This window comes from Lithobates pipiens, unplaced genomic scaffold, assembly GCF_037356315.1.
Source record: "Lithobates pipiens isolate NorthernLeopardFrog02 unplaced genomic scaffold, aLitPip1_a1.2 Scaffold_22, whole genome shotgun sequence".
Lineage (NCBI taxonomy): Eukaryota > Metazoa > Chordata > Amphibia > Anura > Ranidae > Lithobates > Lithobates pipiens.
Window position 1 is genome coordinate 288,516,156 of NW_027507784.1, and position 72,089 is coordinate 288,588,244.

The following is a 72,089-nucleotide window of genomic DNA, read 5'->3' on the forward strand; positions in this document are numbered from 1 at the left end:
GGTGCCTTGGGGAAGGGGGGGCCGCGCGGCCCCCCCACCCCAAAGCACCTTGTCCCCATGTTGATGAGGACAAGGGCCTCTTCCCGACAACCCTGGCCGTTGGTTGTCGGGGTCTGCGGGCGGGGGGCTTATCGGAATCCGGGAGCCCCCTTTAAGAAGGGGGCCCCCGGATACCGGCCCCCCACCCTATGTGAATGAGTATGGGGTACAATGTACCCCTACCCATTCACCTGTGAAATAAAGTACAAAAAAAAACACAACACAGGGAAAAAATATTTTATTGCACAGCTCCGGGGGTCTTCCGTCTTCGGGGGTCTTCTCGCCGGACTCCTCCGCTATCTGTGTGTAGCTCTTTTACTAGCGGAGGAGTCCGGCTTTCTTCCTCCCCGCCGCTGGCCTCTTCTCCCGACTTCGGGGGTCTTGTCCCCTTCTTCGGTTCTTCTGTCGCCGCTGCCTTCCGTTCTTCTGTCGCCGCCTTCGGTTCTTCTGCCGGGCCACCGCGCCTTCTTGTAGCTCTTTTACAGGCGGTGGCCCGGTCTTCTGTCGCCGCTGTCGTCGCCGCCGCCGCCTTCCGTTCTTGTTCTTCTTCTTGTTCTTCTTCTTCTTCCCCAGGAGATGTTGACTCGACGAGCTCTCCGGCCGGAATGCCAGAGCCGCGCTGTGCGGTCACTTATATAGTGACAATGGGGCGGTGTCACATGGTATATGTCACATGGGTTGGTCACATGGTGACCCCGCCCCCTTACGATGTCATAGTCCCCATGTGACATCAACCCATGTGACCAACCCATGTGACATATACCATGTGACACCGCCCCATTGTCACTATATAAGTGACCGCACAGCGCGGCTCTGGCATTCCGGCCGGAGAGCTCGTCGAGTCAACATCTCCTGGGGAAGAAGAAGAAGAACAAGAAGAAGAACAAGAACGGAAGGCGGCGGCGGCGGCGACGACAGCGGCGACAGAAGACCGGGCCACCGCCTGTAAAAGAGCTACAAGAAGGCGCGGTGGCCCGGCAGAAGAACCGAAGAGGGGGACAAGACCCCCGAAGTCGGGAGAAGAGGCCGGCGGCGGGGAGGAAGAAAGCCGGACTCCTCCGCTAGTAAAAGAGCTACACACAGATAGCGGAGGAGTCCGGCGAGAAGACCCCCGAAGACGGAAGACCCCCGGAGCTGTGCAATAAAATATTTTTTCCCTGTGTTGTGTTTTTTTTTGTACTTTATTTCACAGGTGAATGGGTAGGGGTACATTGTACCCCATACTCATTCACATAGGGTGGGGGGCCGGTATCCGGGGGCCCCCTTATTAAAGGGGGCTCCCGGATTCCGATAAGCCCCCCGCCCGCAGACCCCGACAACCAACGGCCAGGGTTGTCGGGAAGAGGCCCTTGTCCTCATCAACATGGGGACAAGGTGCTTTGGGGTGGGGGGGCCGCGCGGCCCCCCCTTCCCCAAGGCACCCCCCCATGTTGAGGGCACGCGGCCTGGTACGGCTCAGGAGGGGGGGCGCGCTCGCTCGCCCCCCTTTCCTGGCCGGCCGGGTAGCGTGCTCGGACAAGGGTCTGGTGTGGACTTTGGGGGAACCCCCACGCCGATTTTTTTCGGCGTTGGGGTTCCCCTTTAAGCCCATTCCAGGCGGCGGAGCCCGCGACGTCTCCTTCGTGGGCCCCGCCTACCTGTACACGCGCTCGAAATGGGCGGACTTTCCGAGCGGGAACAGTCCGCTCATTTCGAAAGTACAGCGGACAGGCCCACACACGGGCGGACTGTTCGCTCAAACAAGGTTTCAGCGGACAGTTTTTCGGAATTTCCGAAAGACTTTGTCCGTCCAACTGTCCGCTGAAACTGTCCGCTGAAAGCCCACACACGAGCGGACTGTCCGCCCAAACACTGTTCAGCGGACAAGGTTGGGCGAACAGTCCGCCCGTGTGTACGCGGCCTTAGGGTACACCACTCATAACCTTAGACCATTCAGAGTAAGAATCATTAACCACTACTCTCTGAATTCTGTCTTTTTGCCATTTTTCTATCCATCTACAAACTGATGTTTCCAAACCTGTGTTACCTTACACATGAGCCGTGTGTGCGGAACTGTATCGAACGCTTTTGCAAAATCCAAATATATCACGTCCACCGCCACCCCTCTGTCCAAGGTTTTACTTACCACCTCATAAAAAGAAATCAGGTTTGTCTGACAACTTCTGTCTTTCATGAATCCATGCTGTCTGTTGCTCAAAATATTTTTTTCCTGCAAGAACTCGTCTATGTGGTCTTTTATTAATCCCTCCAGTATCTTCCCAACTATAGAAGTTAAACTAACGGGTCTATAATTACTTGGTAAAGACTTTGTTCCCTTTTTAAATATAGGCACCACATTGGCCCTGCGCCAATCCAGTGGTACTATTCCTGTCATTAATGAGTCCCTAAAAATTAGATACAATGGCTTTGAAATTACAGAGCTCAATTCTTTTAGGATCCGTGGGTGGATGCCATCAGGTCCAGGTGCTTTATCCACCTTTATTCTGTCCAAATATTTCTGGACCATATCACTTATGAGCCATTGTGGATTTGGGGCTGCGTCAGTACCACCCCCATTATGGACATGAGCTCCCCCATGCTCCTTTGTATACACAGAGCTGAAGAAAGTATTTAATAAGTTAGCCTTCTCTTTGTCCCCAGTCACCCACTCCAGATTATTTTGCAAAGGGCCTACATGCTCAGACTTAACCTTTTTACTATTAATATATTTGAAGAATTTTTTGGTGTTTGTCCTACTGTCTTTTGCAATCTGTCTTTCATTTTGAATTTTTGCATCCTTGATTTCCTTTTTACATATTCTGTTATATTCCTTGTAACATTTAAATGACACTAGCGTTCCTTCATTTTTATATTTTTCGAAAGCTCTTTTTTATAGTTTATAGCTTTTTTTACTTTGGCCGTGAGCCACATCGGCTTTATTTTTAACCTTTTAAACTTATTGCCCATGGGAATATACTTTGCCGTGAGATCACAAACAAGCTTTTTGACGAATTCCCATTTCTGTTCTGTGCCCATTGGTGCCAATATTCTCTCCCAGTCTAAGTCCTGGAGAGCAGCCCTCATCCTTGGAAAATTTGCTCTCTTGAAATTAAGTGTTTTTATCTTTCCCGTATGTGATTTTTGCTTACAGCTAACATCAAATGAAATCATGTTATGGTCACTGCTACCCAGATGTTCCTTTATCTGAACATTAGTAATACATTCTGCATGGTTTGAGATTACCAGGTCCAACAGAGCATCATTCCTAGTTGGGGCCTCAATAAACTGTACCATAAAATTGTACTGTAATAGGTTTACAAATTTTTGCCCTTTAACTGTCCCAGCAGTGCCATTACCCCAGTCAATTTCTGGGTAGTTAAAATCCCCCATTATTATCACTGTCCCAGCCCTTGCAGCCCTTTCTATCTGTGCAAGGAGCTGAATCTCCACCTCCTCATTAAAATTGGGTGGTCTATAACAAACTCCAATGATTAACTTTGAACTACGCGCATCTGTATGCAGTTCTACCCATAATGCCTCAGACTCATCACACTCTCCGTCCACCAGGTCCTCTTTCTCACTCGCTTTGAGATTATTTCTCACATACAGACAGACCCCTCCACCTTTCCTTTTTACTCTGTCTTTCCGAAAGAGTGCATAGCCAGGAATATTAATAGCCCAGTCATGTGAGGAATGAAGCCAAGTTTCAGCAATACCGATTACATCATAGCTCTCCTGATGCACCAGAGCTTCCAACTCGCCTATTTTGCTTGGCAGACTTCTGGCATTGGCGAACAAACATTTTAATGTATTAATATATTTTGACCGGTCACATACTATCCTCTTGGCTGTTCCAAGATTACAACTAGGACTTGCTACTATATTTACCTTGGGTTTATGTGCTTCGGTTACCCTACCACTAATGCCCCTAATATTACCCTCTGGAATATGCTCCATGCTGACTGTCTCTATCTCTGAACCCACCCCCCCATCACCTAGTTTAAAAAAAAACTCTAACTTTTTGGCCATCCTTAATCCCAGCTGATCTGCACCCTCCTCATTTAGGTGCAGTCCGTCCCTTCTATAGTACCGGTTATCGACTGAGAAGTCGTCCCAGTCCTCCAGGAACCCAAACCCCTCCTTACTACACCAGCTTTTGTAAGCTTTTGATGACATAACACCAGCAGGGAAAGACTCTACTGATAGTTCCAAACTGCCAGGAGACACCTGCTGGTGGACCTCAGTACTGCACACTAAATGATAGATCTTACCAGCCGACTGACCCTTTCCTGACAGTACCCCCCCTTAAGGGAGCAGCCTCTGGATGCTCCAACTAGTTTTAATTGTCTATAGTCCATGGCATCGAGCAGAATGTTGGAAGAGAGTACTTCAGGCTGGTTTTCAGGCACATCCGGGCAGGCAGCGGACAGGGGCACATCAGGCTGGGCAGCAGACAGGGGCACATCAGGCTGGGCAGCGGACAGGGGCACATCAGGCTCCTGGTCATCGGGCTGGGCAGCATGCTCCGGGTCATTGGGCTGGGCAGCAGGCTCCGGGTCATCGGGCTGGGCAGCAGGCTCTGGGTCATCAGTCTGGGCAGCAAGCTCTGGGTCATCGGGCTGTTCGGTAGGCTCCAGGTCATCTGGCTGGGCAGCAGGCTCCAGGTCATCGGGCTGGGCATCAGGCTCCAGGTCATCAGGCTGGGCAGCAGGCTCCGGACCATCAGGCTGGTCAGCAGGCTCCGGGTCATCAGGCTGGGCCGCAGGCTCCAGGTCATTGGGCTGATCAGCAGGCTCCGGGTCATCGGACTAGGAAAGTAGGCTCCGGGTCATCAGGCTGGGCAGCAGACAGAGGCACATCAGCCTGGTCGGCAGGTATTGAAACATCGGAGTGGAACATGGACACAGGAACATCAGATTGGAGTGCAGGAACTTCAGGCGGAGACACTGGCTGCATAACAGGCAGAGGTTTGGCATAATCAGGTGGGTTATCAGGTTCAGCTGGCATGCAAGCAGACTGGAGCAGGTTGGTTGGTGTGGAAGCAAGTTGGGTTACTGGCAGGATCGTGTGAGTGGGGAAGAACTTATGTTTCTTCTTTGGCTTAACTGCTGGAGATCTGTAGGTGGCTGTAGGACTGTAGGTAGGAGGTGAGGCATACTGAAATGAAGGGCTGGGATATGGCAAGGAAGGTGGAACAGTGGCCAGAGGAAGTTTTTGTGGGGAAGTTGCATATAGTAGAGAAGAGGCAGGTGGGTTAAAGGCAGGATAGGTGCAGGAAGTAGAAAAAGGGTATTGATACTTGGTGGTGAGCAGGGTATATTGGACTGTAGCTGAGGGATCGGGTACAGGCTCAGGTTACAGGGTTCCGGATACAGATCACAGGTACAGGCCAGGTCACAAGGAAGAAAGATACCAAGGCAAACATGTGAGGGCTTGCCGGATATTTATGGGACTGCCAGTGATTGTCCTCATGTAACACCTGAGCGCAGGGGGTGTTGTCTGCTCCATACTGCCAGGATCCATCCGCTGGTGGACATCAGTACTGCGGCCCAATGATGACATAACACCAGCAGGGAAAGACTCTCCTAACAGTTCCAAACTGCACGCTAAATGATAGATCTTACAAGCCAACGGACCCTTTCCTGACAGTACCCCCCCTTAAAGGAGCGGCCTCTAGACGCTCCAACTAGTTTTAATTGTCAATAGTCCATGGCATCGAGCAGCGGACGGACCCTTTCCTGACACTTGCTATACCTCCCGTCCTCGGAAAAACCTGCATTGAGAGGAATGATGGTATAGCAATAGGTGTCCCAAGTACTTGCAGCCAATTTGCTAGCAGTACACCACCATCTGATTTTAGCAGGCAAATTTGCCTACCCCAGTTGCTGAACCGTAAAAAGAATTTCAGTCCCAGCCATCCACATGCTCAGTGTCTAAATGCTGTCTTGGCCAAATTGCTAGCACTGCAACTGCTGCCTTTTCAGCTGGTAGACTCTGCCCCCTTTCGTGATAGGTTGGACTTGATGGACTTGTGTCTTTTTTCAACCTCACCTGCTATGTAACTATGTGAATTTGTGGAATGTGGCAGGATTTTGCTCAGTGGCAGGTTCCAAAACACCATTTCTTTTCACAGAAGGCATTTCCAGCTCTCTACCGGCATGTGGAAGGCAATGTTTTGGCCTTAATGGACAGGGTGGTCAGCAGTAAGGTTCATATTAACGCTGACTCATGGTCCAGCAGGCATGGGCAGGGTTGTTAGCTTTCCTTCACGGGACACTGGGTAACTCTGCTGGCAGCTGGGAAGGATGCAGGACAGCTTTTAGTATTGTTGTAGCTTGTTCCACCACCACGCTTTCAAAATGCTAGTGGTGATTCTGCCACAGATCTCCACCACCTCCTCTTCTTCTTCCTCTGTGGCCTCTTTTGCAGATTTGTCCTCTGAACCAGTGGTGCTCTGTAAGCGTTCAAGGGGCTATGCAAGCAGTCACGCTAAAATATTCCATGTGGTGCTTGAATTGGTCTGCCTAGGGGACAGGAACACACTGGAGCAGAGATTCTGTCAGCTCTGCAGGGGCAGGCTCAGAGGTGGTTGAGGCCATGCCAGCTTCAGCAAGCAATGGTTGTATGCGACAGTGGCACCAACCTTCTCTCTGCCCTCTGATAGGGACACTTGACCCATGTTCCATGTTCGGCACACATCCTGAATTTGGTGGTGCAGGCCAGAAAAGTCTGTGGTTATACAATGCCAGTGCTCGGCTGGCTGACATTCAAAGGGAATGCAACCTGCCCACCAACCGCCTCATTTGTTACATGCCCACCAGGTGGAATTCAACGTTGGCAATGCTGCCTTGGGGCGGGTTTATGACATCCTGGGCTCAGAGGAAGTGGATTCAGTGACTGATAGTCATTCATCCTATAAAACATGATACAGCTTGTAGTAGAAAGGAATTACTATAAATGAAAAGCACCTGAGCGAAGGTGGGTAAACAGTTAAAACATTTTTATTCATTTGAAACTTTGCTTTAATTGTAATTTTAAAGTACTGTTTACAATTTTTTTAGTATTTATATTCAATCTTTCTTTTACAAAAATAGGTTTATAAAAGGAATTCTTCCTTGATACAGGATTCACAGATCATTATGGGTTTGCTAAACAAATATCAGTCTCTGTCTGACTGGAACTTCCTACACTAATGTCTGACGAAAGCAGACAGATTATTCAGCTGTTGAATTTGAAGCTTAAGCTTTTGAATTTTCTCAGTAGTAGGATTTTTCAGCAGAGCAGTTAAGAATAGGCTAATGTGAAAAGGAGTCTAGAAGACCTCCACTTACTAGATGAAATTGGAAACATGAACCATTCAGATGTAATATTTCATATTTACCTGAATGAAAGAGAGAAAGTCACCTTTTTATGGTAAAAAAAAAAACCTTTAAAAGAAGAAAAGAAGAGTTTCTAAACATGCAACTAGTTGAAGAGGAACTTTACCATCCTCCCAGGTTAATTTTGATTTTAACTTCTTCTTGGTATAATATATCTCATTGCATTCTCTTTGGTGCCATACATATCTCCTAGCACTCTCTTTGTTACAATACATATTTCATAGCACTCTCTTTGTTACAATACATATCTCATAGCACTCTCTTTGATACAATACATATCTAATAACATTCTCTTTCATGCAATACATATCTAATAACACACTAACAGCACACTCTGGTACAATACATATCTTTTAGCATTCTGTTTGGTACCATAGATATATCATAGCATTCTGTTTGGTACCATAAATATCTCATAGTACTAATACATACAGTATCTCACTGCACTTTCTTTGGTGCAATACATACAGTATCTCTTAGCATTCTCTTTGGTGCAATACATATCTCCTTGATATCATTGATATCTCATAGCATTCACTTTGTTACCATGCATGTCTAATAGCGCTCCCATTGGTGAAGCGAACCACTCATTGTGCTGTCTTAGCTTGCAGCTTATAGCCTTTTTTTACTTGTATAACATGAAAATAGGGTTTCACACTTGGGTAGCTTCCATCTTGGCAAAGTTCCTTGTAGTGGGCATCACTCAGGCAATAAATAACGTTTACTTTTATTACGCTCACTTTACAAGCTCTCGTAGCTCTCTGGTAACTTGCAGCTGTCATTGTACTAACATGATGTACAAATGTAGCACTCTCTAATTACATGCATATCTCTTAGTGTAATCATGAAGACTGTACAAAATCCCTTTCCCTATTTTCTCACTTTTCTTTTCACGCAGAACTTAGATTGAATATGTTAAACAAACACACCATTACGTGAACATTTCTTGAATGTTTTTCCTCTTCTATACTTTAACCTTTCCAGCATCCTGCTTCTGATTACAGGGTGATGAATTTCAAATGTAAAAGCAATATCTCTTTCACATCAGTCTTATCCGCAACAGTGTGACCTGGCCTCAGTCTGAGCCATTCATTTTAAAGTGAATCTATTACTTGCAAAGCAAAATGGTTTAGTGTTTATAGCCTAGCCTAAATCAGTAAAGGTATATTGTGTTCTAACTGATCTCACTACAGTATGCGAAAATCTGAAGAAGCATCAAAATCCTTCATCTGCAGTTGTTTACTTCACTTTATATCAGTGGCAGCTGGTGCTGCAGCAGCTGGGGGGTGCAAACAAACTGAAAAATTCTGAAAATACTGAAAATAATACAAAAAAAAGCCTCACTGTGCCCATCAAATGCAGCCACTGTGCCATCAATTGCAGCCACTGTGCTCATCAAATGCAGCCACTGTGCCATCAATAGCAGCCACTGTACCCATCAAATGCAGCCACTGTGCCATCAATAGCAGCCACTATGCCCATCATATACTGTCACTGTGCCCATCAAATGCTGCCACTATGCCCATCAAATGCAGCCATTGTGCCCCATAAAATGCCGCCACTGTGCCCATTAAATGCAGCTACTGTGCCCACCAATTGCATCCACTGTGCCCATCAAATGCTGCCACTGTGCAATCAAATGCCATCACTGTGCCCATCAAATGCAGCCACTGTGCCCATCAAATGCAGCCACTGTGACCATCAAAATTTGCCACTTTGACCCTGTGACAGTGGGGTCACTTTGGACACAGGGTGAATAAAAGAAACCCCCGATATGGTCTGTGATAGCCATATTCAAGGCTGTATAATACATTGTGGATAAGTTGGATGTATATTGTATGTGGGGGTTAAGTGTCATTGCTGTGAGGAATTAAGTTGTTTTGCATTTCTATTGTTCATTTAAGTCTATTCTTGTGTGTATTGTAAAGTGCCAGACAGACTGGCTGCTAACCCTTTGTGGAAAAGATGTGTATTGGGTGGGATCGTTTGAAGCATAGCAGACGTCTTGGGATGTGTGGGTGGAGCTGGGCTCTTGTTCATGTTAAAGCATGTGCCTTGAATTGTGTATAAAAATACAATGTTGGTTTTTAATAAAGTCATTCCTACTACAGAAGGGACAGAGTGCGTCTCGTCTCTTTGCCAGAGGGGTCGGCTCCTATAGGAAAGGGTCGTTTAGCTGTGGATATTGGCAGCGAGTGGATGTGTGTCCAGAAGAGGGAACATCGTAAACGGCGTTAACCCCCTTTATATTAGGGGAGCCATTACAGACCCCCTGTCTGCTCGCTGTCTGACCGGCACTTACCCTATCTTGGTGGCATGTCAGGCAGCGGGTGACGGTGGTGAGCTGCGGGACCTTGCAGCGGGTCAGGCAGCAGCAAGCTGTGTCCTCCATGCATCACCTCCCTTCCTCCTGATAGGCATCCAATAGCAGCACCTGTCCTTTCAGCCATTCATGTGATGGATAACAGATCCACGCTTCCTGATTGGCGGAGAGGCAGTTTAGTGCTAGAAAAGCAAATATTCATTGTTTTGCACTCAGAGTACACCTTTTTTGAAGCCTATTAGAGCCTGTGGCTCTAATCAGGTGCTTCAAAAACACACCCCCGCCGGTGTAATTTAGGCACCCGGTATCCGAATATGGGCCGGACACCTGACTATAGGGTGGCAGCGGCGGCCATGGATAGATTTGTGATATGCATGAATTTATCCATTACCATATAGGGGGGTGGCTAGAGAGAGGGGGCAGTGCCTGTGCGCCCTTAATGGGCAGACCACCCCTGCTTGATTTAAGGCTGATCTTCATACCTGTCAGTGGTGTCAGTCCAAGTAGGATAGCCTTGGTATTTGTGTCGGTAGGATGAAGGAGGGAAGGGGAGCTAGGAAGCTGGGGTGGTGTGTGAAGGAATATTTAGCTTAACCGCTTTCATTCTTTAAGAAATTTGGTTTCCATCTTGTGTCTCTCTAACATCCACTTCACAAATAGATATGCTCAAGTTTTGCTAATCTAGTTTTGTTTCTCATGTTACTGTTATCTTCTTTAGTTGTTTTGTTTCTTGGAAAGCACATGATTTTGAGGAATCACTAGTTTCACCTTTGTCATAGATTCTACTTGTATATGATTGGATAATTTGTATGACACGTTCAAAGGGCGGTACTTTCTGAAAGCCCCCTTTAAATATTCACACCAAAGAATAAAGATTAGATTTGCTCAGAGAGACTTTGTTGTTTTGTGTCATTGTCTCAATGGGCTAATCTCACAGGCCTGTGGGGGATTGATCATCACATTTTACCAGAGATAACTGAAGGGTTCAACGACCTCTAAACAATCTACATTCCTTTCAGATTGGGGGCTAGGTCCGGGGTCGTAAAAGGTAATATATGTCTATATGGTGAGTTGAATTGAAATATGTATCTTCTCTCACAGTGACACCTATTTAGAAATCATTTCCTTTAAAGGGACCTGTAATTTATGTAGAAGTTGTTTTAAGACCTCGATGATAAGTTAACTGCTCTGAGAAGCAGTATTATAGGCTGTTCTTGGTGAACAGTGAGAAAAGCCCTGGGTGGGCATTTGGGCTCTGAGAAGTCAATTTAACCACTTGCAGACCGGACCATTTTGCTGGTCAAAGACCAGACCACTTTTTGCGATTCGGCACTGCGTCACTTTAACTGACAATTGCGCGGTCGTGCGACGTGGCTCCAAAACAAAATTGACATCCTTTTTTTCCCACAAATAGAGCTTTTGGTGGTATTTGATCACCCCTGCGGTTTTTATTTTTTGCGCTATAAACAAAAATAGAGCGACAATTTTGAAAAAAACGCATTATTTTTTACTTTTTGTTATAAAAAATGTCCCCCAAAAATATATAAAAAAACATTTTTTTCCCTCAGTTTAGGCCGATACGTATTCTTCTACATATTTTTGGTAAAAAAAATCGCAATAAGCGATTATTGATTGGTTTGCGCAAAAGTTATAGCGTTTACAAAATAGGGATAGTTTTATAGCATTTTTATTAATAATTTTTATTATTATTTTTTTACTAGTAATGGCGGCGATCAGCGATTTTTATTGTGACTGCGACATTGTGGGGGACCCATCGAACATTTTTGACAAATTTTTGGGACCATTGTCATTTATACAGTAATCACTGCTATATAAATGCAGTGATTCCTGTGTAAATGACACTGGCAGTGAAGGGGTTAACCAGTGGGTGGTAGTGTAGGGGTTAAGTGTTCCTAGGGGTGTGTTACTAACTGTAGGGGGGTTGGGCTTTCATTTAGTGAACACTGATCTCTGCTCCAATCACATGGAGCAGAGATCAGTGTCACTAGTTGCTAGGCAGAATGGAGAAATGCTGTTTACACAGCATTTCCTCCATTCGGCCGCTCCGTGAGACGATCGCGGGGATGCCCACGGCGATCGAGTCCGCAGGCCCCGCGACCGGACTCACGGGGGCCATTATGTAATACATAAATTGGCATAGTTGGTAGTATACTCTGAGGCTAACTTTTGATCAAAACATGCTATTTGAATAATTATTTTTGTTACTGACATCTCTTGTACAGGGGAAGTCAGGTGCAAAATTTGGACATTTGGCTTTTTGCCAACAGGGTTCAAGTGCTAATATCTCACTGACCGTAATAGATAGTGGGGAATTGTTTGCGGCATTGGTACTACAGCAATTGAAAGTACTGTTTGAACCTGTCGGCACTCTGCCAAACATTTTAAATATAAATAAAAATTGTTTGGTTAGAAAAATAAGAAAAGTAATAACGCACAAAGCTTGCTTGTGATTCAGGGGAACCTCTGGCCATAAGGAGTGCTTATTGGCATTTTGCCAAGAAAAAAAAAAGTAGAAGAAATAAAATTCAGAATGTTTAGAAAGAAAAATAAGGATGAAAATAAACATGCTGTGGAGATCTCCGGCTGGACCGAGGCTCCCTATAGCATCCTAGCCCAAACATTGTCCACAATGGGTTTAACAGAGACATGAGATGGTGGATTTAAGGGTTAAATCAACCTTCTCTATGTCTGTACCATGCGCCCCACCTCCTCCCCCTTACATTCCACAACCAGATCAAGAGCTGCACAAGATCACATCACATGAGGACACACAGCAAATTTTAGAATGGGCTACAAGCACAATAACCAGTGGCGGCTGGTGAAGTTTTTGGATGGGGGGGCGCCAGACCCCGCCCATCATGACCCCGCCCATCATTTTGGCCTCTCTCACTTCTCATAAACCACGCCCCTTATGTAATCTGAAAAAAAAATTGGCGTGGGTTCCCCCCTCCGAGAGCATACCAGGCCCTTAGGTCTGGTATGGATTCCAAGGGGAACCCCCTACGCCGAAAAAACGGCGTGGGGGTCCCCCCAGATCCACACCAGACCCTTATCCGAGCACGCTACCCAGCCGGCCAGGAAAGGGGTGGGGACGAGCGGGCGCCCCCCCTCCTGAGCCGTAGCAGGCCGCGTGCCCTCAACATGGGGGGTGCCTTGGGGGAGGGGGGGCGGCGGTGTCACATGGGTTGATGTCACATGGGTTGATGTCACATGGGTTGATGCTGGGACTGTCGCCATGTGACATCAACTCATGTGACCAACCCATGTGACATCAACCCATGTGACACCGCCCCATTGTCCCTATATAAGTGGCAGCGCAGCGCGTCCCTGGCATTGCGGCCGGAGAGATTGTCGAGTCAACATCTCCTGGAGAAGAAGAAGAAGAAGAAGAAGAACGGGCGGCGGCGGCGGTGGCGGCGACAGAAGAACCGAAGAGGGGGACAAGACCGCTCGTCCCCACCCCCTTTCCTGGCCGGCCGGGTAGCGTGCTCGGATAAGGGTCTGGTGTGGATCTGGGGGGGATCCCCACGCCGTTTTTTCGGCGTAGGGGGTACCCCTTGGAATCCATACCAGACCTAAGGGCCTGGTATGCTCTCAGAGTGGGAACCCACGTCAATTTTTTTTTCAGAAATTTGGCGTGGAGTTCCCCCTTCAGAGCTCATTCTCTGATTGGCCACGGCAAAAGTCGCCTGGCCTGGGGAAACCTTTCTGGCTGTGAAAGCTTTTTTTCCATTCATTCAGCTAAATGCATGAACATTCTCAACAAAGTAGAAACTAGAAAGCCTTTATGCGGTGACTCACCTCCTGCCTCACTGTCTTGCAGCTCCGCTCGGGCTGAGGAACGGAGCTGCCGACGTCACTTCCGGGTTTCGTGAAGCAGCCGAAAGCCGGAAGTGACCTGCCTGTCTAAGAATGACAATGCTCCCGCCCGTAGAATCACAGTGATTTTGTGGGCGGAAGCTAGTCGGCGTTCTACAGTGCGCCGCAAGGCGGGTTTTTAACCCGCAAATGAAGCGCCATGGATGCAATCTTGTGATTGCATCGACGTGGCGCTTCTCATAGTGCGCTGTGACCGGCGCCACAGTACACTATGTTAAATTGTTAAATGACATTTTTTTTTTTTAAATGTCTTAAAGGGCCCGTTTTTTTTTTTTTTTTTTTTTACACCTAGGGGGAGGGGGGGCGGTGCCCGGGCACCCCCTATGGGCGGGCCGCCACTGACAATAACTGATTTCTGATAGCGAAGGATGTTGCAGGATGTTTTGACATCCTTAAGCAAACACCAGTGCAGACACATTATCAAAAAGATTTCTCAGGAAATCAAAGGGGAAACCTTTAAAAAAAGAGAATAGGGGGTTATACACAGAGACAACCAAGAGGATGGCTTACAGCCAATAGTTCAGGATTTCTCAAAGAGAGGGAATCTTAAAGGGAGATTATCTTGCCCTACATTAACATTAACCCAGTAAGAAGGCAAATGGTGACTATAGGTTTGTAGAAAACCTAAGGGCCATCAATAGCCTAATGGTACCGATTGCCCCAATAATGCCTGATGTGTCATCAACACTTACTGCCATACTACGGGATGCAGAGTAATTTGTTTGGAAAAAAATAAAATGTTTTAATTAAAAAATAAGACAACAGTAAAGTTAGCCCATTTTTTTTTTTTAGATTGTGAAAGGTAATGTTACAACGAGTAAATTGATACCCAATATGTCATACTTCAAAATTGCACCCGCTTGTGGAATGGCGACAAACTTTTACCATTAAAAATCTACATAGGCAATGTTTAAATATTTCTACAGGTTACCAGTTTATAGTTACAGAGAAGGTCTAATGCTATAATTATTGCACTCACTCTAATGTTCGCAGGGATACCTCACATGTGTGGTTTGAACACCATTTTCATATGTGGCGTGACTTACATATGCGTTCGCGTCTGCATGCAAGCTCGGCGAGATGGAGCGCCTTAAATATTTTTTTATTTTATTTTACTTTTTTACACTGTCCTTTAAAAAGAAAATGGGTCAGTTTTATGTAGGAATTACAAGGAATGTAAGCATCCCTTGTAATAGAAAAAAAGGAGACAAAACAGAAAATAAGAGAGAAATCACCAAAAGCAAGTGTCCCCCATTGGAAGATTCCCTTCAAAATGTTGGTCTATCCCTCTCACTTTCATAGAGAGACTAAATATTCCTGATAGGGACACACACAATAGTAAAAACCTGACAAGGTTTCTAACTATTTACGATTCTATCCAAAACTAAAATAATTTTTTTGGTTTTAGATGCACTTTAAAGGAGTTGTATTGCATTCTATACATTAAGATAAAAAAAAACCTTCTGTGTGTAGCAGCCCCTCCAGCTCCCCCCCTAATTACTTACCTGAGCCCCTTCTCTCTGCAGTGATATCCCCAAGTGTCTTAGCTGTCCCAGACACTCCTCCTGATTGGTTGAGACACAGCAGCGGTGCCATTGGCACCCAATCAAAATTAGTCCGCCAATCAGGGGAGAGAGGGGGCAGGGCTGGGACGGGACTCCGTGTCTGAATAGATACACGGAGCTCTGACTCGGCTCGGGTGCCCCCTGTAGCAAGCTGCTGGCTGAGGGGGCACTCACCAGAGGGAGTGGCCAGGAGAGCAGAAGAGGGACCCGAGGATCTGGGTTGCTCTGTGCAAAACTAACTGCACAGAGGATCTAAGTATAACATGTTTGTTATTTCAAAAAATAAATAAAAACAAGCCTTTCCAATCACTTTAACTGTAGTAGAGAAGTGTCAGATCACCAACCTGACTCTCAATTCTGGCAGGCCTGTGTAAATCTTAGGACTAGGTGGAGAACATTACAAATCCTACCCAATATAGCCATTAATGGGAATGCTTTGTATGCTTTGTATTTTTGTAGGTTTCTGCATAACTTTGGCCTACTCTCCCTAATTTGGCTTTCAAGGGAAGAATTTGATTGGCCAGGATGTATTTATTTTATTTTATGGGAAATCACTATGGCAGGCTGACACCTACAGGGTTCCCCCTTTTTTCTCTATAAGCACAAATATACTAATTCACAAAATGCTAACTTGAAAGTTTGTAGAAAAGTATTTTCCTAGAAAGATCATGCAGACATGATCAAGACATTCAGTTCTGGTTCAACCAAACTTTAATATAGGAAAATACATCTCAAAAACTGCTGGTTATTGACCACCATTGACCACCTAGAAGGTTGCCACTTGCTGGAGACTTATCAATATGCGTTTTAATATCTTGTAAATGTGAGTGCATATTTATTGCTTTTTTAATTTCACAACTATGTTTTAATAAATGCTACACTTAGGGAGTGGCACTTTTTTCTTTTTCTTTTTGTTTTTACAAAAATCATGCTGAGTGGAATTTTCAGGAAATATACCTAGGACCCAAGTACTGAAGCAAGAGCATCGATTATTGTCACTGTGTTAGGCCCCTTTCACACATGCGGACGATATGTCCGTATTTCATCCATCCGTTTGCGGATGAAATACGGGCATACATTCATCCCTATGGGACAGCGGGTGTCTGCGGATGAACATCCGCAGACACCTGATATCGTCCGCCTCCGCTACTGTCCGATTCTGCAGACAGAGGAAAATCCTATTTTTCTATCCGTCTGCAGAGCGGATCTGATGAACATGAACAGACGGTCCGTGCTCATCCGATCCCCATAGAGGAGAGTGGAGAGCTGACAGGGTGGTCCCTGCACATTGTGCGGAGACCGCCCTGTTCGCCGCCGGCTCAGCGGGGACAACGGAGCGATCCCCGCTGAGCGAGCGGATCATCACGGGGCGGATCATTACTGATCCGTCCCGTGTGAAAGGGGCCTTACCTGCTGTATAATTTTTTTAATGTTCATAGCTGGAATGAACATTATACATATTCAATGCATAACTGTAGTCTTCTTGTCAAAGATAGATGGCCAGCTCTATATGTTGATGTGTGAAGTGTACCAATTCTGGGGCCACCAAGACATAAAAAACCTCCACATACAACAACCTTTTTCATCAGTTTTTTTAGATGAATTTTCCAGGAATAATTGTCAGGCGTGGAAGCACAATCTGTCAATCAAATCGCACCACCATTTCAGTTCACCTTTACAAGGACAGTGATAAACAGAAGCTTCAATTGATTAAATAGTGCTGAAAATGTAAACCACTTACTGAAAATATTATGAACACTAATAAAGAAATATATACATCTCACTGGGAAATCTAGGTTCCATTTTGCACATTGCAATTGAATTATGTATAGTTTCTTGTGCCAGTAAGGACACAAGGACAGTAAAATGTAATTATTTAAAAATTGCTTTTAAGTCTTCAGTCTGATACATACAGTATATACAGTATGCAATCTCTAATATCTTTATGACCTAATATCCTAATAAAGGCAATGTTATATTTCCCATACAGGAATGTACTAAGCAGATATTATTTTAGTCCTAATCTTGCACTAGCATTTAACATCAACTATTATCCTGCGGCGTGAAGAAGATGTACAGACGCAACAAATGGAATAGGTTCTTTGGAGGAATACAATAAAAATATGCCCCCTGTTGTTTTATTTTTATATTAGTCAAGGTCTGTTGCTAGAATCTGATTGGTCATCTGTACTATTTAAAAACAGTAGGTATAAACAGGCAAGCTAATAAAAAAACGTTAGCGCCAATATGCAAGGAATAAAATCAGATAGGTCTGGACTCAAGTAATCCAATGTATGCCTCTCCAATCTAAGCACTGCAAGTGTGATCTCTATAACTGGTCAAGTTGTGGCAAGACTAACTTAGGCCTCATGCACACTGGGGCTCTTGCAAATGTTTTTCCCACTAGGAGAAAAACAACTTTAAAAATGCACCTAAGCTGTGTTTTAGCAAACGCGTTTAGGTGGGTAAGTGCTTGGGTGTTTATTAATTCCATTGGCCAGAATATACATTTATAAGTGCGAAACGTGTCTAGAGCTTAGGTGCGTTTACTTGTGTTTAGGCATGTCAGCATTTTTTTGGGCCAAAACACTCCTCTTCCTTGAATGCACAAGTCATTTTTTTTCTGCCTTTAACTGCCTCTGCCTCTAAACTCCTGTAAACGCCTATATGCGCATGGACACAAAGGCTAACATGAAGCAGTGCTTAATGGCAGAGAAGAAAGTGTACTTGAGGCCTTAGGCCGCGTACACATGGGCGGATTGTCTGCCCAACTAAGTTCGGCAGACAATCCGACAGACAGTCCGTTCAAAATTAGCATGAACGGACTTGACCACACACGATGAGCAGACAGTCCGCTGAAAGCGTGCGTGATGACGTGTACAGCACGTACGACGGGACTAGAAAAACGACATCCTATACACTGCAATGCAACCTTCGGCCGTGTAAACCCTTTCTGAGCATGCGCCATACTTAGTCCGTCCAACTTGCCTACACACGAGCGGACTGTCCGCTGAAACCAAGTTTGGACGGACAAAACCAAGTTTGAACGGACTGTCTTACGGAAATTCCGTAAGACTTTGTTCGTCAGACTGTCCGCTGAAAAAGTCCGCTGAAGCCCACACACAAGTGGATTGTCCGCTGAAACACTGTTCAGCGGACTAAGTTGGGCAGACACTCCGCCCGTGTGTACGCTGCCTTACAGTCTCAGCAGAATTAGCAGACAGTGACTGGATCCAAATTACATGCTGCAGATCATAGAAAACTTGAATCCAAAACTTGTGCAGATCATAACAGATGAACATCAGATGAGTCAAAAAATCATAGTGTCTGTAGCTCCTGCAGAATACAGTACATGAGGAGAATGGATACTACACATGAAAAAGAAGGGTGGGACTAACTACACAGAACATACCCTAGTTAGAGTGTGATACAGACAAAATGATTTAAAGGCAAACACACAACAATGCATGTGTAACACGATAGTGTTAAAAGACTCTGAAGCCTACATTTGATGGTTTGTTTCACAATCATCACTAAAACCCTTTAGGAAATGTAAGATCTTTTTAATATTTTGTGGTTTTATAGGCTCTGCTCCTTGCTTTGCAGTGATACATAATGGTGTGCTTTACTGCTCTTTTTTCGCTATGTCTATGAGTTGGCCGAACTACTAAAAACAATATATTAAATGTGTCTGATATCTTATGCCAATAAAAGTTAAGAGAAAGACAGAGTTATTGTCATTGAGAGCTCCATCTAATAGATTATCTACTATCTATATACAGAATGTACAGTTGTGCTCAAAAGTTTATATACCCTGCCAGAATTTATGATTTCTTGGCCATTCTTCAGAGAACATGAATGATAACACAAAAACATTTCTTTCACTCATGGTTAGTGTTTGACTGAAGCCATTTATTATCAATCAACTGTGTTTACTCTTTTAAAATTATAATCACAACAGAAACAACCCAAATGACCCGGATTAAAAGTTCCAGGCACCAGGCCTGGACTGGGACAAAAAATATGCCTGTGCATTTTAGACTGAACAGCCAACTTTTCCAGGGACCCAGGGGGGTAGACATTTGTGGGGGTGGCTGGTGTCGGTCCTACACACTGTAATGTGATGTACTGTGATATAAAGGGGACTGCACTGTAAAGGAGGCACCGCAATGATTACAGTGCCCCTTTACAGTGCAATTATCTTTTATTTTACAGTGTCCCAGTCCTATTGTGGCCATATAATGCTAGTAATGTCTGTCTCCTAGTGTGCCCACACTGCCCAGTGACACTGACCTGATCTCTCTCTGGTATTGCTGGACAGCATGGCACTCTCTCTCTCTGGTGGTGCAGGTACAGGGTGGGTATCTCCCTCTGGTGGTGCGGTACAGTGTTGCTCTCTCTGGTGGTGTGGGTACAGCAGGGCTCTTGTGGCTTTCTCTGGTGGTGTGGGTACAGCGTGGCTCTCATGGCTCTCTCTGGGGTGGTGTGGGTACAGCATGCCTCTCATGGCTATCTCTGGTGGTGCGGGTACACCGTGGCTCTCTCTGGTGGGGCAGGTACAGTGTGGCTCTTGTGGTTCTTTTTGGTGGTGTGGGTATAGCGTGGCTTTCTCTGGTGGTGTGGGTACAGCATGGATCTCTCTGGTGGTGTGGGTACAGCATGGCTCTTGTGGATCTCTCTGGTGGTGTGGGTACAGCGTGGCTCTCATGGCTCTGTCTGGTGGTGTGGGTACAGCGTGGCTCTCTCTGGTGGTGTAGGTACAGCGTGGCTCTCTCTGGTGGTGTGGGTACAGCGTGGACCTTGTGGCTCTCTCTGGTGGTACAGGTACAGCGTGGCTCTCGTGGCTCTATCTGGTGAGGCTATTAGTTTCCCCAGAACAGTCCTCTCTTTCTTTTTCCATGTCTCCTGTAGTAGCTGCTACAGTGTAGCACTCCTCAGCTTGTTTCCGGGTTTTCTCTTTTCCCCCCAGCCCTTCCTTTTCTGAACTGGCTGCTCAGCTGTTTGCTAATTGCCAGCTCTTATCTCTCCACAGTTACCCAGCTGTTGATATCATGTTCGTCAGTCCTGCATACTTAAGCTGTCCATTCCAGAGGAACTCTGCCTTCTCCTTAGTCAAACATCACAGAAACTCCTGCGATCCTGTTCAAGACTTGCTTTGCTGACATCCCTTCTGGCTCCAGATCCTGCTTGCTTTTCCACTACATTGATCCCTGACTTCTGGCTTGGCTGATTAGCCATTCCGGTTACTGAACTTTGGCTATGTTTTGACTACGTTTGTTCTTTTTACTTTTATTATTAAACAAGTGTGATTTAACCGTACTTCTGTCTCGGCATGATTTCATGGTTTCTTACAGGACTGTAGTCGGCTCCCTGCTGAGAACAATTGGGCCACCAATCTCCGGGACTACATTTCCCATGATGTCCCTCTAGTTTCTTATGATTGGCCCTCCGCTGTGGCCAATGGAGAAGGAAGAAGAACATGCAAGAATCTTTCTCTTCTCCCATGCTTCTGAAATGAGAAAGGGGGTGAACGGTGAGAACATCCTGACAGCGCCCCGCAGCGCCCCCCTCTGCCCCACCATGGGGATGCCCATGGCTGGAGGAGGAGGAGTGGCCCGTAAGAGTGGAGAGCGGAAATGTCAGCAGCCGCTAGTTCCGCCGGAGTAGACACAGACCTGCCCGCATAGCGGTAGGAGAGGGGCGGCTGTGGCCTGTGTTAACCCTGTCCAGGTCGCAGTCATCGCTTACCTCCTGATGTGCAGCCTGATCATCAACATTCCCACGAAGCGGGCAGTCCCAGCCCGAAAATGCCCGATCTGCCCTATGGCCAGTCTGGGCCTGCCAGGCACCATCTTGGGAGAGCCTGTGTTTTATTGAACACATAGGATAGATTTACTAAAGGCAAACTGACCTTGAAATTTGCAAGTGCAGTTGCACCTCTGCAAGTGCAGTTTGCTCCAGAGCTTAGTAAATTAGGTGATGCACTGCTGACTTTCCTCATTCAATCATGTGCAAGCAAACTACAGTTTTTTTTTTATTTTCCTTGCATGTGATTGGGCATTCTTTGCAGAGCAAAGCTTTACCTCATTTATTAAGCTCTGGTGCAACTGCAAAATCCACCCCATAATGCTATCAAGATTTGGGTGGCCATCTTTGACACAGAGGGGTTATATATTGCCCCTGCTGTGTTCTTTTGGGGCACCCTCAGTATGTGATATTTCAGGTAGGGACAGATAACTGCTTTTAAGGGAGAGGTAGGCCTAGCATTGGGGATATGTTCCTGCTGAGTATGGAAAGTTAAGGGATGCTCCTGGACATCTGCGGAGTCAGCCCGACATAATGGGGCAGGACACTAAGAGCATTTAAAGTCTTCTGATCTGTCAAGATTAGGAGCACCCTTTTAGGGATGCCATCTATGACGTGTTAAGGGTATAAGATTATGGAAGCACACCTCCTTGTGACTGATGTGTATAAGTGCCTTATTGTAAATAGTTAAATAGGAATAGCACATTTTTGTAATGGAGGGAAGGTAGAAATTGCATCGCTTTTTCTCTGGAATGCAGCTAGCTCGCTGCCCAGTCCACAAGCTGCTTGGATGAGTAGAAAAACTAGTAGTAGTATTTTTGCATAGCCAACATAGACTCTGAGGGCGCACAACAGCAGTGACATTGCAGGGGGAAAAAGTCAAGAGGAATGTGGTTTCCTGGGTCACCAGGGAAGCTATCTAATTGGATGCTCCATGTGACTCTAGCAGCCATCTTGAGTCGGACAGAGCCTATTTAGGGCCTCGGCTCTCAGGCTTGGTGTACATTTCACATGTGGATAGTGTAGGTACAGTTCATCTGTCTGACAGGGACAGTGATTAGCAGCAGGCAGTGGTCTCAGACAAGTAGGAAAAGAAAAGGGACACACCATTCTTCCTGGAAACCTCCCTATTTGAGTATGAACTGGCCAACCTGCATTCTGCCCCTCAAGATAAATGCTGTCAGCACATCTGAGACCTGCTCCGCTATACATTGCTGTTATATGCTGTGAGTGTTCCCGGTCGCAACCCAAGTTGAGTTCTCTGCAAATGGACTCTGTGTGTTGACTTCCACTGCACCACTCTGTACCTCCCAATAGGTTAAATAGTATAATACCCACTTTGGGTCTTTGTATCTAGAACACTGCTAGCAGCGATTGTCCCACTTTTCTTTAAGTAAACTTATTGTGGTTTAAGAAGTGAGGTTGTGTTGAAATTAAAACCAGAAATAGGGAACTTACGCGTTTGTCATGAGATTGTCTGGAGTTATATCTATGTGACATAATATAATGTGACATAATGAGTTTGCTTAGATACAGAGATGTAAAGAGTTAATAAATGACTATGATTGGTTAAATGCATGTTAAAAGGAAATATGTCATTTGAATATGTACCCCTTATTGGTAGAAAATGGTTGGTAAAGCCAATCTTTCATTTATACTTAACACCCTGTCTGAGCCATAATAAGTCCGAACAGTGTATGAAGCAACCTGTTTTGTGTCAATGATTTATATATGCTGTTTCCTATGCATATAAGATTTTGAGTGAGAGTAATGGAATCAGCCGACAATGAGGTAATTATAATTAAGTAATAAGAGAATAGTTAGGACTAGAATTATAGCTGTGCCTTACAACTTAGGTCAGAGTTTTAAATAAGCAGGTAATTCGATAATATGTTTAATATAGATTAAATTTGATAGGGACATCCAGTTGATCCGTCTCAAAACAAAAGAGTCTTAAGCCATGGTAAAGTATTAATGTTTTTATTTTTACCTTTTAGGTAATTGAAGTTGTTTGAGCATATGCTTAACTAAATGAATCAATGTTGGTAGTGTCAGTTTTGGGAGTAAGTTGAATTCTAAATGCAGTATGAGTTCTAGTCCCTTTTAAATAAAGAAATAAATATCTTGTTATATCTCAACAAAGCTGACTTCAAAGCGTTATGATTGGATTAGTTTTAGTATGTGTTGAACCATAGATATGTTCAATTTTTTTGTTTTATTTAAAAAGTAGTCTTGGTTAAAAAGTAAAGGCAAATTTATTTTTAAAGCACACCCTGTAAGGCTAAGGCATAATGAGCTAGTATGCATAACATACTAGTTCATTATGAATAACTTACCTGAGAACGAAGCCCCCAAAGCGGTCCTCCGTCTTCCTCTTCGCCGCTGCCGTGGATCCCGGAGCGACTTCCGGGTCTCGCGGCTCCGGCGCTGTGATTCGCCAGAGCTGTGATGACGTCACTCCCACGCATGCGCACGGGAGCCGACAGTCGCGGCATATCGCCGCGATCTGCGACCTGCCCCCGGTGCGCCCGCGCACACGCTGTCTACGGTGCATGCGCCGTAGACAGTGGTGGCTGTCTTTGGGTAAATATCTCCTAAACCGTATAGGTTTAGGAGATATTTCTTGGACCTACAGGTAAGCCTTAATCTAGGCTTACCTGTAGGTCAAAGTTGGTTGTAAAGGTTTACAACCACTTTAAATTGTATATATTATATTGTATATGGTTAAAAAAATTGTCCATATACTGTAAAATAGTTTTACACTTGAAGATCTTTTTGTTTTGAGAAGGAATCGCATGTGTTAAAGTCAACACCTAGTTGGTCTATAGAGCCATGGAAAGCTATTTACAAGTGTTACTACCGTATTTGCCGGCGTATATGACGACCTTTTACACTAAAAGAAAACGGCCAAAAATCGGGGGTCGTCTTATACGCCGGGTATAAAGCAGGGGTCATTTTCTATGCAAGCCGCCCGCTGGATGACAGCCTACTGGATGCTCGCAATAAATGTGCGGTAATACTGTATACAGTATACACCGCTGAGCCAATCCTGGCATGCGATGTATTCTATTAGTGAATACAAAGCCTGCTCGGATTGGAGTAACCACCTCTGCCAATCCGAGCAGGCCATACGGTAGCCTGCTCCGATTGGCTTTTGAGAGAGGCGTGGGCTGATGATGTTACAGCCCCTGCCAATCCGAGCAGGCTTTGTATTCATGAATAGAATACATCGCTCGCCGTGATTGGCTCAGCGAGGTATAATGTATGTATACTGTGAGACAGTGTTAACTGTTACATCGAGCAGGCTGACAGACTGGTTGGAAGGGGGTCGTCTTATACGGCAAGTATAGCACAAATCCAACATTATAAATGGAAGATTAGGGGGTCGTCTTATATGCCCAGCCGCCTTATACGCCGGCAAATACGGTAAGTATAAATTTACTAAGTGTTGAAATATGACATGTTGTAACAAGAGCTTTTGGTAAAATGTATTTGCATCTGTATCACCCATATGTATTTGATATTTGAAGTTATATATCCTTTTGTATATCACCAATTATATCTGATATTATTTTAAACTAAATTTTTAGTTAATAAATATATATATTTTTAGCATATCGTTGTACTCACTCATCTTCAAACTAGCATGGATAAACAAACTTGAATTAATTGGTTGTATTGTGGAAAAAATTTAAAATCTCCTTAAACACAGATTTTTCATAATTCCATAAATATATTACTGTTTTAATATTTTAGTATAAACACCAGACAGAATTCACAAGGTATTATTTGATTAGTAAAGTATCTAAGTTTGTTTAAAATGTACACAAAGAGATGGTTATCTCATGGGATATTGTGTTCTCTTATTTTGGAAGAAGAGGTTACTAGGCCCATGTTGCTGATAATTACAAATGATTTCCCTAAAAGTTTGGGGTTAAATTAAAATTTGATAATATGATTTTGGTAAAAAAAAAAGTGAAATTATAAATTTTTGAAGAGTAACTAAAATTACGTAATCAGGACCAAAATAAATTGCTGCATGTGTATTGAGTCTGTGAAGTGCTACATTTTGAGGGGAAAGTTTGTTTGAATAACAGTCAGGGTTACTATTGGATATATTACTTTTTGAATTACCAGAAAGTTCAACTGTAAAGTGTTAGTGATGTAACTTTGTTTATTCATCATCATTATTCATCATTTGTTGCTGATGGGTTCTGAGTCAGAATATGTGTTTGGGTAAAAAAATTCCGTTCTGACTGAGACCCTCGGGTCCACTTGGGTCTGGGGATAGAAGGAATATAAAGGTGTTTATGTTTTGATTAATCCTGTTGTAATACTGGATTTGGGAAAAATGTTTAGTTAAATATAGTTAAATATATTGAATCTATATAATGAAAACTGTTGCTGAGAAACATTTTATTTCTGCATGCTTTATTGCTCTTATGTTTGAATTAATGAGGAATATTATTTATAATACCTCCAATGGTTAAGGCCTGAATTGATCAGGTAGTTTCTGTAGTTATTCATGTTGGATGAGGAGTATCCACCCCAGCCAGTATTTACCCCAAGCCCCATGCACATGACGAAATGCCTCCCCATTCATACCATACCCTATCCTATACCCTATCCGGATGTCAAGTTACTTGAAGAAATGTCTACATCTTTTAAATGGAAATCTTTGTTGTTCATCTTTGTTGTTCTAATGCCATGGGAGGTGCTGAGATGAGTAAAGGAAATGTTCCTGGGAATGACATCTTGAGGGTTGGACAATGACACACGCCCAAGGTCTACGAATTCCAGTGAGCATCACAAGTGAGAAATTCAGATGCCAGCCCAAAGACCCAAGTCTAGCCCAATGCATCAGTTCCAGTCTGTCTGTGGATGTTGAGTTCTGTCCTTACAAGGAGGCAGGGTTTTGGGTGGAGAATTTTCTTTTTATGTGGATGAACACAGAATCAAACTAAAAGTTTGGAAAAGTTTGGAAAAAGTTTGGGAAAAGTTTGGAAAAATTCTAATTATAATGTGGAGCTTTTCCTTTTCTGAATTTTATGTACATTCATAAGCCATGCAAGATACTTTTTGTGTTCTTCTTTGGGACTATTTTTCATTTGGCCTAAAGGCTGTCATGCACCTCCCACTTGCTTTTATGTACTGTCACACCCCTTCCCCTTTATATTTCATGGACAATTGCTATGCAGCTGAGATTTTGATATCTACTAATTCTGAAGTGTTTATTGTTCTCTATTTTTACATGCTTAAGAAAGTGGTGCATTTATGGGAAAGTAGTCTAGGTGAATGTCGGGAGCATATTGGGGGAAACGGTGTTTGTGACAAAAGAGAGGTTTGAAAGTCATGTAAAAAGCTCCTTTAAGTAAACTTATTGTTGTTTAAGAATTAAGCTTGTGTTGAAATCAAAACTAGAAATAGGGAATGTGTTTGTCATGAGATTGTCTGGAGTTATACCTGTCTAGGTGACATAATATAATGTGACATAATGAGTTTGCTTAGATACAGAGATGTAAAGAGTTAATAAATTACTATGATTGGTTGCATGCATGTTAAAAGGAAATATGGAATTTTAACATGTACCCCTTATTGGTAGAAAATGGTTGGTAATGCCCATCTTTCATTTATACTTAACACCCTGTCTGAGCCATAATAAATCTGAATAGCGTATGAAGCAACCTGTGTTGTGGCAATTATTTATATACGCTGTTTCCTATGCATAGAAGAGAGCAACAAAATCAGCTGACAATGAGGTAATTATAATTAGGTAATAAGATAATAGTCAGGACTAGAATTATAGTTAAAGGTGAGCCTTACAACAATTATAAAATGTCATAAAAACATATTGAGAAGAATTGTGCATTCTACATAAATAAAAAAATCTCTCATTGTCATGGTTATGCAATAGAGTTTGTCTGCTTACCTGTCTCCATGTGTTCATATTTAGAGACCAGCCGACCCTCACCTGACTGCTTTTGTAATCCATCCTCTGGCATGGCTCCACCCTAGTTCCTATCAGAGAACTCTATATTAACCTTTGCACTGCAGGCCAACCCTGCTGATCAACCTTTGTGTGTTTGGCTTCCTGTTACCTGCCGTGTGCTCTTCTGTTGTTCTGTTACCGACTTTGGCGTGTCCTTGACTATCCCTGTTTGCCTGTGATCCTGACCTTTTGGCGTTTCCTTGACTATCCCTATTTGCCTGTGATCCTGACCTTTTGGCGTGTCCCTGACTATTCCTCTCTGCTTGTGGTCCCGACCTTGGCCTGTTGCCTACTGTGGGTGTAAGCTGGGTGACCCTGGGGGCCGCGACCTGGAGCCAGTTGCAGCCCAGTCCATCCTCACCACTAGAGGCTCTGGTGAACACCTGCTGGCTCTTAGACTCCGTGCCCCAGGGAATCTTACGCTCTAACCCCGGTGGGATCCGTCTTGGTGTTCTGGAGGCCCTGCCTTCCTTATCACCTTGACTCCCGTCCGCAGCAGTCAGCCGTAGGGTCCACAACCTTGCGGTGCACTCCCGATCCCTATGGTGTGCATCTGTCACCTGGCCTCAAGGTGACCTGACACTCCATGTAACACCATGCATCAAATAACAAAATGTATAACTGTACTGAGAAACCTATTCAGATTGCCCGTCAATCAGTAAATGATGAATGGAAAGATAACTATACGATAGTCTTCCATGTGTGGGGCTAAATGACTATACCAACACCATGGATCACTACACATTTCGCCAACAGCTTCTTCAGGGCTCCTATTGGTACTGGGAGATGTATCATATTTAACGTTGTGGAAAGGGAGAAAAAAGTCACGTGCAGCCAGCTCTGGGTGGCGTAAGCACTGGATGCAATGCAGCCAAAGAGGAGGACTTATTCAAGCTAAAGCCTGTACCTAACGCGTGGGCAAATCAGAATGGCTAAAGTCAAAAATCATTACCTGCCCCTGCAAGAAAGTATTTTCCTGTGACAGATAGGAACGTCATTGCAGCCGCTATCAAATTGTAGTAAAGGAGATAGAGGTGATTGAGTATACTTAGAGTATACTAAAAATAAAAATAAAATAAAAAAAATTGAAAAAAAATGTGAAGATGAAATGAAATGAGAAACTTCCCATATATGCCTCTACATATATATAAAATAATATAATTCAGAAACTCACTTGTGAGTGCAAGTACCAAGTGGACTTCACATTCTATGGTTGAAAAATGGCTACATTGTACTGCGTGGACAGGTAGTTCCTTGTCTATCTTGTCCTCTATAAAACAAGAATAAATGTTTGGATCTGATTAAAAGTAGAGAGCCAGGAGGGGAAAGAACGGGAGAGGGGGTGGGAGTGGGGGCAGGAAAGCAGCGGCAAGGAGCCATATTCCCGGCATCCTTCCTGCCTTGCAAAATATCCCCTAAGACTGACCTCATATATGGGACCTCTGTAATTTAATCCATGCTGATCCCAGCTGCAATAGACCTCCTTACAGGGAGTGAGAGAGACATCCACACAGACTGTCTCGCTCTCCCCCCCCCCCCCGAATATATAGGAGGGAGAGGATGACTGCCATGAGTGAGGCTCCTGCTGCTCTGCATCCACTTTTGCGTGGACACGGGCAGTTACATCTCTGGGCATGTGCGGCAAAGTGCCAAGTGACATGTTATAGTTGTTACAATAAACCTTACATTTTATACATACATGAGTATTCTTTTCCCACTTGGGATTATAGTGGCATCCGTTAAAGTCCTATACCAATTTTGTTGTTTTTTCTCGTTGCTTTAAAAGTGATCAACCTTTTGGGAGTATCTCACTCACAACATTTTGGTTGATGAGGATGTCTAAAATCTGATCTGTATCTTAGTGCAAACTTCTGGGAAAATCAGTGAGCCAATCACACAGGAGGAAATACAATTTCTGGGGCCATGCCATTCACCAACTGTGTACAAAAGGGTTCCAGGTTGCCATATTGCATTGCATTTTACAGAAAATTACAACCCTGTGTAGTGAAAATTAAATGTAATTTTTAATAACATTCAGTTACAATATGACTTGTGTAGCAATTGTATATGCTATGCTATTTTTTTATTTACTATTTTCTTTCCCACAAAGTAGAGTTACCCTTTAACACTAAGGCTAACTAGTTAATTGGATTTTTGGGCAGTGCAAGAAGGTTGGCCTAGGAAAAATGAATTAAATCCAGACCTTGTTCATTACAGGGTGTGACAGTTTCTGCCGTCATGAGTATTAAATGATGCATCCCAAAATGACCCTGTCATATCCTTACTTAATAAACAAGACGCAGGGCTAAAAATAAAATTTATTTATACAACCTTTATTCATTTTCAGAATAACTGAATATAAAGCAACAATGTCATTGAATGTTGCCTACATACAGGTTCTAGACAACAAGACTCAGCATTTTCTACTATGTATTCCTAAGGAATATATTCCGAATGTATCTTTTTCTCTATACAGTCTGTGAACATAAAAGGCCAGCAGAATCCTTATATTTCTAATTATAGAGGAATGTGTTAGGCGATGCAGAAGCTCTGTGCGCCTCCCAAGGGATGGTTTGTCAGCATGCATGGTCAGAGGTGGATAACACTTATGTGACATTCTCACAGCCTGAAAATTTTTCTCCTGATCTTTCATTTATTTTTCACAGCTGAGTGCTGAAGCAAACCATGAGCCGTGTCCACCAAATCAGCCCATATGTGTCAACTCGGTCTAATGGGATTGTCTATGGGAAGATCCCCATTGATTACTGAGAAAATATGACCAGTGATATCACTTTGTGAAGTTGAAAGCTTCATTTAGCGTTGACCTTCTGCTGTAGCCTACGACAGGTCCCTTGGCTCCATTCTTTGATGGCATATCCAATCTCCTGGAAGTTCTGGGTAAATTATATAATAAGTTATATAAACTGTCACAATAGCAAAATGCTTTTTAAAAGATTGAAGAAGGTCATGTAGGTTATTATTAGGTTTCACTATCTCCAGCATTAGGTAAAAGCATGAGGTATTCAATATGTGTTAAATGTGTTCATGTATGTGTAGCACTAACCCCTGAAGGAGCTGCTGGTTATTTTTGGGCTTACCGTTACCTTTCAATCTCCTTATTTCACTTCTAGGGGCTGTCCCGTGGTAGATGGCCCAGTAACTTGAGACTGACAATAGATCCACTTGAATGGATTTTATTTGCAAAAACTCAAACCATTGAACAGTCTTATAACTTGGGATCAGAGGGTTGGGAAGGAATTCATGGACTCTCAATGTCAAAGTCTATAAACGTTAAGGAACTTTCTTACTTTGACTGAGTCCAGAGAATAGCCATTCACAGCTGGATGAACACTCAGGTTGGACAGTCCCTCTCTCACCCAACGAGGTGCTTACTCAGGAACAAAGTATTTGTCACAGATGTTGTTACACAACACGTGGGAAACTAAGCTGTAGAACACTTGTAGGATACCTGGATATTTCAGCCTGCTTGGAGATATCCACAAGACCGGATTCTCTCGGTTACTTCAGCCCTTCCAGGCTCTTGTTAAGAAAACCAAACTCACACATGGTGCTCTTCTAAAGAGTCCTCTCCTGGAATGCTCGAAGTCCAATGGGTCTCTCCCGAACCGGAGACAGCACCCATCCACCTTGGAATCCTTCCTTAGTTCCCTTGCCTTGGGCTAGCCGGCCCCGAGGCATTAAAGTTGGGTGGATTCACACCCCAGGCCATAGTCTTCCTGGGGGCTGGTCAGGAGGACCAGGACCATGTAATCAGCACAGCACACTGGACCGGAACACCGAACCACATGACGTCCGCATCTTAAATACCCTCTCCCAGGGGGCACAGAGAGAGGGCCACTCCCACTGACCTGACTCCGAGATAGAGTAAATTAAATGCCCAATCAGGCCATAGTTTCACACCTGCCACCAGAGACAGTGCCCCCTGCGGCCAGGCTGAACATCCCACAGTCCAGTCAGACTGACACAGAAGTCAAATTTAGACAAATAGACCCAAACCAAACTGTAGTTTGGGTAAAATTTTAACTTTGAAAAACAAAGCGCAAGCTCTTCAGGAGTCCGCCGCTACATATGCAATTGACTTCTGCTAGGATCTCGGATGCAATAAAGTATTGTGGGAAAAAACAGGTTTAGAATAAATTTTTATATTTTCATATATAACTTCCAATTGGAGCAGTCTGGTGGACTGGGCTGTTCTCACTATGAGACAAAGTGGGAAGCCTACATCAAAGAGTAGATGGTACAAAAATATGGGATAAGCTTCCCACTCTAAGTCTTCAGATACTGTATCTCCTGCTGTGATATACAGAAGATCCATCTTTGCATGGATTTACAGTAGATTGGTTCACAACATTATAACCCAATGTATACAGGAATACATATAATATGTCTGGGCAGAATAATAAATAATATTAAAAACATCAGGACGGCTCTTCAATAAATGTACAAATCAACATGTTTTATTCTTTTAAAAGTAGAAGTATGGGCAAAGCTCTGCACTTCTGTGACCCAGATTCAGTCAGCAGTGGGCTAAACTCTGCTTTTGGCTGATATCACAGAGCTGGTCCAGGCTCTGCAGGGATCCCGACAATAATATCAAGATCCGTCCAGATGCCTGACTGTCAGCTAGCTCAGCCTCTCAGTGCGCCATTGAAGAGCGAACCCAAGAACTCAGCGATCGGCGGTCTTTGATTACTCAATTGTTGATGTAGAGCCAACGAGGGACAGCTTCAATGCTTTACAAAATAAAGGGAGACAAAACAGTTGCAATACAATTCAAAAGAAGACGATTGGGAGGGCTCTGCTCATGGAGCTTGCATTCTAAAAGGGAGGGGCAAATGGTACAAATGGTAACAACTGTGAGGGAGGCTGATGAAGAAGTTCAAAGTACAGTTTTTGGGTGGAGGCAGAGTAGGCTTCCCTAAAAAGATTACCTTTTAGAGATCGACCAAAGGCAGAGTATGAGATAATCAGATGGAGATGAAAGTTGGAGAGGAAAAGCTAAGTGCCGCTCCAGGTGCTCAAATGTGATAACAAGTCTGATCTGATGATTCCCTGTACAATGAGAGTGCTTCCGTGTATGCTTAATCTAGAAAGCAATATGAACAGTTGGGAAACAAATGCACGCCACACACCGCTTCAAACAGGCTCCTAAGCCATGCCTCTGATGCATTAAACCCCACCCCAGTGGTCAGATTTAATGTATATATATAGGCACATGCCCCAGTATTCTGGAAGTTATCACATTGTGTGTGCTTAGAAAGCCTAGGAGGTGATGAGTACAATAATAGGTAGAAGACAAGCATAGTTGCCAATATTTTAAAAATGTTTGAGGGACAAATTTTTGTTGCTGTGCATTCAACAAGCTATTATAAAATGTACTTTATGTGTGGGACATTAAGTTAAGTACAGAAGGTATGAAGGTAAGTGTAGGAAAAGAGTGTAGACCATAAAACATTATGTGCAGAAAAGGAGCATGGAGTATATGAAAGTTGGTAGTATGTACAGTAGAGGAAAGATTAGGGTGTAATGTCGGCCAGTGTTTAGAAGAGAGGAGTGCAGATGGTACGGCAGCGGATAGTATGTACAGGAGTGGAGTGCAGAGTGTATGATGGTGGTTACTAGTATGTGCAGGAGAGAGGTGTGGAGTGTACAGCTGTGGTTAGTATTTGCAAGAGAGGAATGCAGAGGGTATAACAGTGTTTATTATGTTCAGGAGAAAAGTGCAAAGGATATGACAATGGGTAATATGTGCAGGAGTGGAGTGCAGAGTGCATGACAGTGGGTAGTATGTGCAGGAGACAAGTGTAGAGGGTATGGCAGCAGTTAGTATGTGCAAAAGAGGTGTGTAAAGTGCATGAAGGTATGTTTAGGAAAGGAGTGTACAGCATATGAAGGTATGTGCAGGAAAGGAGTGTACAGCATATCATGGTATGTGCAAAACAGGAGTACAGATTGTGTTATGCTATGTGCTGGAAAGGAGTGTGGAGTGTATGACAGTGGGTGTTATGTATAGCAGAGGAGTGACTAGGGAGTAATATGTGCAAGATAGGAGTGCAGAGGGTATGACTGTGGGTAGTATGCGCAGGAGAGGAGTGTGGAGGGTATGCTGGCGGGTACTATGAGGAATGCACCAGCACTGCAGAGGCCAATAGGCAGTGGCATTCATAGAGCAACTGAAGCTGGCTATAGGCACACAGCGTTGGTACTAACCTACCAAGCTCCTGCAGACTCTGTTCTCACCCCCAGTTTCTCTGGAACTCCCTTGCCATCTGAACACCCTTGCTACACCCTTGCTTAAGTCCCTGTACACAAGTCCCTTCTGACATCCTACAATACCATACTGGTACTGCCAACTTACTTCCCCACAAACATCCCTCAGAAAGAACTCTTGAAGCTTGCATCCCTCTTGGCTAGACCTTCAAATTTGGGCAATCGCTGGAGCACACTGCTTGAGAGCACTGGAGAGTGCTGAGGGTAGACAGAGGGAGGAGAATCCAGGCCGGTGGTGTATCTACTCAGCCCTGGTGTATTTACTTAAATATGAGACAATGGGGGTTATTTACTAAAGTAAAATCCACTTTGCACTGCACTTGGAAGTAAAGTCACTGTAGATCTGAGGGGGACATGCACGGAAAATAAAAAACAGAATTTTAGCTTGCACATGATTGAATGATAAAATCAGCAGAGCTTCCACTCATTTCAGATCTACCGCTTAGATTTAGAGCGACTGTACTTCCAAATGCACTTGCAGTGCAAAGTGGATTTGCCTTTCGTAAATAACCCCCAATGCAGCTGTCTTTGTACCCAGGATCCTGGGAAACAGTGTGGGATATAGCCCTGGCAGGACAGCTTACTGAGTGACCTGGCCATTTTATAGATAGGCAACTCCTATCCTCATATTGATTAGTGGTTCCAAATGAATAACTACTGAAGTAGGGAACAGACACAAAAGATACACTCCACATCTTTCCAAATAACTGTTCTGCTTTATTATTATTTTTTATACACATGATTACGTAGGTATCACATTAATGTTACAATTGTACGTTTATGGTAACAAGGGGTGTAACATAGGCAGACTAATTCGAATCAAGACTCGAAAGAATGCAAACATGTAATGAAAACATTATTAGTGCCGTGTGCACAGTGAGGGCAGTGTGCAATACATACAAAATAGAATACAATTTTATACACAGAACTCACAAATTTCCTTTACACTGAGAAAAGGGGATTGCCCCGACTAATTCTGGACTGTTGGCAACTATGGGCAAGAGTGAGGGTGATATGAGGGTGATAAGAGGTATTATTTCTCTCAAATTGATATTGCTGTCCCTGACTCCACTGTCACAGAAACTTTGTTTCTGTGACAACCTTTATCAGAAGGATAGGAAATGAGGGGATTAGTTTTCACTTGATGGACAGAGGTTTTTTTTTTTAAAAAGTGTTTGGTTGCAGTCTGTGTTCTTCCTAAGGAAATTTCCTATAACTTTCAGATGAAGAGAAATCACAACAAACCTCAGTTAAAACCATAAAGAAGTTCTGTCTCTTTCTTACTCAGTCCAAAGCCAAAAAAATGTTATGGCTAGATATGGGCTCCAATGCTGTAAATGCATGTTTTACCAATTATCTCCAATTTATCTTTGACTCAATCAGTAAAGCTAGTCTTTTCACATGGTCTCAGGTTTTTTTTAAGCACTTGCATTATTAACCAGCTAAACCTTATCTGAACCCATGAAAAATATGTAGCTACTGTATTTATTGGCGTATAACACTCACATTTCACCATGAAAATTGGGTGAAAATAGCGTGTGAGTGTTATACGCCAATACAAAAATAAATTTTTTTCCCTGAAACTTCCCTCTTAAAGTGAATGTGCGTTTTATACACCTGTGCGTGTTATACGCCGATAAATACGGTACATTTAATTCATCTGTGGAAGGCACTTCTGGACTATGGAGTGTTAGCTGATGTTTGCTCCCATGAAAAGAGAGATGCATTATTAAGGTTTTATTGCTGTATGTGTCCCCTTTGGATCTATTTACACTTACATCCACATCCTGTCCTAATGATAGATTTAGGTCAGAATAATCGTTAAGAGGAGCACAAATTAACAACAAAACACATTTTTTTTAGGAAAGTTGAAAACTTCTGTGAGTTTTTTTTTTTCTTCTGGGTCTCCATCCTCACCTATAGTTATCAATGATATGTAAGGAGAAAAATAAAATCTAAGGATGTTGGTGTAAATAGAAGAAACAGAACTTCTCAGCAGGATTGTTGGTTGAAGTCATTGTAGTCAAATTAGTATACGGTTGAGTACTGTCATTCATAATTTTTTATTTGCACTAACAGTTACATTCTTAGGACAAACTTTTTGGATATAGTCCCTTCTTCTGTAGTATTGCTAAGACCTTAGAGGATTGGAGTATACCAAGAAAGCTTGTTCTGAAAATGCAACTGTTGTAAATTAAAAAATATCATGGGCATTACTGACCTGTATTTAAATTTCTTGAAGTAACACTGATGGCTTACTTAATTTATCACAAGTTGATGTGTTTGGGCATCTTATATATGAAATATGTGCACTGAAGCTGTACCAGACACATGCAACCGGGAGGAAAAACTAGAGCAAACCCAGAACATATTGATGGGATTAATTTTCCCAGCAGGCATTGGAAAAGGCCAGCTGGCATCCATGACTGGGCAGAGAGAAGACTGGACTAAACTTCCATGACCATTCTCCCCACACATTTTACTGGATTATGAAAACTGATGAATTCATATTCAATAAACAATGCAAAAGGCAATCATGTGTGCAATAAAGTAAAATCATAGCAACTAATCGGATTTCAGTTTGTTAAAGTCAGGTCAGTGAAAGATAACGTTTGTTTGGTTTCTACGGTTTCTTGCCATTAGATTAGCAAACCTAAATAGTTACAGTTATATTTTCAGAATTAACCAAAAAATTGAAAATGCATATTTGTCATTTAGTTATATTATGTTATCTTAGTTTCATAGAACTAGATCAATTGTTTCCTGCTCAAATATTACATATGCCATTTATATTCATCTATCTTATATTAAATATACTTTATATTTTTATATGATATTTTCTTAGTTTCATGGAAATAGATCTGTTTTTGTCATACCCAAATAATACATATGACTTTAATAATATATACTGTAAGATTTATATAGGATACCTATCAGAAATATGTAGAAAGTAATACTGAAATGGAAAAGCTCTGGCTGTCTTTGCATATGTATCATTCCGTAGAGAATTCAGTTGCTGTGCGTTGATGATTCATAGGTGTGTGTTATCACTTTTCTGAGTGAGCACACAAAGTAAATTGGCCCATTGGCTCATTTGCAGTTCATTCCATTAACACAGTTTAATCACTATAACTATACTGATGTGTTAAAAGAGGAATGTTTATGTAGGTATTGGTAATCTGCCAAAGAGCTAACAGGTACAGATAGATGCGCATTCTAAATGAATTAGGTTTACCCCAAAGGCTCAGTCCACCAAAAGCTTATATCTTCCAACATTTCAAAGAGAATAAAAAGGCAGGTGTCTAGGTCATTGAGTGGGTTTGTGCTACGTGTTTGCCTTTTTTAGCTCTGGCCAGAGCATAGTCATGCCTTACCCTGTGTGTCAGAGCCATTGTTACTGTAGCTATTCATACAGTGGAGAAAATAATTATTTGATACCCTGCAGATTTTGTAAGTTTTACCACTTACAAAGAAATAAAGGGTCTATCATTTTTATCATAGACGTATTTTAAATAATAGAGACAGAATATCAACCAAAAATCCAGAAAAAAACACATTAACCACCTGACATCTGCGCTATTGGCCGAATGACGGCCACAGAGTGGATGTGAATTCCTATGATGGCCTCCCCTGTGCATGATCCCCGCACACGCTCTACAGGGCGTGCGCGGAGCGCGCTGTGATCACTGAGTCACTGAGATTCGGGTGATCACCGATCCGAGTAAGGGGCCGGTCCCGGCCCCTTACCATGTGATCAGCTGTCAGCCAATGACAGCTGATCACATGATGTAAACAAAAGCTCGGTGAACGTTTTTTTTTCTGCTCACGCTGACAGCGGAGGAAAAAAAAAAAGCCGATCACAGGCTTATCTTAAAGGGACATCGGCCACGAAAAGGCAATTATGCCTCATTTATAGAGTAACAGTGCCCACAAGGGCCACCTATCAATGCACACAAGTGCCACCTATCGATGCCCACAAGTGCCACCTATCAATGCCCACAAGTGGTGCCAATCAATACCACCTATAAGTTCTGCCTATCAGTGTAACCAATCAGTGCCCATCACTGCCACCCATCAGTGCCCATCAATGCCACCTATCGGTGCCCATCAGTGCCACCTCATCAGCGTACATAAATGACGGACAAAAATTACCCATTATAAAATTTTAAAACAAAATAAAAAAAATGTTTTTTTTTTAAATTCGGTCTTTTTACATTTAAATAAATAAATAAATCGCACAGGTGATCAAATACCACCAAAAGAATTTGGGCACAGTGTTGTATGACCGTGCAATTGTCATTCAAAGTGCATCAGCGCTGAAAGCTGAAAATTGGCCTTGATAGGAGGGGGTTTAAGTGCCCAGTAAGCAAGTGGTTAAACAAATGCTTTCATTTAATTTGCAGTTCAGTGAGTAAAATAAGTATTTGATCCCCAAGCAAAATATGACTTTGTACTTGGTGGAAAAACCCTTGTTGGCAAGCACAGAGGTAAGATGTTTCTTGTAGTTGGTGACCAAGTTTGCACACATCTCAGGAGGGATTTTGGTCCACCCTTCTTTACAAATCTTCTCTAAATCCTTAAAGTTTCTTGGCTGTCTCTTAGAAACTCGAAGGTTCAGCTCCCTCCATAAATTTTTTATAGATTAAGGTCTGGGGACTGACTAGGCTACTCCATGACCTTAATGTGCTTCTTCTTGAGATACTTATTTCTTTGTTGCCTTGGTGGTATGTTTTAGGTGTAGCACAGCCCCCTAGGGGACTGCTGAGAATTACCTGCTCATCTGCACGGCCATGACAAGTGAACCTTCCAACCCACTTGACACTCTGGGTTCAGACATCCTTATAGCACTGTGTGGCAATAATCAAACAACTCAGTATAATTAGGTTCTGAAATATTTTACTTGAACCAAATAAGGGAAAGTTATTTCAATGAGGTAATAGATCTGCTGAGCCGAGATAACAGCGCCAACTCAGCAAACAAATTCCTCCCAAAGACACAAGACAACGGTTCAGCAACAACAATATTATGTACATATATGTGCACTCTCTTTTTGATCAGAGATCATCTCCTAGTGGATGTTTCAGTTAACTACTTATGCTGCCACACTAAGAAAGATGTAATCTGGCCAGTCGATGCGATCCTAATGGAGGGAGCGTATCAAGCCCCCAAAAAGTACAATTTCAGGCATTAGCCTATCATATAAAATAAGAGGCTGAGGTCTGCAGATTTTATATGATAGGCTAATGGCTGAAATTGTACTTTTTGGGGGTTTGATATGCGAATGGTGATTGGCCCCCCGATTGGAGAGCCTGATATAGTCATATCATGTGCGTAATGTTGTCCTATCGGGGAGCTTCTCATTGCTAATTGTGTAATCTGGTTTGTAATTGGTGTTACACTTTTATAGTTAGTTAGTTTTATATATATATATATATATATATATATATATATATATATATATATATATATATATATATATATATGTAAGAAGGCCAGTATGGTGGCCTGAATTTATGGGAGGAGCCCGGGGGGGTGTTTAACCAGCCCGTCCGCCGATGGTCGTTGTCGGTTTCCGGTGCGCAATACCACGTCACTAGTCTCGTGGTTCTCGTGATCCGTCCGGTTTTGTACAACGTCGCTGGCTCGACTGCCGCAGGTAGGGGTCTCGATTGACCTTCCTTTCTTTTGTTTGAGTGTCGTTAAAACCTGAAAATATCGAATCATGCGTTATGATACCGGGTTGTTATCACTCAAACGCACCATGTTCGCAAACGCCCTTCATTTCACGGGCGTCGTTCGGTAGATATTGCTTTAAAAATGCACTGTTTAGTAGCTTGTTTTAGTCTTGTTAATCGTGTTCCGCAGTCAAATCGTTGCCAGTCGTATCTCACGGCACAGCGACTCGTACCTCTGCCACAAGCTGGCTCACGTAGGTCATTTCTTCATTTCACTCTGTTCTGTCACTTGCTGCGCTCCGACAAACTAACAACAAACTAACCCGCATCAGGGCGGTGCTCCAAGAGTTCACCCGGACCAGGGGATGTACAAGGAGACAGCTACAGTCGCTGTTGGGCATGCTCAACTATGCCATGCGCATTATTCCACAAGGCCGCTCCTTTGTCTCACGCCTGTTGGTCTACCTTTCTCAGGCACAAGACCCGGATCAAATCCTCTGCCTAGATACCGCAGCCTTAGCAGACCTGGCAATGTGGGACGAGTTCCTGTCCACCTGGAATGGTATCTCTCTCTTCATCCCGTGCATCTCACCTCTCTCACCACAGGTAGTCACAGATGCCGCGGCCTCTACGGGGTTTGCGGCAATTTTTGGCCACCATTGGTTCGCCGGACCCTGGCCTTCTCAAATACTTAGGATCCCGGGGTTTAGTCAATCCTCATCACTTTTCGAGCTCTATCCCATGGTAGCAGCCGCCCAGCTCTGGGGTCCTACCTGGGCAGGACAAACGGTAGGTTTCACCACTGACAATCAGGCCACAGCCGAAATTGTCAACAAAGGCAGGTCTAAATCTCCCTCCGTGATGTCCTTCCTACGCAGGCTGGTGCAGCTGTCTCTACAGCACCAGTTTAATGTTGTCTGCACGTTTATCCCAGGAAAATATAACCTTGCAGCTGACGCTCTGTCCCGTTTTAAATTCCGGTCCTTCTTTCAACAGGTTCCCAGTGCAGATACGGTGTCAGCTCCTATCCCGCATTGGTCTCAGTTGACCCTGGACTAGAGCCACATCTACTTGGAGCCACGCAGCTCATCAACCATTCACTGTCGGACAATACTCTGAAAGCCTACCGGGTAGCCTGGAAGGCCTTCAATACATTTCTGGTTGCCTCCACAGTAGGCACCCCCACAGATGCTAGGCACATACTAGCCTTCACTTCATACTGCCACAGCCAACTGGCCTTATCCTTCAATACCATCCGCTTATACTTAGCTGGCGTACAGCACTTCCTCTCAATTCAGGATCCTACCAAACCCTCTATCTTTTCGTCCCACGCAGTCCGAGCCATCCTACGCGGCATCCAGAAGCAACAGCCGCCAGTGAAAGTCAAACGGCTCCCCATCACCAGTTCCATCTTCAGGGACATGTCCACCATACTCACCAGCTACCCCTTTGGTGTTCTCCCCAGCCTGGTCATACAGGCAGCCATTTACCTGGCCTACTATGGCTTCCTTCGGCCCGGTGAGTTCACTCATAACAGCCCACACAGACCAGTCCTTCGCAGACGTCATCTGCTCCGTCACCAGGACCACTTCATCCTCCACCTCTCGGTAACCAAGACCCAGCAGACAGGCACCGGCGTAGATATCCACCTCTACAAAACCAACAATGCCTGGTGCCCGGTCGCTGTGCTTACACAGTTACTCTCTCGGCTACCCGAGCTTCCGGACTCTAGCCCTCTTTTGCCCTTCCTGGTCAAACCATTAACTAACCACCAATTCATTAAACATGTCAGGATTCTCCTCCGCAACTTGCTCCTCAATCCCAGTGAGTATTCCGGCCACTCCTTCCGCATCGGAGCAGCTTCATCCGCATCCCGGCACGGGGTCCCGGACCACGTCATCAAAAGATTGGGCAGGTGGAAATCGGCCTGCTTCACTCGGTACATCCCTAACCCTCAGGTAGAGATGTCTCGGGCATTCACTCAACTGGCTCAATAAAGATTAACGGGAAACAATAAAACTCTCTTATCCCTACCTAAGTGTTTTGCCCCCTTATTTTGGTATACCGTCCATTAGACCAGGGCACACTTTCAGGTCCATTTCATATAGGGTGTCTCATGATAAGTTTGTATTGTTCGGATACGTATCGGCCATAGGGCTTCAGCCATAAGTAAGAAGGCCAGTATGGTGGCCTGAATTTATGGGAGGAGCCCGGGGGGTATTTAACCAGCCCGTCCGCCGATGGTCGTTGTCGGTTTCCGGTGCGCAATACCCTCCCTCCCATCCCCTTTTTTAGGGCATTTATCAAAAACATTTCTCTTCAATCACATTAATTTCTAATTACTGGGTATGCCCCCTTATTTTGGTATACCGTCCATTAGACCAGGGCACACTTTCAGGTCCATTTCATATAGGGTGTCTCATGATAAGTTTGTATTGTTCGGATACGTATCGGCCATAGGGCTTCAGCCATATATATATATATATATATATATATATATATATATATATATATATATATATATATATATATATGAGCAATACAGGGGAATAGTTAGATGCCCCTGTTGAAGTCCTATGGGACGAAACGCGTTGGGCAAGGTTGTCATGTTCCATGTATTGCTTTTTAACATGTGATCACGTTTTTTTTTTGATCACAAGCGTGAGCCTGCTACAGAGCTACAAGGAGAGTCGTGAGTGTCGTCTGCCTCGTGAGTGCAAGTCTTCAGATTGCAACAGAGATGGCGTCTCCTCGTCGTGCGCTGATGTGGGATATCCAGAAACAAATTCATCTGCTTAATGAAGAACAGCTGCATAGCCTTGCTATTACGCTGGGAGATGAAAGAGACGTGGACGTTCCATCAGTGACTGGCACCAACGAAATGGAACTTGTTGAATTTATTGAAGACTACTTGAGAAGTGATCAGCTGGAAAAGTTGGAAGATCAAGGTATGTCTTACCTACTCATCATCCAAGACAAGATCAATGAACTAAAACTTAACAAGGAAAGTACACCAACTGTGGACATTGCAACTGCTGCAAAAAAAATAAGTAGTGGGACTGCAAGGACTGAACAGGTATCGGAGGTGGTGAGATTAACTGATGTTGTTGCTTTATTGCCACGTAGAGAATTTAAAATGCATGGTGGTGTAATTTCAGATCATGGTTCAGACATGAGTTACAGTAGCGCGTGCAGACAAATTGACGAGGGTCTAACAGAAAAATTCCCTGAATCTGAAATTATACGCACAGTGTTGAGAATAATCAAACCTGGTAATTTTAAAGATATGTTGACTGACAAAGATGATCTTACTGTTGCTGAATTGAAAAGGTTTTTGAAGTCACATATGAGAGAACGAAGTGGTAATGAGTTATTTCAGGACCTTAGCAATGCTACCCAGCAAGAAAGAGAAACAGCACAACAATTTGTTTACAGGCTAGTGGGGTTAAAACAAAAAGTTCTGTCTACATCACAACATGATAGGCAAGAGTTTAACTATGACAAAAAACTGGTGCAAGGCATATTCCTTCATACACTGTATCAGGGACTAAATGAGAAAAATTCTAATGTTAGACGAGATATCAAGCCTTATGTGTCTGATTTGACAGTAACGGATGACTTTATCATAGAGCAAGTCACCAGATCAGTTGATGAGGAAACAGAAAGGCAGAGACGCTTAAACAGTGCACCTAAACATAAACCTCTTACTGTTCATTCATCACAGACACCAGGGAATAGTGAAAAAGACACCTTGCAACAGAGAGTTGAGGGAGATGTTAAAGCAAATCACACTGCATTAATGGAACTAACAACACAGGTCTCTGCTCTCACAAAGAACCTGGAAAAGATGATGAAGCTAACTCCTATTGTTGGAAACCAAATGACTAAGCCACTAACCAATGTTCAAGTTCGAGATACAACTCACTGCAAGCCCAGGTGTGATGATTGCATTAAACGAGAGAGTCAGAACTGCTACCATTGTTTCTACTGTGGTTGGACAGGACACAGAGCGGTTGATTGCTTGAAGAAAAGAAGGCAGTCAGGAAACGACAGACGGTCACTGGGAAAGGGACAACCAGTGACCACCTCAAATGATCTGTCCCATGCTAAGGTAAATAGGGTATTCACCCACCGGTCAACTAGAACACTCTCAAGAGAGAATGGATTCTCCAAACAACACGTAGCACAATTAATTGGAGGAAAATGCCTACTGTCATGTCGGATGAATGGTGTTCCGGTTGACATGTTGATGGATACAGGAGCTCAGGTCAGCATTGTCGGGAAGGCATGGTTAGAAAAGTTTCTACCCAGTGTCTCCATTAGGCACATACAAGATTTACTTTGTGATGACAACTTATCCATTACAGCTGCAAATGGTTCTCTCATTCCATTCATCGGATGGATTGAAGTCTGCCTGGAATTAAAAAGTAGTGGACATGGAAACTCCATTTATGTGCCAATGCTGGTGAGTGACTGCTGTAATGACAATCCAATTCTTGGGTTTAATGTTATCGAAGAATTGATCAGAGAAAACCGTGACCGACCAAACAGCACCCAAAACCTGACTATCTTGCTGAGTGAAGCTATGAAAGTAAGACAGAGTGTAGCGAATAACATTGTAAATGCTGTCAGTCAAGCAACTGACCCAGGAGAAATATTCGATAGTCGTATGGTCAAAGTGGGGAAGAAGGGACTCCAGATTAAAGGAGGCGAGCTCTGTGAAGTCAAATGCAAAATTAGAGCGTGGCCGAAAGGAGGAATCATGCCATTTGAACCACTTCCCGAATATCCAGTCGAGGAAGGACTTGAACTATTTCCTTCAGTGGTAGATGTGCCAAATGGGTTCTCTAAACTGGTGAAGATACCTATACTGAACCGTGCTCAACATGACATCTACCTTCCACCCAGAACAGTATTGGGTACCATTTCTCCAGCAGCTGAGATTCTACCATTGTCAAACAAAGACGATGGAAAGGGAATTGACCAGAAGAAAAGGGTGTTTCATGTAAACCAGTTGAATCAAGTGGACACTGGAAATCAGCTACCCACTAACAAATCTGTTAAGTGGCACCCACCTGTCAATTTGGAAGATCTCTCAGAAGAAGAACAGGAGATAGCGAGACAAATGTTATATGATGAATCAGATGTCTTTGCTCGAGATGAGGGAGACATAGGATGCATCCCTAACCTGAAACTGAGGATAAATCTGAAAGATGAAACTCCTGTCCAGAAACGCTACAATTCGATACCGAAACCCCTATACAAAGAAGTGAAAGAATATATCCAAAACCTTCTTGACCGAGGTTGGGTAACAAAATCTTCTTCCGCATACTCATCACCAGTTGTTTGTGTTCGAAAGAAGGACAGTAGCCTACGACTATGTGTTGACTTTAGGGAGTTAAACCGAAAGACTATCCCAGATAGACATCCATTACCCAGAATACAAGATCTGCTGGATAGCTTAGGAGGATTTACGTGGTTCTCAATCCTGGACCAGGGTAGTGCGTATCATCAAGGCTTTGTGCATGAAGACTCCAGACATCTGACTGCTTTCAGCACCCCCTGGGGACTCCTGGAGTGGAACCGTATTCCATTTGGATTAACGAATGCCCCAGCAGCTTTTCAGAGATGCATGGAGAATGTATTAGAGGGCATCAGAGACAAATGTTGTTCTCCATACTTGGATGACGTACTTTGCTACTCCAAAACTTTTCAGGAGCATGTCAATGATATTAGGCAAGTGCTTAGTCGAATGCGTGAGCATGGTATCAAACTTAGACCGAAGAAGTGTGAACTCTTTAAACGACAGATTCGATACCTTGGACGAATGGTGTCAGAAGAAGGCATAAAAATTGACCCAAAAGATCTTGAAGCGGTATTACATTTGAAAAGGAAAGAACCAAAAACAGTGGGAGGAGTCAGATCTTTGTTAGGATTTCTGAGCTACTACAGGTCCTTCATTCAAGATTTCTCTCGACTTGCTAAACCACTGTATGAACTTTTGCAGAACACTGAGAAAGAATCTGCTACATCCATCCCCAAAAACAATCGGAGGGAATCTACAAAGAAAAACGGGAACAAAGCACAAGTGCCATCTAAAACACTGATTCAATGGACACCCAAACATCAAGCTGTAGTATCCAGACTGGTGGACATGCTAACCAATCCACCAATTCTAGCATACCCTGATTTTGACTTACCCTTCGTCTTACACACTGATGCTTCCAATGAAGGCCTAGGTGCTGTACTATACCAACGACAAGGAGAAAAACTTCGTGTTATTGGGTTTGGCTCCAGAACATTGACTCCAGCAGAGCGCAATTACCATCTTCACTCTGGTAAACTTGAGTTTTTAGCTCTCAAGTGGGCAGTCTGTGACAAATTCAGAGATTACTTGTACTACGCTCCAACATTCACCGTTTACACAGACAAAAACCCATTGACATATGTATTGAGTACTGCCAGACTGAATGCTGTGGGTCATCGCTGGGTTGGCGAGTTGGCTGATTTCCACTTCGATATCAAGTACAGGCCAGGTAAACAGAATGCAGATGCAGATACACTGTCACGATTTCCGGTGGAACTCACGAAGAATCTGAGGTTGTGTCAGCTATGTGGCAAGGGAGCAAAGCTGTTGACGAAGAAGAGGCATTATGGGTGGCTTCATTGACTCTTCACTCAGAAAGTGATGTGGCCGAAGAATTGCTGAAAGGACAGACAATCTGCCCAATGACTCAGGAGAATATCAGAGCATTACAACAAGACGATACCAACATTAGAGAAGTGGTCTGGCTTAAGGAGAACGACTGGATTCCAAACCACAAAGAAAAGGAGAGTATGACCAGCAAAACAAGACGTTTGATACATGAATGGAATAAACTCAGAGTCGATGAAGGAATCCTCTACCGACACTCTGGAACCCGAAAACAGCTAGTTCTACCAGAAAAGTTAAAACCATTGGTCTTAAGAAATCTTCATGATGACAAGGGTCACATTGGTACTGAGAAGGTAACCCACCTAGCACGTGAACGATTTTACTGGCCATTTATGCAAAGAGACATTGATGAATATGTGCTGAAGAAGTGCAGCTGCATCAAACAAAAGCGTCCAAATATCACTGAAAGAGCACCTATGGGTTCGATTACTACCAGTTCACCTTTGGAGTTAGTATCCATTGATTATCTTCACTTGGAAAAAAGCAAAGGAGGATATGAGTATATACTTGTAATAGTTGACCATTTCACACGCTTTGCACAAGCGTATCCAACTAAGAACAAATCTGGAAAAACGGCGGCAGAAAAGATCTTTCAAGATTTCATACCACGTTTTGGCTATCCAGAGAAACTCCACCATGACCAAGGAAGAGAATTTGAAAACAACTTATTTCAGACATTGCAACGATTGGCAGGGATTTCTCATTCAAGAACTACTCCATACCATCCACAGGGTAACCCAGTGGAGAGACTGAACCGTACTTTGTTACAGATGCTTCGCACCTTAGAGGAAGAGAAAAAGTCAGATTGGAAAGAACATCTTCCACATATGGTTCATGCATATAATTGCACCAGGCATGAAGCCACAGGATACTCGCCATTCTTTCTATTGTATGGAAGATCTCCTCGTTTGCCAATTGACCTAATGCTCAACCTAAATTTGGAAAAGGAATCAGAAAGTCAACCAACATTTACTCAGAAATGGGCATCTAGAATGCAAGAAGCTTACAAAATCGCATCCGAGAATAGCAAAAAATCATCTGCTAAAGGGAAGAAGTACTATGACAAAAAGATAAAAGGAGCACCTCTTCAACCGGGTGATCGGGTCTTAGTACGAAATCTCTCTGAAAGAGGAGGACCTGGTAAACTTCGTTCATACTGGGAAGACTCAGTACACAAAGTGGTAGAAAGAATCAAAGATGGGCCTGTGTACAAAATTCAGCCTGAAAGTGGTAAAAAGACTATTCGAGTACTGCACAGAAATCTTTTACTACCAGTAAATGACCTACCAATTGAAGGACACATTCCAAGAGTACCGATGAAACAAAGACAATCAAGTAACAGAAAGGATACCAGAATGGATGTGGACCAGGAGGAGGAATGTTCAGATGAAGAAAGATGGTATTATCCTTATATACCAGAGACTACAGAAAGTCATGATCGTGTTGTGTCTCAACAAAACTCTCAAAACGTAGAGAAAATCCCATTAAGAGTTTCTGCTGAAGAGTTCTATCCTACAACTATCGCACCCAATCTTGAACAAGAACAAAATGATGGAACAGTAGTTGGCGACCAAATCTGGGCTACAGACATGGTGGGACTAGACACTGCAGAATTACCCTCAGTAAGTCAAGACTTACCTGTGAACCAAGATATGCAAATGGCAAATGATGTTGATGGAGAAGACTCAACTCCTGTCAGAAGATCTACCAGACAAGCTAAGCCTAAAGAGATCTTTACATATGACACACTAGGTCAGCCAAGATACATACCAAGTCAGATTCACACCATACAAACTCCTACAATGCTAGCTACTCCCATGACATGCCAGGTAGTTAAAGTAGCTCCTTGGTGGCAACAAGTACCTATTTGGGTTACTTAAATCACTAAATAGTGTTCAGATACCAATTGAGTTTAATGTCGGGAGCCATTAACTGAAGGAGGGGAGAGTGTGACGGACTGGGGTTTATATGGTCACAAAACAGACACCCCAAAGCAAAGTATATATTCATTTTTTATTTTTTTTTATATTTCTAAACATATCCCTTCTATTCTATTAATAACCAGTAGATGGCAGAGAAGGTACACAAACAGAGTCTATATAAGGCCACACACCATGTGACTGGAAATTAAACTACTTCCAGCCATAAAGTCAGTGGTCATATCTCATGCTGTTTGTGTGATTCTTTGCAGGTATGTACTCTAAATTGTTCCTAATCTGTATTAACCTGTGATAGAAAGATTCCTAAACATCTTGAGCAGATGCAGAAAAAGTCTCAGCAGATTTTATGCTATAGTTTTGCTGTAATTAGAAGTTTAGAACAGCAAGTGTGAGAAACAAGTGAAAAGTGCATAAGAACATGAAAATACTGCATTAGTCAGAACAAATGTCTATGATAAACACTAAACCTTTCTAAATAGGTATATTTAAACCTGATTTATTGGAAATTGCATAGATTTATAGAAGCACATGTTTTCTGTTATTTAATATAGAAAAAACCTATTGTATGTAAAGCTTATGTATTGCATCATACAGACATGCAATGTGCACCATCTAGTGGTTAAAAAAGAGTACTACCATGAAAATATTTGTATTAAAGCAATGCATTGCTAGTATGATTATTGCACACTTAAAGTGTACCAGAGAGATAAAGATAATTATCTATAACACTGAATAACAGGGATATATATGTTATTAAATTTAGTAATGTTCATTGTTATAACTACGTTTTAAAATACTTTAGTTAAAATCTGTATTATATATATTGTTAATGTTTCTAAACATGTGACTATAAAAATGTAAAATATGTATTGTTATGTAAAAATTAAACTACTTCCAGCCATAAAGTCAGTGGTCATATCTCATGCTGTTTGTGTGATTCTTTGCAGTCCACGCCAAGCTGATCACCTTATCTCATCGCGTCTACAATCATCGGCTCTCTTAATTCACATTTTGAGGCCGGTAACATTATCACCTTTTTAGCGCTACATTGTAGCTTTTTGTTTATATGAATTTGGTCACATTTGTGTGTAGCTGCTTATTTACACTTGTTTTTGGTTAGCGCAATATACTTTTTCCCATATATATATATCTATATATATATATATATATATATATATATATATATATATATATATATATATATATATATACAATATCACACAAAAGTGAGTACATCCCTTACATTTCTGTACATATTGTATGTGACCACACTGAAGAAGTGACACTTTACTACAATGTAAAGTAGTGAGTGTACAGCTTATATAACAGTGTAAATTTGCTGTCCCCTCAAAAGAACTCCCCACACAGTCATTAATGTGTAATCTGCTGGCAAAAAAAGTGAGTATACCCCTAAATGAAAATGTCCAAATTGGGTCCAATTACCAATTTTTCCTCCCCAATGTCATGTGACTCATTATTGTTACAAGGTCTCAGGTGTGAATGGGGAGCAGGTGTGTTAAATTGTATGTTATCGCTCTCACTCTCTCATACTGGTCACTGGAAGTTCAACATGGCACCTCATGGCAAAGAACTCTCTGAGGATGCAAAAAAAGAATTGTTGCTCTACATAAAGATGGCCTAGGCTATAAGAACCCTGAAACTGACCTGCAGCAAGGTGGCCAAGACCATACAGCTGTTTAACAGGACAGGTTTCACTCAGAACAGGCCTCGCCATGGTCAACCAAAGAAGTTGAGTGCACGTGCTCAGCATCATATCCAAAGGTTGTCTTTGGGAAATAGATGTAGGAGTACTGCCAGAATTGCTGCAGAGGATGAAGGGGTGGGGGGGCCAGCCTGTCAGTGCACAGACCAATACGCCGCACACGACATCAAATTGGTCAGCATGGCTGTCGTCGAAGAAGGAAGTCTCTTCTAAAGATGATGCACAAGAGAGCCCACAAACAGTTTGCTGAAGACAAGCAGACTAAGGATATGGATTACTGGAACCATGTCCTGTGGTCTGACGAGACCAAGATAAACTTATTTGGTTCAGATGGTGTCAAGCGTGTGTGGTGGCAACCAGGTGAGGAGTACAAAGACAAGTGTATCTTGCCTACAGTTAAGCATGGTGGTGGGAGTGTCATGGTCTGGGGCTGCATGAGTGCTGCCGGCACTGGAGAGCTACAGTTCATTGAGGGAACCATGAATGCCAACACGTACTGTGACATACTGAAGCATAATACCCTCCCTTCAGAGACTGGGCCACAGGGCAGTATTCCAAAATGATAACGACCCCAAACACACCTCCAAGGAGACCACTACCTTGCTAAAGAAGCTGATGGTAAAGGTGATGGACTGGCCAAGCATGTCTCCCTGAGTGCAAGGTCTCTAAGGAGTGGAGGAGTGTAAGGTCTGTATCTGAAGAATCCTAAAATGGAGGGGTCAAGTTCATCTGAATACACGCTCACTTTAGCCCTCAGGTTGGGGCACACTCTGCAGGGATGGCGGCCAGTCTAAATTGGAAGCAAGTGGCTTCGGTGGGTGATGGTGGCCTTGTTTGGTGGGACGACAGGCATGCTTTGTGTCCCCCACTTTACTTTGTGGCTGGATATGCATATTCGGATCCAATATGGCACAAGGTCTACCTAGGGACCTGGCTTGAGTAGTCATGGGGCAATGCCTTGCAACAAGTACAAAGTGGTGCCTTCTTGCAATGTGTGTGTGTATAGTGAAATTAACTCAGTACACACGTAATCATGGAATTCAAGTATTACAGTAGGTTTCCAGGGAGGGACATGAGAAACTGGTGAGGCATGAGGTAAACTCCCCACCCCCATCCTGTAACAGTCAATCACCTAGAGAGAAAGAGAGAGAAAGAGAGAGAAAGAGGAAGAGGCGATAACAGTGTACGTTGCTTCCAGGTTGTAAAGGGTTAAACCCCTGGGACACAAAGTGTGAATAATTAACTAAATGGCCATTGGTTTCTAACCTGCCTCTAGGGGGTGAGCTCCCTGACTCTGTGAAGCCCGGCCACACCTTGCCTGATGCTCCAAGGCAGAACGTAATAAGTAATCCAAAATGTTATAGTTGTGTAGTGCTACTCCTGTAGGAGCCACTGGAAATAGGCGCAGGTTCCTTTTCCAGTAATTGCCCTACAGTCAGGCACACAATCTCATTCACTCTTTGGCTCAATCACAGGTCCAGGGGTGTTCTTTTTGGTGTTTTTATTTTTGGGGTAATTTGGATAGGATTGGGGAATTGAGTGGGATACTTCAAAAAGAACTATGTACAGATTGAGGACAGTGAACTTCCTTCTGTAGAAGTGAAGCAAAAGTCCTTGCTAATGCAAACTGTGTTCTAATGCCCCGTACACACGAGCGGACTTAAGTCCGACAGACTTCCAAAGGAGTTCCGTCGGAGTTCTGCTGGAATTCCGACGGAGTTCTGACAGACTTTTCGGCCGAACGGACTTGGCCACACACAATCACACTAAACTCCGACGGATTCGAACGTGATGACGTACGACTGGACTCGAATAAGGAAGTTCATAGCCAGTAGCCAATAGCTGCCCTAGCGTCGGTTTTAGTCCGTCGGAGTAGCATACACACGAGCGGAGTTTTCGAAGGGGACCGGGTCCGGCGGAGTTCCGTCGGGAAAATTTGAAGCATGCTTCATTTCTAAAGTCCGTCAGACTTTGGCGAATCAAAAGTCCGTTGCAGCCCACACACGATCGGATAGTCTGACGGACTCGGTCCTTCGGACTTTGGATGTTGAAAAGTCCGCTCGTGTGTACGGGGCATTAGCTTTGTACCAGAAGCAGTTAAAAGCACCAAGCTAGTTCTTTAGTTCAATTAGAGCAGAGACCCTTCACAGAGAATTAGATGAGCTTATTAGGACACCAGCCAATGTCCCCATTACACAAATACATAACTGAATCACAAGTACCAGAGAGCAGTCTAAAAGTCTCTAATGCCGCATACACACGATCGGACTATCCAGCGGACTTAGTCCGGCGGACAAACCGCCGGACTTTTCAGCGGAGGTCCGCTGGACTTTCCGAACGAGCGGACCTGCCCACACACAACTGGACTTTTGAAATTAACGGACTTGCCCACACACGGAGAAAAGTCCGTTCATTTTGAACGCGGCTCCAGGTAGACGGGACTAGCGAATTAAGTCAATGTCGCCACCTCCATCGGTGAGATTGACACGTCGCTAGCCCTGTCACCTGGTATGGACTTAAAGGGAAAGCCCTACGCCGAAAAAACGGCATGGGGGTCCCCCTCAAGGTCCATATCAGACCCTTATCCGAGCACGCAGCCTTGGCCCATCAGGAAAGGGGGTGGGGACGAGCGAGCACCCCCCTCTCCTGAGCCATACCAGGCTGTGTGCCCTCAACATGGGGGGTGCTTTGGGGAAGGGGGGCCCTGCGCCCCCCCCACCCCAAAGCACCTTGTCCCCATGTTGATGAGGACAAGGGCCTCTTCTGTGGGCGGGGGGCTTATCGAAATCCGGGAGCCCCCTTTAATAAGGGGCCCCCAGATACCGGCCCCCCACCCTATGTGAATAAGTATGGAGTACCATGTACCCCTACCCATTCACCTGGGGAAAAAAGTGTAAATAAAAAAACACAACACAAGTTTTTAAAATAATTTATTAGAAAGCTCCGGTGGTCTTCGGTCTTGGGGTGTCTTCTCGCTGGACTCCTCCGCTATCTTCTGCTAGCTCTTTTACTTTCTTCTTCGTCGCCGGTTCCATCCGGGGGTTTTCTACCGACTTCGGGGGTCTTGTCCTCCTCTTCGGGGTCTTGTCCCCCTCTTCGGTTCTTCTTGCTGGGCCTCCGCTATCTTCTTATAGCTCTTTTACTAGTGGTGGCCTGGTCTTCTGTCGCTGTCGCCGCCACCTTCTTCTCTTCTTCTCCCTTGTGATGTTGACACGACGCTCTCTTTGGCCACAATGGCAGGGATGCGTTGTGCGGCGACTTATATAGGGACAAGAGGCGGGGTCACCGGGTAATGTCACAGTTCCGGAGGATGCTCCCCAATCTCTACCAACATTTTTGTCCATCCTTATTTGCAAAATAGCTCAAGCTCTGTCAGATTGGATAGAGAGCGTCTGTGAACAGCAATTTTCAAGTCTTGCTACAGATTCTCAATTGGATTTAGGTCTAAACTTTGACTGGTTCATTCTAACACATAAATATGTGTTGATCTAAACCATTCCATTGTAGCTCTGGCTGTATGTTTAGGGCCATTGTCCTGCTTGAAATTGAACCTCCACCCCAGTATCAAGTTTTTTGCAGACTAACAGATTTTCTTCTAAGATTGCCCTGTATTTGGCTCCATCCCTTTTCCCATAAACTCTGACCAGCTTCCCTGTCCCTGTTGAAGAAAACCATCCTCACAACATGATGCTGCCACCACGTTTCACGGTGGGGATGGTGTGTTTAGGGGGATATGCACTGTTAGTTTTCAGTCACACAGCATTTTTCTTTTAGGCTAAAAAGTTGCATTTTGGTCTCCTCTAACCAGAGCACCTTCTTCCACATCTGTGCTGTGTCCCCCACATGGCTTCTCGCAAACTGCAAATGGGACTTTTTATGACTTTCATTCAACGATGGCTTTCTTCTTGCCACTCTACCATAAAGGCCAGGATTTGTGGAGTGCACAACTAATAGTTGTCCTGTGGACAGATTCTCCCACCTGAGCTGTGGATCTCTGCAGCTCCTCCAGAGTTACCATGGGCCTCTTGGCTGCTTCTCTGATTAATGCTCTCCTTGCCTGGCCTGTCAGTTTAGGTGGATGTCCATGTCTTGGTAGGTTTGCAGTTGTGCCATACTCTTTTCATTTTGGGATGATAGATTGACCAGTGCTCTGTGAGATGTTCAAAGCTTGGGATATTTTTTTAGAACCTAACCCTCCTTTAAACTTCTCCACAACCGTATCCCTGACCTGTCTGGTGTGTTCCTTGGCTTTCATGATGCTGTGTGTTCACTAAAGTTCTCTAACAAACCTCTGAGGGCTTCACAGAATATCTGTATTTATATTGAGATTAAATTACACGCAGGTAGACACTATTTACTAATTAGGTGATTCTGAAGGCAATTGGTTCCACTAGATTTTAGTTAGGGGTATCAGAGTAAAGCAGGCTGAATACAAATGCATGCCACACTTTTCAAATATTTATTTGTAAAAAATGTTAAAAAACATTTTCCTTCCACTTCACAATTATGTGCCACTTTGTGTTGGTCTATAACATAAAATACATGCACATTACGTTTTTGGTTGTAACATGACAAAATTTTGAACATTTAGAGGTGTATGAATACATTTTCAAAGCACTGTAACTCTCACAGTGAGTCCCGGTAAATCGCATGCGATGTCCATGCAATGCGATTTAAGTCATACAGATAGTATGGCTGATATCGCATTTGGATCAACCTCGCAGATGACCCTTTTTTTGGTCTGCACCAGAATTGGATTGCATGGGTGTTCACACCCATGCGATCTGATTCATGTCCTGATTCATGATCTGATTCGATGTGTCATTCACATTGTATTGACACCTAGCAGTTAGCATATGGCAGTATGAACTGCCGTGCGAGTCTGGTGAGATGCGGGAACCCGCATTGGATTCGCAGGGTTCGTGCATCACACAAGTGTGAACCTAGCCTAAAGACTTCTTGAGTCCTTTCACACAGGCACATTTTGCTCTGTTCAGCAGGGTATCCATTAGCAGATTGTGACATCCATGATTGTTCAGTTTTTGTCAGCATTTCGAGAGTGGACTATGGCAGATCCATGTTGGATCTATGGGTCGCCAGATGTAAATGGGCTTGTGTATTAAATCCTTGGCATTAAATCCTGGCAAAATTGTGGCACTGGAATAGGGTTACTGTCAATACTGCCATTACCTACTATGTTTTTTATGACTCCTTCCTTTCTTTCTCTCCTTTCTAGAGTTGCATCTTACTTGTCCAGTGTATTATTTCCAACCGAGAACTGCTCTGAATGGCACAAGTGAGATTTGTTTCAAGAATTGTCTATATAAAGCCAATCAGCTTCCCTGTTTCATGTTTTTACAGCAGATTAAAAAAAAGTGAGATTTTGATTAAATGCCAGGGATGCTACAGCCCTTCTTTCAGACATTTTCCATAATGAAGCCCCACTGCTGTGATTTAGGTGAAAGGAAAAGTAGTAATGGTATTTTTTCAGAACAGAATGAAAAATGTCATTATTAGTGCTCCTATGTGTCATCGCTCTTTAAAACAAGCCAAACGAATGCATTGTTGAAATGCTAATTTTCTCTGTGAAAGCGTTCATTCCATATGCAGAGGAGGAGATAAGGAAATAAAAATGGTCCGCCATTTGCTTCCGTATGCCAACACTTGTTACTTGTGAATATTGGCTCTGGGAATCCATTTTAGGTAGAATTATTCAGTTATTAAATGTCAGAAAAAAAAAAAATTAATTCATTATAGAGGCCTATGGGGTAGGAGGCGCCAAATAAACAAATCAATCACTCTGTTGTATCCTACAGTGATACAGCCACATTTCTATGATGGCTTTATATACTTCTTGTGTCACTGACACAACTGGGGCCTAGGGTTATACAAGGCAAATAATTATTTAAAGCAAGCATCACTTGCAATAGTAATGATTTATTCATTTTAATTTGACCCATAGTCTATTGCAATGTTTCTCACGGCAGTAAGTACATTGTAACAGACAGGGCATTGTTTGGATTAAAGTGATTCTAAAGGTTCAATCAAAAAAAACAAAAAAACATGTTATACTTATCTGTTCTGTGCAATAGTGCGCAGAGCGGCCCAAAACCTCGTCTTCTGGGGTCCTCGTTTGCTATAGGAGCACTCTTGTAGGCTCACTCCCAAGCCAAGCTATGTGTATCCACTGACACACACACAGTGCAGCTCGGCCCCACTCCCTTCCAATTGGATTTGATTGACAGCAGCAGGAGCCAATGTCTCCCACTGCTGCCTCGTGTCCTGGGCTGGGGGGAGCTGATCACAGACTTTTTTTTTACCCTAACACAGAGAATTAATTAAGGGAAAAAAAAACTGCCTTTACAACCACTTTAAGCAAACAATTAAATAAGGGGTTACAACACAGGACCCTTAAACACTATGTTGTGCAGATAATCTCTATCTCAAAACAATGCCAGCACTGTACATTTAAAGTATATCTAATCCAATTACTATAACCTCATATAAGTTTGAATGTGTTAATGTAATTTTATAAATTTTTTATTTATTTTTTCATTTGCAGGCTTGTTGAGGCACTTCTTGTTACGAGGTGACATCTGTCTCCTAGCTGAGCTCCTGTGTTATCAACCTGCCACATGCACCCCCAATGGACCTATATGCTTGTGATATAGGCAAAAGATCTTTTCATCATTTCTAAGCACTTTATGCTGGGTCACTCCTTTGGCTGACTGGGTCCCAGATAGCAAGCAATTAAGCTGAAAGTTTGAAAAGCACTTGCTAGGCTATTGCTAGATTTGCCAGACTTCCCACGTTTGTTGCACATATAGCGCCCTCTACTTCAGCTAGATGCTATATGTAGATTTTTGTGAGCACAGGTAAATTTTTTTTTTTTTCGATCTGTGGGGCTGGGAGGGGCCTAGAATAGCAGCAGGTGACGTACATGCAGCATCATTTCTCTGTCATTTCTCTGCCACACATTTCTCTGTGGCTTAAGGTGTCTCAGGGAGCCCTGAAAAATCCCCAACTAGGATTGGCAGGGGGCAGGCCTCCTTGATATACCCGAGGTCAGCCTTGCTGGGGAGGAGTTGTCAGGTGGAAGAACTGGACATGGAACACTAGGTTGTCGAGGCCATGGAGCCTGCTCCCCAGTCTGGGGGGGTGACATTGGACCTAAGGGTTCGGGTGTAAAGCAGAGGCCTTTCCAATAATCAGCAAGGATCTGGACAGGTGGCACCAGGAGAGAAACCAAAGAGGACAACAGGAGCTAGTGTTGCCAGGCAAATCTTTAGGAGGGATCCCCTGGGTTCGTAGCCAGGAGGGCTGGTGAGTGGCAGGTGTAGTTGGGAGAGCTGGGAGGCATGTCGGAGTGGACTGGGAGTGTGCAGTCTGAAATGGATGAAGAGCCAGTAGGAGAGACTGTGTTGTCACAAGCTTACTGGGAGCTGTAGTCCACCACAGGTCAGCAAGCACTAAAAAACTTTCCCACTGTTTGTTGCTACACCATAGGGGCCCGAGGTCCCTGCTTGCAAATGGCACTTGCGAGGTCTAGCTAAGGAGAGTTGGGCCTAACCATGTTCTAGCTGCACCAGAAACCAAGTATTGCACAGGAGAGAGAGAGTAACAGTCTGCAAGTTTGCGTTGTGCTGAAGAAGGCTGGAGCTTTATGAGTGTAAATAACGATTTCAAGTGATCTATCTATTGGCTTTGCAATTTATTCTTGGGCATCACATAAATCCCTATCCTCATCCAAGTTTTAATCCTTCAAATAAAGCAACAAAAACAAAGCTAACCAACTGTTACATGTCTTGGAGTGTCTTGAAGTAAATGCCAGGCTGGACAGGGTAACAGGTGGGAACACAAAATTCCTCAGGCCATAGAGGGGTACTGCTACACAAATTGCAGCAAGTCCGCATTGCGTGACTCCAGATCAACTCTCTGGAAATATTCTGCAAGTCTACTGCAAGTTCTGGTTCAGTTATGTTGTGCAATAGTCATCCCACCACAGAGGTCACTGTGACTTGCAGAGCACTTGCTGTAGACTCACAACTGCAACTTTGCTCTTGCTAAAGACTTGCTACGCAAATTTGCTACAAATTGGAAAAGCGCCAACTAGAACTTGTGCTTAAAGTGCTCTGCAAGTGTACAACTTGCCAGTGAAAATGTGAAGCAAGTTAACAAGATTTGCAATTCAACACTGCCCCAAATTTGTGGCAAGTTATCCTTGCTATCTGGGGTGCAAAAGCGAAAGCTTGCCACAAATTATCCATGAATCCAAAATGGCAGCACACCAGAAAATCCATCACAAGTTAAAGTGTAAGTTCACCTTTACAGAAAATCTGTAAGGTGAGCTTACACTGGGCCCCCTCCCCCCCTTTGGGACATTTGATGGACACGTTTCTCCTGCTTCTAGTGCTGAGATTACCTTAATATGTAAGGGACACAAAGCATGTCATACAAAAACAATAAAAGATAGACATAGGGTGTTAACCTTAAATCGCTGGCATGTGAGTTTTATAATTATGTATCCTTTGCAAATTAGATCTTAGCGCTTTAGAATATAATTTGGAGTATTATACTGAATATTTAACAAATTTGTAACATTTCTTCTCGGATAGAGTGTATTTTTTTTCGACACAATTACTTTTTGTTTGATGAGGGTTGGAATCTCCAGAGATCTGGCACTCCAATGAGAGCCACGTTTACCCCCACCTATGCCAACCTATATAGGTGTTAGTGAAAGAAGTGCCACATTTTTGGAGATGCCAAACCCTTTAGATCTAGGAAAGATTTCCTTAGATACATAGTTGATCTTATCTTCATTGTGACCCGAGATATATATATACAGCCATTGTTCTTTCTTTGCATTATTTGAAGACCAATGATTAAAATTTGAGTTTTTACTTTTGAGGAACAGGACACGCACATTAATTATTTAAATTTGACGTTAGGTGGTTTCTGTAAAGATCAAAGGAGCTTTGTACAAATTCCCTTCTTCATGCAAAGGTTTTTCATCCATCTCATATGATTAGAACCATTCCTCTGGGACAGTTTATGAGAGCTTGATGTAACTGCTCCACATTATAGGGGTTTGAAAAAGAAATAATGGAAATGAAAGACAGGTTTTATAATAGAGGTTATAAGAGGTGCACGGTAGAAAAGGCGTATCATTTTGAGAAGAATAAATGTAGAGAGGATTTATTGAAGGATAAATCGAAATATAATGATGAGCACAGGTCCCCAGAGTTGCAGCGAGAAAGAGGACATACTGTACTTACAAATTGCAGATGTATTTAATTGTGGAACAGCGAAGTGTTCTATTTGCTTGTTTTTTAGGGATGCTCAAACTATTATTTCATACAGTACTGTTGTTCATATGCCATTAAACAACTTGTGAATTGTCATGAGATAGGCATTTAAAGTGGTTGTAAAGGCACACATTTTTTTACCGTCATGCATTCTATCCATTAAGGTGAAAAACCTTCTGTGTTCAGCAGCCCCCTTAATACTTACCTGAGCCCCCACTTGATCCAGCAATGTCCAAGAGTGCCTTGCCTCTCTGGAGACTCGCACCCACTTGTCACAGCATTTTCATTAGGAACATCTCACCCGTCCATTAGTGCTTCATTCCAAGGCTGAACTTTAATATCCTGGCTAACGCACTTCTTCATCAGAATTAACTTTGCTGAAGATGTGCTGCCTTGAAATGCATAAAACAGAATATTAGAGGTCAGTCTTTGAATGAAGCACTAATGGACACATGAGATGGTCCTTATGGAAATTATGGGGGAAGCATGTCATTATACCACTTTTGTGAGTACAATATGTTTATTTTAACCAAAGATTTTTTTGAGGATCTTACACTATGCCAATGCGCTTTCTATTTCACCTACAGCTTTTCTGAGAATTCTCTGGTCTGGAGAGAGCAACAAGGAAGTGGATGTTGAGACCCTGAGTCAATAATTAGAACCTTGGCAGACATAGGGGTTGATGCAAAATCTGCTGCAGCTGTGCATAGTCTTTTAAGCTTTGACAAAAAACCTAGAAGGTGATTGGTTTCTATGTAGAGCTGCACCAGATTTTGCACTCTCCAGCTTTAGTAAATAAACCCCATAGACCTGTAGATTCCATACCTGTAGAGAGCTGTAATTCGTTTATTATTTTTTGGTTACTTCCCAATTTTTTCCATGAATATAGAAATGCCTTTCCCCTTCTTCCCCTTCTTGTTTCTAGGATCAAGCCTAGATGCTGTTGAAACGCGTCAGTAGAGGAGGTCTCGTGCAAGGCTTCCTGTTGCTTGTCTGAAATAATAAAGCTTCGCTTATAATGTTTTTTTTTAAACTGAAATTTTTTATTAATTTTCAACAAAAAGGACAAGAACATACAAAAGGATATACATGACAAAAGCCAAAAAGTGCCCGTGGACAATACCATCATGAAAATAAATAACAATAATAGAGATAGAAATGGGACTTGCGGATGGTAGATATCAACTTCGGATTCAATGGTCTTAGTCACAGCAACATAATGACTACAATGGCACACCTGTCTAATTATACACTCTAGTAGGAAAGAGCGCTGAAATGGGCGCATTTGCAAAAACAAAAACAAAAAAACAGGCACGTGAGCCTAATAGAGGCAGAGAAAGAAGAAAGGGAGAAAGTAGTAAAGAACAACCACCCAAACCAGGACCTACCTCAGACACCGCAGTCGTCATCCACACAGGATGTCGCCAGGTTAGGAAGACTTCATGCTGAAGGGGATTTCAACAAATCCCAAAATTCCCAAACCTGATTATGGGCTTCGAGAGTGTCATTTATTGAAACGGTCAGGCTTTCCATCCATTTCTCATCTCGGATCCTGGAGTGCAAATCAGCCATGGAAGGAGGGTCCCGTTTTTTCCACATAAGGGCAATCAGGCATTGTGCGGCAGTTAACACATGTGCGTGAAGCTTTCTAGCCGCTTTAAAGAAAAAAGGGGATGGAAGGCCGAAAATAAAAATTGTAGGATTGAAAGGCACCCAGGAGCCAAAATGGAATGGATTAGAGAGTGGACCAACCGCCAGTAGGGAGTAATTAAAGGGTAGGGTACGTCCAGAAGATATGATACAACATACCCACAGCAGCATAGCGCAAAAAATAAACGCAGAGGCAATGAAATACCACCAAAAGAAAGCTCTATTTGTGGGGAAAACAGGGTGTCAATTTTGTTTGGGTACAACGTCGCACGACGGCGCAATTGTCAGATAAAGCGACGCAATGCCGAATCACAAAAAGTGCTCTGGTCAGGAATGGGTAAATTCTTCTGGGGCTGAAGTGGTTAAAGGACAATATTAACCTTAGCGAGGGAATTATTACCCAGTGTTCTTCAGAGCATGCTGAGAAAGACTCAATCATGCAAAAGGAACTCAACCAATATTTTTTGGATACATTGAAAATAACACAAATGAAACCCAAATGTGTTTTAGGAGAAAATGTAAATACAGTCTAAACAGTTAGGCCGCATACACATGCGGGGACTGTTCGCTCAACTTTGTTTGTCAAACAGTTTCAGCGGACAGTCCGCTCAAACTTAGCATGGACGGACTTGCCCACACACGATGAACGAACAGTCCGCTGAAACCGCGCGCGATGACGTGAACGGCACGTACGACGGGACTAGAAAACGACGTCCTATACACTGCAATGCAACCTTCGGCGTGTAAATCCTTTCTGAGCATGCGCGGAACTTAGTTTGACGAACAAGCCTACACACGAGGGGACTGTTCGCTGAAACAAAGTTTCAGCGGACAGTTTTTCGGAAATTCCGAAAAACTTTGTTCAGCAGACTGTTCGCTGAAACTGTCCGCTGAAAGCCCACACACGAGCGGACTGTCCGCTGAAAGCCCACACACGAGCGGACTGTCCGCTGAAACACTGTTCAGCGGACAAAGTTGAGCGAACAGTCCCCGCATGTGTACGCGGCCTTATATATCCATTTTTTTTTTTTTTGCTGTATTTATTATTTAACATGCTGATGTCACGCCGCCATTTCCGGTCCCAGAGTCGGGGCCATTTCTGTAAGTGCGCTGTGATTTGTTTTCACTTCTTTGGTATCTGGATGCATGTTTTTACGTTTAAGTCTTGTCCATGCCATTTTAAAATACTACACTACGTATGGCCCCTTTGATGTCTGGCTCCTTGCAGGGAGTGCTCTTTCCTACTTAGTGGCGGTGCATGTTGTTCGGTATTCTTAAGGGACGTGTGTTGTTACCATCAAGTTACCCCATGAATGCCGATGGAGCTGGAGATCCATACAGGAGAGGCCATGTTGGTTAAAAATGCGCCGTAAACTGCATTAGCAGCTGGGAATCTGGTGAGTGCAGTATTGTCCTCATTCACAAGTGGTGGTGGACATTTCAGAAGGTGACACTACTCACGGATTGGTTCGTTGGAGTTTCTGCATGGAGTGTTTTTACTTATTCGTTATATAATTTATTTCTCACTTTAATTTTTTCCACTATTTCAATCACTAGTCATTTATTTACATTACATCACTTTGCGATTCTATTTATTTTTAGATGCTGCACGTTATGTTGTTATTTATTGCTTAATGCCTGACTCCGGGAGAAAATTTAACAGTTACCACCTTCACACCCAACTAATCCTAGCTAAACACTTAAAAACCCAGCCAAACTCTTCAAAATCCATAAAAGCTTGGACAAATCCACATGTTCGCCATGACACCTCTTCCAGTAGCAGAACTGGTGTTCTAAAGCTGCCCTCTATTGTCTTCATTGGTCCACCTAACTGTGGTCTTCTGCAAACCTCTTGCCCAAAGTCATTACCAAAGGACCCTGCGATGACAGCTTATTGAAGCTCAACCCTTAAAAACCCATAAAAACTTGCCCAAATCAACATCTCTGTGGCACCTCTTCTAGCAGTAGTAGTTCTGAAGCTGCCTTCCATTGTCTTCACTGGTCCAGCAATGTATACTGTTCACCTCTTGTCTGAAGTCAGAACTGAAGTCTTCAGGACCCTGTGATGACAGCCTATGTAGGAACGTGACATGGGCACTGTAGGCCGGGCCGTTTCACACTACAGAGCTGAAGAAAGAAAACTTGGACCGGGCTTGCTATGTGATTGTAGATTTAGGTAAAAAATTGGAGCTTTTAGATATTGTACTGTATATTTTTCCAAAAAAAAAAAAAAAAGATTAGTCAAAGGTAATTAGAGCAGAAAGGTTTTCTTTCTTTAAGATGAATGTTAAGCCTTGCTCAATAATGGAATTACACTTATGCTTCAAAAGAAAGAAAAATACTATCAAGACATTTAAATATAGAAAAAGATACACAATATTACAAATCATTGCTCATTAGATCAAAAAAATCTAGTTTTTTGTTCTCAGTAGGCAGTATAGTTAATGCAGTAATTTCTATAACCAGTAACTCAATCCACAAACCCCGCTGCCAAACCATAATCGAATGCATGCTGGGAATAGAGACAATATAATTACCCACTTGAGTAGTTTCTGAGACCCGTTTCTTTATAATTATTGTTTGTTGAAATTCTTGGAAACAAGACACTTTCATGTTTCCTTATCATTTCAAATCTAGAACAGTGATATGGTAACATAGCATTACAGATAAGTAAATGTATTATGCTCCGTGACAATTCACCCAATGCATTCTGCATTCTAGTTTGCAGTCTCAATATCCATAGTAATTGATAGGTTTTTTTTTCTGCTAAAGGCCTTTATATAGTTAAATGTCTTTTTTTTCTTGGAACAATTGAGAAAATGTATCTCTATTGATTTTGTACACAGTATACAACTTTTGACCAGAATATCCCAATTTAAATATTGTGTGGTATGGTTTTGGGGACTTTGGACATGATGTTGGAAAGAATTTTTCAGTTTTTTTATGTTGGAGCAGCATTTGCGCATAAGGGGTTAAGTGTGTCCTAGGGAGTGATTTTTAACTGTGGGGGGATGGGCTACCACGGAAATGACAACGATCACTGCTCCTGATGACAGGGAGCAGTGATCTCTGTCATGACACAAGGCAGAATGGGGAAATGCCTTGATTACATAGGCACTTCCCCGTTCTGCGGCTCCATGACACGATCACCGGGAGACCACCGGACATCAAGTCCGCCGATCCCGCAGGCACCTGCTGAAGAAGGCAAGGCTGTGCCTTCGAAACGCGTTATGATTGGCCAGACAGCACGTGGGCGGCTCCCCAGTTTTACAGTCCTGGACCACTCCCACCCAGAGACACACAGCCAATGTCTCCATGAGGCTTACCGAGGCTCCAGCTGCAGATAACACACGGCGCTTGTGGATCCCTCAATAGAGATTTCCCGGCGGTCCTCCTGTGCTCCTGAGACACTTCACGTGGAAGCTCCCACCCGCTCTAGTACTCTGCAAGTGCTCCAACATTTTTCAAGCAAAAGTGTTGTCTTATACTTAAATACTGAATAAATTCCTAAGCTGTTTAAAGGATTGGATTGGTGCTTCTCTCTCCTCCTTTTGCTTTCCTATGTGTATTCTTACTTGAATCTTGTAGTCCTTTGCGCATTACTCCCAAATCTGTGCGGTAATTCAGCATGAATCAACCCATGGACTTTGCCTTTGTGGAGGAGCTTCCTGTAGTAAAGATCAGTCACTGCTGTTCTCTCCTTCTGCAAGATGATGGGTCTTGTACCCCTCTCTGTAGTTTTCTACAGGCAGGCTGTAATGGGTGTAACCTGCTGGGCCCCTCCTGCAGCTCTGCTTCCTGCACAGGTTAATAATGTCACCACTACTTGTAAATGTAAAATCTGGGTTTGGCATTAGGTGTGCACAAATCAGATTTATGTCTTTTGTGTCTAATACATTTTTATAAAAAAAAATTGTCCTTGGAGTAAAGCGCTAAAATTTTTCCCATTATATTGGTCACAGTTGGCATGTCTGATAGACACCATTAGTGACATTATCACCTCTTGCTCTTCAACATCAATAAAATTACTTTCATTCTGTGCAGTGTTTGCTCACCAATACGATAAAAAAGAGTATATTCTTTCTTGCCCATTCATTTTGTATAGAAAATAATTAAAACTCCTGTCCATTTTTAACTTTTTTTTACACTATGTGGTCCCTTTGCACAACATATTTTTCATATATGTGTCTTTATTGGTAAGTGATAGAAGAGCTCATAAAGTGAGGAAATCCACTCCTTTATATTATCTGACTTTTCTTTGCCAAAACTAGCATCACAATTTTTTTTGACATTGTTCTCCCCATGAGACAAAGAACATGTTTGTCTTCTGTTGCTAAGTGCTTTCTAAAGCTGGGTACACACCGGCAGGAACCGCCCGAATTTCAGCCCCTGTGTACAGCTCCTCACCTGACAGAAGCCGGTCCCACAATAGACTAGAAAACCAGCATCTGATCAGCACTCAAAGCCAATGACAGGGGTGGGGGGCAGTTCCCCTGTCAAAACACAATAGCTTATTGGGGAGATCGCCGCACTAACATTGGATATGTTAGTATGGTGATCTGCAAGTTTTTTTTTGTTCCCCTTGGGTTAAACAGAGAAAAAATAAAAATTACCTTGTGAACCCAGCATAAATCTATTTAATGTGGTTGTAAAGTCAAAGAAAGATCACTGCAAGACCCTCTGTTTTACCAAGCCATACTATACAGTGTAAATGTTTGTATAAAATTATGTCTCTAAATTATTTCAGATCATTTCTGTTCAGTCCTGTGGCTGCTCTCCTCCCTCGATTTAAAGCGGAGCTCCACCCGAATTCCTAGTCCTATGCCTATGTGATCATATGCTTCCCTAATCGCTGGCTATTCCCCTTACCTTGCTGATTAGGGATGAGCTTCGTGTTCGAGTCGAACGCATGTTCGACTCGAACATCGGTCGTTCGTGCGTTCGCCGAATTCCGAACGTTTGGGCCGTTCGCGGCAAAATTCGTGTGGCCCACAATGCACTGTGATGGCGCAATGCATTGCTGTCTCACGATTGGCCAAGCATGCACTGTGACCCCGCATGCTTGGCCAATCGCAGCGCCAGCAGCGAGGAGAGCCATGGTTGGCCACAGGCATCCTGTCTGTGGCCAATCATAGCTCAGGCTGTGTAGTGCATGCCCCACACTATATAAGGCCGCCATTAAGGCGGCCTCGTGTAGTGTGTTGGCGTCTGAAGCAGTGGGTGTTCTGTGTACCTTCAACACAGTTACACACCAATCGTTTTTGGCTGATTTACTATCTTGCTCTTGTGTAGTGGTTACTGTCTGTGCCCTGACCGCAGTATACACCACTATATTCACCTCACCTATATAGCTAGTGATCGAGCTTTAATAATAGAGCTTGCAGTCAGTAGTGTTAGTGCGTGCTGTCTGCGTGCTCTGTACCCAGTACATACCACTATATACACCTACATAGCTGTTCTCTATTTGAGCCCGATTGTCATCTGCAGGAGTTATTGGAAGTTGTGTGTGCTTCCAGCACAGCACAGTATACATCTGTATATACCCCTTTAACTCTGCTGTTTTCTGGTTATTGTCTGCGTGCCCTGACCGCAGTATACACCGTGATATTCACCTCACCTATATAGCTAGTGGTCCATCTTTAACAATAGAGCTTGCAGTCAGTAGTGTCACTCAGGAGATAGTGCGTGCTGTCTGCGTGCTCTGTACCCAGTACATACCGCTATAATCCACCTACATAGCTGTTCTCTATTTGGGCCCGATTGTCATCTGCAGGAGTTATTGGAAGTTGTGTGTGCTTCCAGCACAGCACAGTATACATCTGTATATACCCCTTTAACTCTGCTGTTCTATAAAAAAGGCATCTGCAGGAGTTAGTGGGTGTTGTGTGCCTCCAGCACAATATAAACTACCCAACTACTGTTTTACCCAACTCCCTTCAGGCCATTACCATGTCTGGAAGGCCAGCAAGGAGAGGCAGACAGGCGCGAGCCGATAAAAGAGGGCAAGCAGGCTCTGTGTCTAGAGACAACAGTGCTGGTCGTGGACGCGGTGCATTGTCATCAGCACGTGGCCATGGGACATGCTTGTCCTTCTTTTCTGCAGCTGGACATGTTGAACCGCAACATGCCAGCGACTTGGTAGAGTGGATGACCAAGCCCTCTTCATCCTCCTCATGCTCTCTCACCCAGTCTCAGGGTAGTAGAAAAGCAGCTGCCAACACATTGTCGTCCCTCCTCTCAATGTCATCATCAGTGACTCCTTCCCTAGACCCACCACGTCCTCCTGAGGAGTCTCCTGAACTCTTTGAGCACAGTGTTGGGTACATGCTCCAGGAGGATGCCCAGTGTTTGGTGGGCTCTGATGATGACACTCAGCTAGAGGAAGGCAGTAGCGTGAGCGCAGAGAGAGAGGATGCTCAAGAAGCACAGCAATCTGGCAGTCATGTTCCACAAGCTGCAGCATACTGCCAGGTTTGCTACAGCGATGAAGAGGGAGGGGATGATGAGGGCACTGACTCCACGTGGGTGCCTGGAAGGAGGGAGGAGGAGGAGGAGGAGGCACATGTCCAACGAGGCAGGATGCCCTCCGGGGGCCAGCTTAGGGGCAGCACACCGACTGAATCACACCGCAGAGCTCCGCCTGCGCAGAGCGCTTCCTCTGCGCGTTATTCTAAAAGTTCTTTGGTGTGGGCCTTTTTTGAGACGAGTGCATCAGATCGCACCGCTGCTATTTGCAACATATGTCTCAAGCGTATCTCACGTGGCCAAAACATCAGCCGCTTGGGCACCACATGCTTGACCAGACATATGTTGACCTGCCATGCAGCTCGTTGGCAAGCATACCTCAAAGACCCACACCAAAGAACAAAGCGGACCTCTCCTTGCTCCTCATCAGCTGGCATCTCCAACCCCACTAGACCTTCAGTCCTCTCTGAAACCTGCTCTGAGAGGAATGAAGGTGTAGAATTAGGTGTGTCACAGCCAAGTGCTTCCGGGAACTCTGCTAGTGGTACATCCACGTCCGATTATAGCAGGCAAATGTCCCTGCCCCAGCTGCTGGACCGGCGGAAGAAATTTACTCCCAGCCATCCACATGCCCAGCGGTTGAATGCTAGCTTGGCTAAATTGCTAGCACTTCAACTGCTGCCTTTTCAGTTGGCAGACTCGGCCCCCTTCCGTGAGTTTGTACAATGTGCGGTTCCTCAGTGGCAGGTCCCCAAACGCCACTTTTTCTCACGGAAGGCGATTCCGGCTCTCTACCGGCATGTGGAAGGCAATGTCCTTGTCTCGCTGGACAGGGCGGTCAGCGGTAAGGTGCATATAACCGCTGACTCATGGTCCAGCAGGCATGGACAGGGACGTTACCTGTCTTTCACGGCCCATTGGCTCTTCTGGCTGCTGGGAAGGATGCAGGACAAGGTGCAGTAGTGTTGGAGGTTGTTCCGCCACCACGCCTCCAAAATGCTACTATTGGTTGTGACACACCTCTCTCCTCCACCCCCTCCTCTTCTTCTTCCTCCATGGCCTCTTCCAGTGCTCTGTCCTCAGAACCAGCGGTGCTCCGTAGGCGTTGCAGGGGCTACGCAAGTACGCAGGCAAAACGATGCCATGCCGTGCTTGCGCTGGTTTGTTTGGGGGACAGGAGCCACACTGGGGCGGATGTTTTGTCAGCTCTGCAGGGGCAGGCCGAGAGGTGGTTGACGCCACACCAGCTTAAGCCAGGAATGGTAGTTTGCGACAATGGCACCAACCTCCTCTCCGCCCTCCGACAGGGACAACTGACCCATGTGCCCTGTGTAGCTCACGTCCTTAACCTGGTGGTGCAGCGGTTCTTGGGCAGGTACCCCGGCTTACAGGATGTCCTGAAACAGGCCAGGAGAGTCTGTGTGCATTTCCGCCGATCATTTAATGCCTGTGCTCGGCTGGCTGAGCTCCAAAAGGAGTTGAACCTGCCCAAGAACCGTCTTATATGTGACATGCCCACCAGATGGAACTCAACATTGGCCATGCTGCAGCGGCTGCACACGCAGCAGAGGGCCATCAATGAGTACCTGTGCGACTACGGCACCAGAACAGAGTCAGGGGAGCTTGGTTTTTTCTCACCACGCCAGTGGGGCATGATCAGGGATGCATGCACTGTCCTGTCACCGTTTGAGGAGGCCACAAGGATGGTGAGCAGTGACAGTGCATGCATCAGTGACACTGTACCTCTTGTCCACCTCTTGGAGCATACGCTGCGTGGAATAATGGACAGGGCACTTGAGGCAGAACAGAGGCAGGAAGAGGAGGACTTCCTTGCCTCTCAAGGACCCCTTTATCCAGACAGTGTTCCTGCTGTGCCACCCATCACACAGGAAGAGGGTGAGGAGGAGGAAGAGGAGGAGGAGGATGATTGTGTCAGCATGGAGGTGGAGGCTGGCACTCAGCATCAGCAGCAGCAGCAGCAGTCTTATAGGGATGATTTACAGTCCCAAGAAACACGTGGACTTGTACGTGGCTGGGAGGAGGTAGCTGCGGATCATGTTGTCCTTAGTGACCCAGAGGACTCCGGACCGAATGCCTCAGCTAACCTACGCTGCATGGCCTCCCTGATCCTGCAAAGCCTGCGGAAGGATCCTCGTATTCTTCGGATCAAGGAGAGGGACCATTACTGGCTGGCCACTCTCCTTGATCCACGGTACAAGGGTAAGGTTGCCGACCTTATCTTGCCATCGCAGAGGGAGCAGAGGATGAGACATCTCCGGGAGGCCTTGCAGAAAGCTCTGTGCAACGCGTTCCCAGAGACTGGGAGGTCACAAACTCCTGGTCCTGGACAACGTGTTGCTGAGGCATCAGTCAGAAGGAGCGGTGGAGAAGGTGGCCGTCTGACTGATGCTTTCAGACAATTTTTTAGTCCGCAGCCCCAAGGTATGATTGGTTCCAGCACCCATCGCCAGCGTCTAATTTACATGGTGCAGGAATACCTAGGGGCAAGGTCAGACTTGGACACCTTTCCCACTGAAAATCCTCTGGCTTACTGGGTCTTGAGGATGGATCACTGGCCAGAGCTTGCACAGTATGCAATTGAGCTACTGGCCTGTCCTGCATCCAGCGTTCTTTCGGAACGCACCTTCAGTGCTGCTGGTGCCTTCGTTACCGATCACAGGGTGCGCCTGTCCACCGAATCAGTTGATCGACTGACCTTCATCAAGATGAATCAGTCTTGGATCACCCACAGCTACCAAGCACCTGAAGCTGATGTAACCGAATAATTTTTTTTGAAATACCACATCCCTTCAAGACTGCCTATGCTGATGCTGAGTGACTGTCCTGTTATGTTGATTGTCTATCCTCTTCCTCCTCCGCTGATATGTTGGAAGAACATTTTTGGTTCTGGGTGATGCCAGCAGCCCAATTTTTCTGCCCCTGTTTAACAGGGGCGTTTAAGTACAATTTTTGATGCAATGCTTTGCAGCAGGGCTAATTCCTGCAATAAAACTAGAGTATATGGCAGAGGTTGCAGTGTGATGGCACCAGTGCCTAAGGCCCAATTTTTCTGCCCCTGTTTAACAGGGGCGTTTAAGTACAATTTTTGATGCAATGCTTTGCAGCAGGGCTAATTCCTGCAATAAAACTACAGTATATGGCAGAGGTTGCAGTGTGATGGCACCAGTGCCTAAGGCCCAATTTTTCTGCCCCTGTTTAACAGGGACATGTAATTACAATTCTTGATATAATATTTCACAGGAGGGCCCCTTCCTGTGCCCACCCAGAGTAACGGTGAGGACTTATAGTGTTGTGGCACCAGCACCACAACCACCAAAGGTAAATTTTTCTACCACTGTTCAACAATGGCATGTAATTACAATTCTTGATATAATCGTTCACAGCAGGGCGCTCCAGCGCCCACCAAGAGTCACTTTGAGGGCTTACAATGTTGTGGCAAAACCAACACCTTGTTCCGCCATTTCTGCAGAGCATATAGGGCAGGCCCCTACTTTCAAACATCCAATTTACAAACATCTCCTACTTGCAAACGGAAGGAGACAACAGCAAGTGAGATGAAAAAAGATGGACGACAAAACAAATTATACAGGGGTGATAACCCTTCCCTATGTTTTCCAAAAAGCTTAAAAATAGTTTTTTTGACTGGAGCTACACTTTAAAAATGTACCAGTTGAAAATTACAAACAGATTCAACTTAACACAACAAACCTACACAGTCCCTGTCTTGTTTGCACCACCTGTATACTGCTGTTCTGAGTATATAGGGCCTGGGGGCCACAGACATTTCCTTTTTTTAATATGGGTACGGGGTTCCCCTTAATATGCGTACAAGACCCAAATAGACTGGTAATGGGCAGGGAGGGCTACCCATGCCATTTTTCTGAATGATTTTCAACCATATTGCAGGAACCAGATATAACATTAAAACCGCAAGCAGTTTTAAATGGTGTTATTTCCGTTTAATGTCATTTTGTGCAGGGACTGTTCTAAACACGGGAAACACGTGGCACTTCACAGGCATACTACAGACACCCCCTACGCACCATATTTAAAGGAATATTTCATTTTTTTTTTTCACTTTAATCGTCATTAAAATCAGTGTTCCCGCCAAAACGGCCGCTTTTAAAACTTTTTATTGCATTGACCCATGTCCCCTGAGGCAGGAGTCAGGTCCCCAAACCCTTTTTAGGACAGTATCTTGCATATCAGCCGTTAAAATTAGCACTTTCCATTTCGAACGTTCGAGTCCCATAGACTTCAATGGGGTTCTAACGTTCGTTACGAACGCGGGGTCCGTTCGAAAGTTCTGGTGCGAACCGAACCGGGGGGTGTTCGGCTCATCCCTATTGCTGATATCTTCTTCTCTTTTTTTCTTATTTCAAATCTCCTGCTCCTGGAGATTCCGGAAAGGGGTGGTGCTGCTGCGGATATGGGCGGGGCTTCAGCGGCAGGTCAGCTCTTCCTGTCGGCCGCACGGGCTCCTGGGATGTTTTTTTTTATTTCCCAGGAGTCTGTGCGGCGCCTTGAGTTGTTGTCAGCGCTCGTTTTTTTTCATCTGCGCATGTGCGAGATCGGCAATTGAACGGGCGCTACATGCTGGGACATCAGCAGCACAGTGTCCCGGAAGAGAATGCCTGTGGGATTCACATGCCCACAGGCAAGATGGAAACGTTTTTATAAAGTCTTTTCAATATGGAAAAACGGCAGCAGGACACTTAGAAAAAAGCAAAAGTAAGTTAAACAATTATAAAACGTACTCCTTGGCATTTCCCACCCCAAAAAAAAAAAAAAACGGCGGTGGAAACCCGCTTTAAGGGCTACAGCGGGAGGGGCTGAGATCCCCCTTTGATGTCAGCCTGGGAGGTCACGTGACCACTGTGCCATCCGCTGATCTCCTCTTGCTGTTGTCCTTAGATCAGGGGAGGAGAGTGGCTGGAGGGTGAGAGAGTGACCGAACAGAAACAATCTGAAATTAAGTATTTAGAGGCATAATTTTATACAAACATTTACACTATGTAGTATAGCTTGGTAGAACAGAGGGGCTGGCAGTAATTTTTCTTTGACTTTACTGCCAGCTACTAATAGTGGCAGGAGGGTAGGGGCATGGAAGAGATTGCTCACACACAGGAGCTGACAGGCAGGGAGGGAGAGAGGGGCCAGAGTGGGAGAGAGGAGAGCAGTGGGATGATGGAGGCATGTAAACTGACAACGGTATCATGGATCAGCGCCCATGATTACCGTGGTTTGTTTACATAGGGGGACACAGGAACAGGCATGAACAACCAGGTTTTTTTACAGCATAGAAAGGCACTGATTAGACAGCAC